The following is a 72,089-nucleotide window of genomic DNA, read 5'->3' on the forward strand; positions in this document are numbered from 1 at the left end:
TCACTAATAACTGTATGATCAATCAGAAGGCTGCAATCATTTTCTTTACCACCAGGACATCACTCCCACCACATTGCCTTCTGCTGATGTAATACTGTCTCCTGCACTGTTAATTCATCATATCTAATACTTTTTGCTTTATTTCCAATGTGTTTAATCCTAGTCTGTTATTGCTTATGAAATGTCACATCTTGTTGCATCAATTGCATTGATTTCCACTATGTAATCTACCATAGATCTGAGTGAATCTCAGTGCAAAAGGCAGCCTATAATTAAAGTACATAAAACAATAATAAGACATTCCCCGACATGTTGCTTCATCTGTCACACACAGCCCCACACGTATTTATGTCACATTTAGACATATGCACAAGCTAGTCACTGTTCCTGCCAGTTTGTTTTAGGAGTTAGTGTGTTGGACTAGAATCTGGGACACCCGAGTTCAACTCCTTGATCAGCAATAGAAATCTGTGGGGTGATCATGCACCAGTTACCCAGCCTCTCTCGGCCTGATCTACCTCACGGGGTTGTTATTGTGAAGATAAGATGGATGATGAGGGGAGAATGATGTAAGCCACTTTGGGTTCCCACCAGGAAAAAATGTGGGGTGTAAATATCTAAATAAATGTAATTATTTATTATGATAGCGCTGGATGGCTTACAAAACATTGAAATTAAATTTGCATGGCAAACAATCCAGCACTCACTCCCAATCTGCCAAGAGAGAAAAAAAGAAAATTAAAGCCATGATAAGAATCAAATACAAACACTGCCATCAGGCTTCGATTTTTACCACAAACTCTCCTACATAATACAAATTTACAAGGCCTCCTAACAGCTGGGCAGGTTGAAGTCTCCTCCATTCTCCCTGGAAGCCCATTCTACAAGGTGGGGCAACACTAGAGAAAGCTTTTGAGTGAATGATAATCAAATGAGCCAGCTGCAGTAATGCCAAAGCCAGGAGGAATTGCTAAACTGTCTGGAACGGGCATTTGTTTCTTTTTGTGTGCCTGGCTCTCATACAACTTGGGGAGCTGAATCTCTTTTGGTGCTTGATTCCGATATTGCCTGAGGTTCAGTAACTTCCTCTGCTGCTGGCTCACTGTCTGGGAATTTGTCAGACATTGACAGGCCTTGATCCATGGCTCCTGAAAGTCATCAGTAGGGATGGGCACAAACTGGAAACACCCAAACCCCTTTGCTCTGCCAAACTGAACCAGTTTTGGAAGTTCAGGAAGGGGGGGGTTGCCCCCCGGGCCCTAGAGACTTCAACATTACAGGACATCTCCAGACAATGTTATTCTTCCTGCTCACCAAGTTGGATGAAGATTGGATTTGAGGGATCCAAGTTACAGACACCCAACAAGGTGCCCACAGGAAAGTATTTTTCAGGGAGATGTCAAGTGTGGGTTCTGGAGTGTACAGAATGGACTTTGTGTGAGTTGGAGACATTATACTAATGGAAGACCTCCCCAGGATGCCTCCCTCCAATGCCTTGCAAGTTACATGCAGATTGGACTTGGGAGACCTTAGTTATAGACACCCAGACAAGGTGCCCCAGGAAAGTGCTTTTCATGGAGATGTTAGGTACAGGTTCAGGAGTTTATAGAATGGGTTCCGTGGGAGCTAGCAATACCAATCTCATGATGGATCTGTCTGTGATGCCCCCCTATGTGCCCTGATTTAGGGGATTGAGTTACAGTCCACCAAAGAAAGTGCCTCCAGGAAAGTGCTTTCTGGGAAAATGTTGTCAAGTGTGAGTTCTGGGGCATAGAATGGACAGGATGGACCCTATGTCACCTAGTTGATGGGAAATATCAAACTTGAAATGGACCTCTCTGGGATGGATACACAAACAGAAGTGAGCAGAAGACAACTGTTGCCAGCACTGCTGTGGATGGATGTGTCTCTGGTTGGGCCTATCCTCTCTCCAGCAACCAGATGAATGCAGCAACCCCTCCAACTTGTCCTGGGAAGCACCTACACACTAGGTGGCCATATAGCATTGTAGTGCAAGGAAGGGCTAACTGTGCCTACCTGCCCAGGAGTTGGAGTTGTGGGTTGCTGCATCTCCCTGGGTGCACCCTCCTTCCATGGATGGATAACATGACTACATGGCTCAGGGGACTGCACAAAGTAGCCCCTGATGTCACCTTAATGAAATCCCCTTTCACTGCAGGCCTAGCCTCCTACACAGACATGCCCACATACTATTCGTGATCTCCCACTTCACAACCAACCACCAAAAGTGCAGAGTCTGACTCATCCACCTCTTTTTGGTCTGTGCACCCTCCTCCAACCTCTCCTTCTCCTGTTCCCCATCTCCCCCAGCTTAAAATGAGAATACTTATCTCTGTGTACTCCTGTTGCTATCATGTGCTGTGACCCTCAGCCAGCAAGGAATTGATCATTGGAGGGCGTGTCCACATAATCATATATAGTTATATCACCCAATTTATTCATATTTATTATTGGATTTCTATATAGCCCTACTCCCATAGGGCTCAGGGCAGTTTACAACATAAAATGAATTAACTCCCACCCAAATGGTGAAACTCTTCTGGGGCCATTGTAAAACCCAGCGTTTCTAAAAAAAATAAATTAAAAAAAAAACTGGTTGAAAAAGCCTAGTCTGGCCCCTTGCCAAACCTATCATCACTGATCTCTAACCTGCTATTCAGGAATACAGCACGTTGCTTCCCACATAATGTGATCTAAGTGGAAGAAGAGTTGGTTTTTATATTCCACTTTTGACTACCCAAAGGAGGTTCCAAGTGGCTACAATCGCCTACCCTCCCTCTCTCCATAACCAATATGCTCTGAAGAAGGTGAAGCTGAGAGAGCGGTGACTGGCCCAGCCGGGTCTCCAAATTAGAGTCTGTCTGGGGGGCAAAAAGGAGGAGACACAGGAAGCTTTGCTGCTGCTTGCTTTTGCCGCAAGGCATCAGCCGAGATTGACAAAGGGTACGCCAAGTAGCAGGAAGCGCTCGCCAATTTTGAAAAACAGTTCTAAACATAAACCAGCAGGAGGATTTCAACCTTTCTTTCTTTTTCCCTTGTGAGCTAAAGTATTCACCCCCCCCTCAGCAAATGGAACATTTCTGCTAGGTAAGCCCAGCAGTTGGTTTGTCTATCTTTTTACCTTCAGCTCCATATATACAGTGTTGCCTTTCAGTGCTGTAACAGAAGAATTCCCAGGGGAGCCTTCTCTGAAACATTAACATTCTCCAAGAAGTTCCCGGAACACCGTCTTACTATAACTTGACACCAAGTTAGGAGCTACCCAATAAATGTTTGCAAGGCTGCAATAAACTCTGTTCCTAATAGTGTGTTTCATGCTGGGCTAGCAAAGGGCTGAGGAAATAACCAAGCGGAAACTCTATATTCAGTACTTAAATATGGCACCAGCAAGAATTCCAGCTACAGGACTTCTTTGTGAATTCAATCCGGCTACCTATTCTTTTTAAATCTGAATGTTGCATTCAGAGTCTGCCAGCTCTAAAGCCCACAGTAGGACCTGACCTGACTACTGAAGGTATGTCAGGAATGGATTCCACCACCCAGCTCAGGCCAAAGAGAAGGAGAAGTAGACCAGCCATACCACTAAGACAGCCTCTTTACACCCATAGGCTAAAGTCAGCCGAGACCAACAGACTAGCAGAGTATGACAGCTTCATGAATGTGTATGTTCATCTTGTCTTTAACTTCGCCAAAGCTGGGTATGATACTGACATATGCCAATAAATAAAACTTATAAATCTATTTGCTAGAATCCAATAAGTGATTAAAAGAAGAAGACTTAGAAGAAGAAGAAGAAGAAGAAGAAGAAGAAGAAGAAGAAGAAGAAGAAGAAGAAGAAGAAGAGTTGGTTCTTATATGCCACTTTTCTTTACCCGAAGGAGGCTCAAAGCGGCTTACAGTTGCCTTCCCTTTCCTCTCCCCACAACAGACACCCTGTGAGGTGGGTGAGGCTGAGAGAGCCCTGATATTACTGCCCGGTCAGAACAGTTTTATCAGTGCCATGGTAAGCCCAAGGTCACCCAGCTGGCTGCATGTGGGGGAGTGCGGAATCAAACCCGGCATGCCAGACTCCTAACCACTCCTAACCACTACACCAAGCTTAGTAATTTCAAGAATTTATTAGGATGGCCACAATGTTTAATGAAGCTATGGACAAATGTTAAAAGTCTAGCAGCTCTACCCTATGAACTTTATGAATTTGCATTTAACTTTCAAAATAAGATTAGGCTTGTTTTCAAGATTTGGTGTGGCAGGTTGCAGAGTAGGAATTACTTGCTTATTCAAATTCAGTATTCACAGTTCCTACCAAATTCTCAAGTTATATACAGGGTGATTTCATGCATTGACTAATGAGGCACCCGAAATATCTCTCATTAATGAATGTATAAAACAAAATTGTATAAAATAAATGAATAAAATAAAAATGTGCCAGGGGCAATAAAATGCCTTCCTCTTCTTCATATCCTGCTTGCAAAATTTCTTTCTTCCATGAGAAAGAGTAGTCAGCCAGTTTAGGTGAGTGGTTTAAGTCAAGTGTGAAATCATGATTTGGAAGACCAGGGTTCAAATCCTGACTGCCAATATGATCTGATTCACATGCTTGTCTTTCTTGTTATGTGATATGTATGTATGAATAAAATCCTCTGGTGTATTTAAATGCTTTATATGCAGATTCTGTATTCAGTTTAAACTATAGATCTGACAACGTCACATCCCACTTACACATGTTTCTTCCAGTTCCAAATGTGAATTGCAAAACTCCTTTGAGTTAGGTCCACAAAGTAAAGGAGGAATCAAAATATACAGCATATGCCAATGTCTGCTAAGGTAACTTAGTGGTGCAGTGATTGTGCAACATGTATTCATGGATTAGGATGACTCTTCCACATTCAGGGCATGTACATGGGGGAGCTGGTTCCCTATCAATTGCAGTAAACCATGCAAGAAGATGGACCAAAGAACTGCAGCAACACAAGAACATGGAGAGGGGAGTCACAGGTCATTGCCCCCCAAATGAACCAGTTCTCCTGCAGCTACACTGATTGCTGGTCAAGTTTCAGATTAGGTTTAAGGTGCTGGTTCTAACCTTTAAGGCCTTACGTGTTCTGGGACCTGGGTTTCTGAGGGACTACCTCTCCAAATATGCCCCCCCCCGGAGAGCTCTCCAGTCAGCAAATTCCAACTTGCTGGTGATCCCCAGCCCCAGAGAGGTACACTTGGCCTTGACCAGAGCCAGGACTTTTTCTGCCGTGGCTCCAGCCTGGTGGAATGAGCTGCCACAGAGCTTTCTAGGTTCCTGAGAGCTTGTATGATGCTGCTCTTCCACCAGGCATTTGGTTGAGGCCAAGGATCACCATTACTATCAGAAAAAGCCCCCCAGCCAGACTCCTACTCCCACCATCTTGTTCCTTGCATAGCCAACACTCCATTTAGCTACCTAGCTTCCAGGCACAATGTTAGAGCATTTGAGTATTAATGGCAAGAATTTTAGATGATGCAGTTTTAACACTTACTAACTGTATAGCTTTTTAATCAATTGCTATGAGCCACCCCAAGACCTTTTGGAGAGGGATGGCCTAGAAGTCAAAATAAAAATTGTTAGATAGTTTGTATGAGTGCAGGGTTTGTGTAAAAATATGTCTGTTGTTCCACGATTACAGAACATTGTTTCTGATATGTATATATATGTGTGTCTGTCTGTCTCTGTTTCCTTCTCTGTAAACAGTCTTGTATTGTCTTGCCCTTGAATGGCTCCCAGGGCAAGCTAATCACCAACCATTGATCTGCTGGACTATTTTGTTAATACTGGAAGACTTGAGTTTGCCTTTATTAGATTAGACATGCATGCAAACAATGAGTAATGCTTGCTGACTGAGCAGCGCTAATAGAATGGTTGTTAGCAATTACTAATAGCTGCCTTGAGTGTTTATTTTACTCATTGTTCCCTGACCCAATGAAAAATAATAACTGATTGGACTCTAGACAAGAATTATGAACCAAGAGTGGAAGAGAATATCCCACCCTTCAACGGCAGCCAAACCTAAGGCACCTCTTAGAGTTGCTTTCAAGTTTGACATTCATTGTTGTTTGAATGACTGGTTTGAAAAAAATCTTTTTATACGGTCATCAGATGACTTTGTGAATCATTCTGTGCTATGGTATGAAAAACACCAAATAATATTCTTGGGAAACTTCTGCTGAGTCTAGAAGCAAGTAACTAATGCGATAACCAATTTGCCCTAAAAGGTGGAAGAAGGAAAGCTCTGTGCCTCAGCATATAAGTAGGTCATGATCTAGTTGAATGATCCCTACAATCCTTTTTTTAAATATAGAAAATATATAACCGATCAAGGCATGGGGGCCACTATTAAAATGCACCACTTTCACCCTAAGCATCAGCCAAATCCTCACTCAGGCATCAGGACAAATCCTCATCTGTCCACAATGAACATAACTAGCTTTTTCTTTCTTTCTTTCTTTCTTTCTTTCTTTCTTTCTTTCTTTCTTTCTTTCTTTCTTTCTTTCTTTCTTTCTTTCTTTCTTTCTTTCTTTCACTACCCACATGCTCCCTCTATCAAGGTTAGAGAACAATTGAAATCTTCATGGGGAGGGGGCTTCAGTCAAATTCTTATTTGCCTTGATGTCTGAATGCTAGTATCTGGGAAAACTAGAGGTTATTTCCTCCCCACACACTAACCTGGGATTAAAAGGTGTTTAAGAATTGTTGTATGCATAGCTTAAACAAATCCCCATTTGTCCAGGCACCTGTCTAGTACAGATGTCACAGGAAATCTGAATGTGACTGAAAGCTTTCCAAACTAGGAAAAATTGAACCTTGCTCCGTGTGTGAGGGAAGGAAGGAGGCAGAAGTAGGAAGGAAGAATCAGGCAAACGCAGCAAAGAAACCATGCCAGCCATGTCATATGAATATAGCCAGTGAGTGGAAGACTTCCCTGCAGTCAGCCAAAACCTGGTTTGAAAGATAGTTTTTTAAACTGCCTGCTTAAAAGGAACACTCCCAGATCTGGCACACCTCATCAGGCAATCTGGGGTCGTTACAGAGATTATTTTTTCTGCAGTGGCTGCAAATTTGAGAGATGAGGAGATGGTGAACATTTTTTTCTCTTTGCTGGACCTCAAAGAGGTAATCTGGGAGAAAATACACCTTCCTTTCTAGTATATAATAGGGATTAGCCTCATAATGGCAACTATTGAAAATATAAAAAGGAGATGCCGACATTCATTAGGACATTCTTGTACTCCTGACTCATTACCACAACACTGAGCTTCGTAGCACATGCCAATAAAATCTGGGTCTTTTATCGCTTATGAATTCTTATTTTCATTTATGTAGAAACTTATAACACCATATTTCAGGGTGTGTGTATCTTTGAGGTTCCATTGAACCATAGGTGAGTCTTTGCTTTGACTCAATATGTTTGTATTCCAAACTTTGTATTGTTATTTATTTTATTTTATTATTATTGTAGACTAGGCTTTTTCAAGGCTTTTCCAGGGTTTATTGACAGCCCTGGAAGGGTTTCCCAAATGGGTGGGAGTTAATTAATTTTGCATATATTTTAAAAATTTGTTAAACATTTATCATGTGATAACCCCCCCCCCCCCAGCCAATGATGACCTGGAGGGGGTTTCTTGAAGCCCGAGGAATGTTTTAGGGGTTTCTCAATGGTAAAAAAAGTTGAGAAAGGCTGTTGTAGACTACCATGAATTGAAAAAGATCTATTTCAGGTCAAAACATCTTCCTTTGCAAATTCTACAGTTCTTTTCTGATTCCTTTGAGAATTCCACTACAAGCAATAAATTTCCTTTTAAAAATGCAAAAACACTTTTTTGCTGACTGAGTATATCCCCAGGAGCAGCCAGAGTAAGAGCCAGTTACAATCAACTCTCTCTGGTTCTTGGATGCTGGCAGAGACCTGCAGCAGCCATCCATTGGTGCAACCCAAGTGTAAGGTAGCCCCTGTGCTTGTGTGGTTGTGGGTGGTTCCAGGGTTATGACCTGGCTCGTTAGCTCCCTGAGCCCTTTCAGCCTAGGAATGCTCTTGTCAGAGATAGAAAGTGACATCAGCAAAAAATACAGCGTGGCCTATAGGCACCAACTGAACTGAAAAATTAAGTACTCCCTGCAGCTGTGGCCATTCCAATTTGGCCTGGATGAACACAGGATGTTTTTTAAAAGGCTCAACTGAGCCCCTCCCTTCCCAGGGGTGGCCAGGTCCCCTTCCTAGTAATCAGTCATGACCTCCTCCACCCTTCAAATCCCTCAGCCAGGACATTTTGCAATTCTGGAGGCCTCACTTGACAAAGGATGTGGACAAAATTGAGAAGAGACAAAATTACAGAGGGGAAGGATCCGTGGCCTGGGAACCAAACCCTACGAGGAAATGCTGAGAGACTTGAGAATGTTCAGCCTGGAGAAGAAGAGGCTGGGAGAGGACATGATTGCTATCATGAAAGGTTGTTACTTGGAGAAGAGCAAGGAAACGTTCCTGTTGGCAGCAGAGGATAGGCAATGCAGTATAATGGCTTTAAACTAAGTGTATGTAGAACAGTACTGGCTAGATATCGGGCGGGGGGAATTCACGGTTAGAGTAGTTCAGCAGTGGAATAGGCTGTCTAAGGAGATGGTGAGCTCCACCTCACTGGCAAACTTCAAGGAGAAGCTTTGCAGATACTTCTCATGGATGCTTTAGGTTGATGCTGCATTGAAGAGGGGGTTGGACTAGATGGTCTGTTTGGACCCTTCCAACTCTATTATTCTATGATTCTATGACTTCTTTTGCATGGCACAAAACAATATAAACAGGTTTCCATGCTGCTTCAAAGGAGAAACTGTGCTGGGTGCCACAATCTGGAGAACTTACTTGATGCTGTCTGTCTCAAAGCGACTGCTAATGTTCATTGTTAAAGTCTTGTTAAAGTGTGGTTTTAATTGCCAATGAAATGTTTTTAAATGCCTGTTGGTTTTAACAGTGAACTACTGCTTCCAAATAAACTCTAACAATTACAACCGGCTGTTGAAACATTTGGTGAAGATGGATTTGCTCTGCAATCAGTCAGGAGTTGTGTGCCCAGAGAAGTCCAGAGTGAAAGACTTGCACTGTGTTTGGATCTGATGCCAGATCAGATTATTGGCGGAGTGTCTATTCGGAGTCCGAGAAATCTAGCAAATTGACAATGACATTGTCAGACAAATAACAGATCAAATTACAGATATAATGAATCACATTTTCCAGCAAGCAATGTGGTTTGCAAACCCTTTTCATGGCTGTATACTGCAATGTGGAGATAAGTCTTAATGGTCAGTGATATACAAGTCATTATTGGAAAGTGTTTCTGAGGGCAAAGCTACAGGACAGACTTGAAAGTGACCTAGGTGTAAGTGCACGAAGCTTTTATTCCAATCCCAGGTCGATTCAGTCCCTGCCCTCTACACAGAATGCGATTCAGTCCCTGCCCTACCTTTATTGTGCGATATCTTAGAGTGCATTTAATGCTCAATATTTTAAGAATCGAACTGAGAAAGCAGGCTGTTTTGAATCTGAGCTTTGCTCCATGGTAGAGAACCCCTAATTGGCCAAAGCTGCTCATGTGACAAGTTTTCCTTAAAGGAGAAGCCTCTAATTTCTCTCAACTTCTGTCGGTCTTAGATTTTTTTCTCCCTCCTCTGCCTTCTTCGATCCTCTCCCCCCCTCCAAGAAAAGAAAGAGGCTTGCCCCCCCCCCTTCTGAACTACCCTAACCATTTGCAGAACACTTTCCTGTTTCAATGGGGATGGGGGGGAAAGAGGAAGACCCAAGTTTAAATCGATCTAAATTCAACAAGATTGACAATGGAATAAACAAAGTAAGTGCAGACTCTGCCCTAATCACCATTGTTTCTTTTCAGACAGTCCAAACAATTGTTATTTTGCAGATTAGAAAGAAATTTCTAACAGGATATTTCCAGCGCTTGACCATCTACAGCTCCCATAATTCTTGAAGGAGTCATGACAATTAAAATGGTACATTGCAGGAGGTATCTAACTTTCCCCTCCTGCTATTTCCTCTTTCCCTTTCCTGTAGTCTCTTCCCTTTTCCTGCTTCCTTCTCTCCTAATCCTAATTCTATTGATTTTTATGGAAATGTAGCAACTTAAATGACTATATTAGAGAATGCCAATTCAAATCCTCATATATTTATTACTAGGGGCAAAGCCCGTTGTATCCAGGAATACAACAGATGCTAGAGCTTCGCGGTAGGAAGAGGAAGGGGAGGAGTTGTTCAGTCTGTAAAGGCATGGGGTTGAATGTGTGTGTTGTGTGGGAGGTTGTGGTGACATGGTGACAAATGAGGGCATGGGTGTGGAGAGATGGGTGTCAAGAGCCTGTGGTTGGGAATGTTCATTGACTGTGGGAGAGGACTAACCTTTGGGAATTATGGCATAGTGGCTACAGATGAGCTTTCCAGAGCCATGTCTTCAGATATGTGAAGGGAAAATCAGACTGGACATTCTTCTTAGGGGGAGATTACATGGCAACCAATTCCTCCCAGTTCTGCGTCATTTCCCTTCTTGTGTGAATTAGGCCAGAGACATTGAAATGTCCCCCTGCCCATGGGGGACACATGGGGTAGTTACAGTACACAGATGTCCACCCTGCTCCTTCTGTCTCCATTTTTTCACTGTTGATAAAATGTTATGTGCCCACATGCTTCTTTCATGGTTGTTCCTCAGAAGAAGAAGAACTGATCTTTTTGTGCTCTGTTGTTTACTACCCAAAGGAGTCTCAAAGTGGTTTACAAACAGCTTTTCCTTTCATCTCTCCTCAATAGATGACCTATGAGGGATGTGGGGCTGTGAGAGGTCTGAGAGAACTAAGAATGGGCCACAGTGACCCAGCAGGCCTCAGGTGTCTCAGAGCAGTTTCCAATCATCTTCCTTTCCTCTCCCCATAGCAACTCCCCATGACGGAGGTAGGATAGAGAGCCTCACATGGAAGCTGGCAACCCTAAGAGGAGGTCTCTTTGTGGACAGCAGTCTTGACCTTATTAAGATTTTGTATACTGTTTTTTATTTGCTAGCCCAAGCTTGAAAAAAGTCAATTCAGTTCCCATGTCTCTCCAGCCATTTACTTGTTCACTATTTACAGTTTCAGGCTGTAAATATTCTTTATTTAGATCTTTCTGCACTTTCCAGACTCACAGGACTGATGCTAGTCTGTCTGTTTGTGCCCCAGAATACAAACAGTTGTTGGTAAGGGCTGGCCATAGCCCATAGCCCAGGAGTGACACACCTGCACAACTCCCTTCCCCCCAACTGCAGTATGCAAGGCTCTAACATAGTATCTAGATTGCTGCTCATTTCTAGATAATAATGATTAGCTCTGCAGGCAAAAATGGCTACTTTGGAGGCCAGACTCTGAGGCACTGTATGATTTTGAAGTCCCACCTCCAAACCTCCAAGAATATTTCTAACCCAGGAGTAGCCAATCTCCAAGTGGGGCCTGGAGAGATTCTGGAATGACAGCTCATCTTCAGAGTATAAAGATTAGCTCCCCAGGCAGGAAGGGCTACTTTGGACAGCATTGTGGTAGAGAAGAAACATTCCACACACGTTGTTATTGAATTGAAATACTTGAGGCCTACTGCACAGGGTTGTTGTGCAGATGAAACAGGGCACAAAAGAACCTCTGCAACAGCATCCAGGTTCATCTGAAGAATAATACTGTGAAGTAGGCTGCCCAAGCCCATGTTCTCATCCCCCTTGGCAGCCCTACTGACCTCCTCTCCCTGGTCAGGGCATGACTGGCAGTGATGTCTCCAAATTGCCCCTGGCTGGGCTAGGTGTACAGGCCCTGTCAGAACTTTGGGCCAACTGCCTACTCAGCCCTTAAGCTCTGCAGGTGGGGGGTGGGACGGGAGGCGCTTCATGCCTCCTGACTGGCTAGAAGTCTGTCCTGTTCTGGTGAGGGCTTCACACCTTCCGATTGTGTCCTCACCTGGACCAGCCCCGTCCACTCTCCACCCCCTGGGCCCTTATCCAAATATGAAACCGCTCACCGAGCAGTTACAGATGGAAGTCATGTGGTTGTTTGAGGATCTTGAAGGAAGATCACCTGTCTATGCAGTAAGAGGGAATCAATTTTTTTTGTATGTGAAAAAAAAAGGTGGGTTAAAAATTCTGTCCTGCTTAGAAAAGAAGTAGACTTGCAGGAGGGCATCTTGGGGTCAAGGAAGATATGCACACATTTCCGTTGGCTTAAACAAGGCCACAGCTTTATTGTTAACTCCACAGGAGTGTTCGCACAGCATGGGAGTGGGAGCCTGACTGTTATTTGGCTGACCACAAGAACTCAGACCCCAGTGTTGCCCTGGAGCCCACTCAGTTCCCCCTCTGGGAATGTGGGTCCCCTTGCCACTGGAGTTCCATCATAGGGAAGTGTCCACCTGGGGTGCCAAGAGGAAAACCTTGGCCCCACCCAAAGCCACCCAGCACTGTAAACCCTGAAGTGCCAAGGAAAGGCACCCACCTCCCTTGGTCCCACCCTGGACTACCTGGCGTTGTGAGCCCCATGCCTCCCCTGCTGGGTCAGCCCACTCACAGACCTGCCACCTCATAAAGAGGTCCCTAACCTGGGGAGTCCGAAACACAGCCTGAACTCCCACCAAACAGGCTCCATTCCATGCCAAAGCCAGCAGCTGTGATAAAATCCAATCCAGATATTTGACAGTGGCTATTTATATAAAAGCAATAGTAGCCAACATAACAGGGTGGGTGGGAGGGAAGCTGTTCTGATAGGTCTGGTGCAGGAGGCTGGGCCCCTTGCATGTGGCACCTTTTAAAGGCACCCTGGGCCCACACCTCCTTTCCAACGCTGTGAGCACACTGCGTCATCGCTGCACCCACCTTACATGCCACCAGGACTCGTCCCCCAAGGCGTCTTCCTGCCACCCGCTGTTCCACAGCATCAGTGGCGGCTGCAGGTAAGTCTTTACCACTTTTTGCCAGAACTGTGCTTAGCAGCCATGAAGCGCTGGAGAAATGAGAAGAGGGGGGGGGAGTTTAAAAGGGAACTGGGTGATTTCAGAAGCAAAAGGAAAGTGTGAGTCAAGGTACATGATCTCCTCAGAGTGGCTTTGATCTCGTTCTTTTTCCCACGCTGAATCATCTTCATCTTGAGAAAGGCTTTCAGATTCAATTGACACAGCAATGGAGTAAGTTATGTAAGTGAGTGGCTATTGAAGCACTTCACCACTACCCTTCAAAAAAAGAAACATCAGCAGAGAAAAAGGTAGGGAAATGGGATGTGGTAAAAGAATATGAAAACTAGTAGGACCGAGATGGTTGGTGTGAAGTGATTCCAGCACATGTCAGCCTTTGACTCACTTGACCTCCTTCCCAATGTTATTTTAAGGATTGCCCTTCTTTTGCTGCTGAATATGCATTGCTGTTATACAACACTTACTAAGTCAGTTATGTAAAATGCTAGAGATAAAACCTCAGTTCAGGGGCCCATCTTTGAAGGTTTTCAAACTTCCTGAAGGTTCTGGGAGCACATCCAAGATTTTTATTGTTCCCAGAAGGTATGTGGAGATTATTTGTCATTTGGAGAATCAGAATATATGGGGAAGAGAGTGGAGAAGAAGGTGGGATTCAAAAGAGACTCAAAACAGATGTAAGAAAGGAAGCTCAGAGAGCGGGGAGAGGAGCAATATATGTGGAGAAAATGCTACCTTTATTAACAACTCAATCCTGTGCTGAAGTCAGCTTCACTGAGCTTAATAGGATTTACCCTCAAGTAAATTCACATAGTATCAAGTGCACATCGGGTAAACTTTTTGTTACGAACTTTACATGGCTTGTGATTTGGGTCCTCAATTCAACCTTGGACTAATGCCAAGTTCTATTGTTTGGTAGAGTGAGAAATGAATATTTTTTATAAGCCTCATAGTATGTCATTCCCCCTTAACTTTTTTCTTTCTATACTAAAAAGCCCCAAACTTTTCAGCCTTTCCACAGAGGAAATGTGCTGTGATGATCTTGGTTGCTCTCTTCTGTACCTTTTATATCTCTGCAATATCCTTTCTGATATGCAGTGACCAGAAATGTACATAGTATTCAAAATGTGGGCACATCACTGCTTTATATAAGGGCATTACAATTTTAGCTGGTTTATTCTTAACCCCTTTCCATCATGGAGTTTGCCTTTTTCAGTATTCCTACCCAGTGAAATGACATTTTCATAGAGCTATCTCATTATAACCCCAAGATTTCTTAATCTTGGTCTCTGTCAATTCAGACCTCTTCTGTATACTGAATTGAATTGAAATTTATTGCTGAAACCAAAGCCATAACAATCATGCAAACAAAGCATTAAAACAGTAATACAGCCGACTAGCTCCCTACCTGATTGGCCCTCCCCCTTGGGGTATGCCACCAATAGGGAGAGAGGGGGAAGCAAGCTGCCTCCTGAAGCAGCCTCTGTGTGCCATCTGGAGGGGGAGCTGTGGGAGGCCCAGAAACAGCCCCCTGTCAACCCTCAGGAACCCAGGGTGCCCAGGAAAAGCTTCTACCCTGGGAATGTTTACTCATGAGTTAGTCATGTGAAGTTTGCAATTTGCAATCTGAAAAGGATGCTTTGGAGGAGCCGTCACAATTGCAGCAAGGAAAATAATGCTGATGTCAGTGGAACTGGGAACCTATAAGACTCTTCCTTTCCATATGGATAACCCCTTGGTATACCTGCCGGCCTAGGGATGTGCGGTTTCGGCTTGGAAACGCCCAAATTGGCCGAATCAGGGCCGATTTGGGTGTTTCCGAGGCAAAAACGGTCCGAATCAGACCTCTGCTGGTTTCAAAATTTGACCAAATTGCCAAGCCGTTGGCAGCCTCGTGGCTGCTGCAGCCTCATGGCTGTTTCTGTTTTGTTTTTTTCATCTTTCCTGGGGGCCGGGGGGAAGGGATGTATGTTGCACCCCTGAAACTTCTTGCACCCCTGAAACTTCACCCCTGAAGACCCCTTGGTCCAATCTTCTTGGAACTTGCAGGGGAGTCAGGGAAGACCCTCCTTGAGCTCCCCAAGAAGTTCCAAGGGTGCAAAATATACCCCTCTCCCCCCCCATCCCCCGGGAAAGGTGGGGGAAGGATTTCCAATACAAGTCAATGGCTCCATTAAATGAAAATATTTAAGGAGAGGAGAGGGCCTCTTGTGGCGTAGAGTGGTAAGGCAGCAGACATGCAGTCTGAAGCTCTGCCCATGAGGCTGGGAGTTCAATCCCAGCAGCCGGCTCAAGGTTGACTCGGCCTTCCATCCTTCCGAGGTCAGTAAAATGAGTACCCAGCTTGCTCGTGGGTAAAACGGTAATGACAGGGGAAGGGAATGGCAAACCACCCTGTATTGAGTCTGCCAAGAAACCGCTAGAGGGTGTCACCCCAAGGGTTAGACATGACTCGGTGCTTGCACACAGGCTACATTTACATTTACCTTTATATTAAAGGAAGAAACTGTGTCAACTTTATGAATTATTTGATGTTTATTGTTATTAGCAATTACTGCCACCCAGCATTTCTCTTTGTTTCCCACCTGGAGCCTGGCATTCCTACACTTCCATGGGATCCAATGCCAGGGCTTTTCTCCAGGGGGACTGATCTCTGTTGCCTGGGAATGACCTGCAATTCCAGCAGATCCCCAGGTCCCAACCTCTCCCATCCTGCAACCTCACTGCCACAGAGTCCCCCCCCCCCCAAAAAAAGCCCTTTCATCTCTAGGAGCCTGGAGATGAGTTGTCATTGTCTCCCCTCCAAAATAGCCATTTCTTCCTGGGGAGCTGATCTCCATACTCCAATTCCAAGAGATTTCCAGGCCGCAGCTGGGGGTTGGTGACCTCTGGGTCAGGAATGTTCCTTGAGGTTTGGAAGCAGGGCCTCAAGAGTCCAAGGGTGGTCAGGAGCTTTTGCCATGTAGCCAACTACCAGAAAGGCCACAGTACAGGTGTGCATCCTAGCACCGGTTGTATTCCTAGGTACAATGGACCTCTAGAATCCTAATAAGACCCTCTATCTACTAAGCCACTATAACATGCACTTATTGCTATTTCCAACACCCTAGAAAAGTCTGAACAAAGTGTTCTGCCCCCTATGCGTATCTTTTAACATTTTGTAGTCTGACTTTGGACAACTAGAGTTTGCTGTGTTTTTTTTCTCTAACTAACAGAGACTGCTGGTGTAGTAGTTAGGAGCCTGGGCTTCTGGCAAGCCAGGTTTGATTCCACCCTCCCCAACATGTAGCCAGCTGGGTGACCTTGGGCTCGCCACAGCTCTGATAAAGCTGTTCTGACAGCAGTAATATCAGGGCTCTCTCAGCCTCACCCACCCCTCAGGGTGTCTGTTGTGGGGAGACGAAAGGGTAAGCCGCTTTGAGACTCCTTCGAGTAGAGAAAAGCAGCTTATAAGAACCAACTATTCTTCCTCTTCTTCTCCCTCTTCTTCCAACTGTTTCTAGCTATGGCTAATGCAGCAAGACCCCCTGTTAGATGCACACTCAGCTTCTCAGGTCATCTTTTCAGATGTCAGGTAAAAAAAACCTCATTTACTTTGAAAGAGGAAACAGTGAGAGAAATATTGTGAGGTAATAAGTCATAAATTTCCATTTTAGGATGTTTGCAGTAACAATACATCATGTCTGGCTCTGTTCAAAGTTCCACGGTTGCACACTGGAACAGATGTGAGCAGAGCCTAGAGCCTATATACCTTCAATTTATGACTTATTTTAAGTTGGCAGGCTGGAAATTATTTTTTCCTTTAAAGAAACAGTCTAGGTTCCTGTTCTCATCTTGCTCATAATAGTGAGTGAGACTGAGATGTATAGTAAGAAGTAGTTGTTGAGCCCAGTTTCCAAATGATCAGTGTTCAACTAAAATGAAACTAAATTGAAGGTCATAGACTTTTCTACAAAATGTTATTTTGGTGAATTTATGCTTATGAGAAAACCCTGTTGATACAGCCCAAAATGGCATTTGCCTTTTTTACCGCTGCATCACACTGCCTGCTCATGTTTAGTTTACAATCCACAAGTACTCCAAGGTCTCATTGACACACAGAGTTACCTAGAAGCGTATCCCCCATCCAGTAGGCATGCTTTTCATTTTTCTGACCCAGATGCAGAACTTTACACTTATCTTTATTAAATTGCATCTTGTTCTCATTTGCCCATGTTTTCATTATGTTCAGATCTCGCTGAACTCTGTCTCTATCTTCCGGAGTATTTGCCAGTCCTCCCAATTTCATGTCGTCTGCAAACTTGATGAGTAGTCCATCCACCCCCTCATCTAGATCATTAATAAATATGTTAAAAAGTACCGGGCCAAGCACCGAGCCCTGAGGTACCCCGCTACTCACCTCCCTCCAGTCTGATGAAACACCATTGACAACAACTCTTTGAGTGCGGTTCTCTAACCAATTCCCTATCCACCTAACGATCTGAAAATCCAGATTGCAGTCCTTCAACTTATCCATCAGAACATAATATTAATTAATTGCCTTACACGTTTTTTTCTAATTGTTTGTGACTTGACACTATAAATCTTTCTCTTGTTTACTGGATTTTTTCAGGCACAATTGTATTCCCACTTCCCCTTCAGATTATAAGAAAATATATCTTTGTAAGGAGGATGTGAATGAGTGAACAAGTTATGATGCCCAGCATGAAAATGTGGTTCCAAATTCACTACTGGTGAATATTATTGTTTTATATTTCCAATTGAAGATAATGACATTTTAGAGTTGTACACACTTAAATTTAAACATGAAAATACTAAAAAATTAACATGATTATTTTCATATGATTCTATGATTCATTCATTCATGCAGACTGCTTAGCCTAATCCCAGCCATGTCATGTGGTCCCTCTTTGCTTTTTAAAAAAATAGGCATGTGTTTATGCAACTTCATCCTTGAACAAATCACTGTTAATATGCAGCTCACGGCACACCCAATACCTTACAACATTTAGCTATTATGAAATTACTTGAGACCTGAGAGTAACAATGGAGTTTCTGATTGGCCATTGGTGATGTCATGCACATGTCAATATTCCTCTGTAAAAGTACAGGTATGACCTTTTTACCTTGAAGTTTCCATGTTATAATGGTTGTGAAGCTCTCCTGCTTAATAGATTTCTAAGGGATTACTGTACACTTTGAGAAACTGAAGTCACTTGGTTTTTGGCTTCTGCTCCATGCTGCACCTGAGATGTATGATAATCTCTCAGAAATGTGCTGCTTGTCGAGTATTATAGCCTAATTATAAACACTAACAAAATTCAGTTAGAGCTTAGGTGGTTAGCTCATCTGTTTCTGAGCATGATGGATGGTTGTGGTAATTCATGAAAAAGAATCCTGATCTTGATGAAATCTCTGTGGTGGGGTGCATTTTTATCATGGGAAGAAGTTTAAGAATAAAAACAGACTCTGTTTTCACCAGGAGAGTGATGGAGATCGTATCAGTGCACCCAATACCTTGGCAAACTTTAGTTCTGGCCACTAAGTATTTAGAAGAGAGAGGAATCAGATAGTAATCAAACATCCACCATTGATCCACTTGGTCTAATCACCTGGGTCTTATCTTCCAAAGATCATGGAAATTCTGTGGCAATGGAATTTCCTTAATTTAAAAGTTAAAGCATGAAAGGACTACCACACTGCATTTTGATTACAAGTCAGTCCTAAACTCATTAAGTGTAGTTAAGAAATTAAGAAGAGACTTAGTAGATCTGAATCTATTTACAGAACTGGCTACAGAGATGCCACATGAGAAAGACTGAAGGCAATGGCTGTCTTGTGTGGCCTGATCTGAAAGGAAAACAGAATCACTAAAAAAAACAAATTTCCTTACTGAAGGCAAAGAAACATAATACAATCTCAACCATCATCATGGATCAGGGCAAGAACAATTTCATCCATTAGATAACTTCCAAGAGTAGCCAGTCAGAAGAGTACAAGCAGGACCTGGGGCATAATGTCTTCTGAATGTGGAATGTTCATTTCAGCTTTTAGCACCTTACTATCTATCAGTCCAGTTCTCTGTTTATAAAATGAGGGTGACCAATGGTCCAGCATCAGCAAAAATAAGCTTGGAGATGGGGGAAGAGCCAGATGTTATATCACTTCATCCAAAAATGGAGTAGTAAAATCAAGCTGGGGTCTAGTTCCAAGGTCTCAGTGAAGAATTAAATGCGCCCAAGGCATTTCTGCTTTCAGAGCCAGCAAATCCACAAAGGCACCATACTTTGGGGGCACAAGAAAAAAGTTTTCTTCTCCCAAGAAAAAAGTTGCTCAGAATGAAATGCAGGTTAGATCTTTGTCAGGGCTGGTGGAAAGGAAATAGCTTCAGATCTCAGCTTACTGGTTTAGCACGGCAAGCATGATAAGTGCCATTAAAACCCAGATCACAGTCTATCAAACTTGCAGTGACCACACACTGCTGGTGCTGCTGGAGTCTTTCTATGGGTATCCCAGTCCCTTACAGACCTATAACTTTCAGAATTCATTAATAAGAAGTCTGCCTTCACACTGCAACAGATTCATGGTCACCCTAGGACCACATGGTTTGCAAGGCAATAGATGAGCACAGCTGGTTTTCCATTGCCTTCCTCTGCATAGCCACCCTGGTCTATTTAAAAAAGAAGTGTCCTTATGTAAGGATATAAGATTCCCAACTGAGCATTAGCAAGCAGGAATGTAACTGAAGAACAGTGCTATCCAAAATCTTCCACAAAGACTTTCTCATATTGCCAGAGAAAGAGGAATCTATTAAAGGAATTGTGTCATCCCTATATATATGGCATCTATTTTTCATTACTTGCTTCTTTTATGGGTTTTACCCTGGGTATGTGACCTCATGGGCATACAAGGAATACTTTCTTTGATCTTTATCTTTCAACTTGAGCTATGACTCATGCTTGGACCGACTGGTGCATTGCAAATTACACGCTGTAGCCCATTTCTCTCTAAAATTGAAAAGCATTGGGTTGGGTGGTAGAAATTCGATACAAATTTGTGACTGTACACACATTCATACACCAGTTGTGATCCTGTACAAGAGTTTTGAACTGATTCTAGATTAGCTAACTGGACATTCTTTTGTAAAGTAAGAAGAAATTCAGACTTTTTACTGAATTTTCCCAATTGATTTCAGCTGCAAATCTCTCGTGTCATCAAATATAACATGTTAAGATAGGGCTCTGGCAAATGGCAGTTTAAATATCTATGTCTTTTTACTAGCTAAAATCTATCAAGTTTGATGGGACGGCTGGAAAGTGGAAGGGAGAGTTTCAATCCTTTCCTCAGCCTCACTTAATGACTTAATTTGCCATCCCTACTTGGCCAGTTAGATACTTGTCTATTATACTTGGTTGATACTTGGACACTTGTCCAAGTTTGGGTAGTTCTGTTAGATCTTGGACACATATCCAAGTCTTGGTAGATCTGGTAGACTGGGGGGACAGAGAATGAAAGTCTGGGAAGAGAATTGTGATGGTTTTAATATAATTTTACTGTCTGTTTTACTTAGCTGCAGTGAGATGGCAGGACTGGGAGTGGTGGAATATAAATATAATTAATAAAATAACCAAATCAAGTAAAAATAGGCAGAAGTGTGACCTACTTTCCATTCCAGCCCAAATTTACAATGTATAATATAGTATGATTTTATATATCACTCCTCATCCAAGGAGCTCAAAGTGGCTTACATCTTTCTTTCCTAATTTTTCCTCACAATGACTCTGAGAGGGAAGGCTAGACTGCTAAGGGGTGACATGTCCAGTCATCCAGCAAGATTCATGGAAGAGTGGAGATTTGAAGTCAGTCTGACATACCCAACACCACACTTGCTCATGACAGTACCTTGAAAGAGAACCTCTTTCCTGCCATCTGTCACTTTTAAGAGCTTAGCTGGCTTAGCTGTTGCTTTTAACTTAAAGGAATGTTCACAATTTGAAAGTGAAAACACAAATAGCTATAAAGGGACCTGCTGACAAAAAAGCAAAGTTTAAGAGCATTGGAATGCTAACTTATGACGGCTGAAATATTGAAGATTTACTGTAGGGATGAGCAATTCAGCTTGGATAAGTCTGAAAATACTCGAATCCATGCTGATTCTTTTCAGGCTTCAAACATCCCATCAGTTTAAACCAGCTGAGTCACAGAAGCACAAATCAATTTGGGCTTGATTTATCTGGTTCAAGAATTAAGCACTTGCCAAACAAATACATCTGTTTGGTAGTTCTTTAAACATCTCTCCCCCTCCCCCTGTCCAACCCTTCCCAGTACCTTTGTACTGATATCACAAAGTTTTGATTCCGAAGATGGTCCAGGCAACAATCCAAAGTCCTCCATGGGGAAGGACAACAGAGTATTTTGAGACAAGTTATGGTCCTATTCCTTCTGATGGTGATCAGATTTTGGGGAAGCTAATTGCCAGAAATTCTATTCTTGGCCTTATGTAACTAGCATATCTAATTTCATTGGATATGGAGGTAAGCAAAAGATCAAATACATGAAGGCTTGCTGGGAACACATTTCCTTACTTCTGTGTCTCTCTTTTAACTACTGTACAAGTAGTGAGGCCAATGCCTTAATCAGCATGGCCCCATGGAATTCAGAGGACAATGCTGACAACTGTATTACGGCCTGCTAACAGGGTGATACTTGGATTTTGTTGGTCACATGAGAATGTGATGGAACAAGGGAAGTTGGGCAGTTTTTAATATTGACATGGTTTTAAAATTTGTATCCTACCCCAAGACAACACATTTTTCAAAATTATATCTTTATTTCACCCTGAGTGTGTGGGTGGCTTGGTGAGAGGTTATAAAAAAATGAGAAGCCAGGGAGGGAGGAATTGTATTTCTTACTTCATGGTGCCATTTCTTTATAAAAATTAATGTAGAAAGTCATCCAATAGTGACGTTCATTGTAAACACATGCTGTCCAAGCAGAATCTATTATACTGCTGTCTAGAAAGTATTTTGCTGTTTACTGAGATCTAGATAGACGTTTAACAAGTATTTGAATTTATCACATATCCTGTTCCTCTTCATGGGTTGCTTTGTTTTTGGTATTGTTTGTTTGTTTGTTTTGCATTGGCATATTCTAATAAATAAATGATGTACTTCCGACATATACTGTAAGTTGTTAAAAATTTCCTTATTCGGTTTTTTTTTTTTTGTGCTCTGTTTTGAAATTCATTTTCTGGCCCCTCTTTGCTTTCTTACCAGCTGTGGTGTTTCATCTCCAGAGGAGTACAAATGACATCTGAATATCCAACACTATTGTGCTTAGAGACTCCACAAACAGCCCTACCAAATCCTGCATGATAAATTTCCCCCTGATTAGTTAAACAGATATTGTAATGCGCCAACGGAAGGAGGCTTTGTTGACACAGCATCTCGGGAGACACTGGTGATGTTTTCTTTGAGTATTTCAGCATTCAGCAGTTGAAGAAGCCAGAAGACCAAAAAAAAAAAAAAAAACCCACCTTCAGTCCACATTATTCATTCCCAATGATTTTTTTCTTCCTTTTTAAAAAAACTAGTTTTCATTATAGTGCCAGATAAAATCCTGTCATGTGGGACTGACTGCAGCCTTTGAAGAGAAGAATACGAAAATATTGTTCGATCCAATCACAATACACTTTTTAAGAGTCTAACCCATAAAGTCAGTTCTCTGTATTACGGCTGGGGGGGGGGGGGAACGGGACAAATAGTGGTATTTTAAAAGTTATTTTTAGCTCTTCGTCTTACTGTCAGTGCATCATTGAAGCTTCGATCCTCCAACATTTTTAGATATATTAATAGTGCACATAAAAAATAAGACTAAATAATTACCTTCATGGAAAATACACATTAAGTAGGCACAAAAATTCAAAGTGCTAGGATACATACATCTGTGCTTTGTTCCTTTCTTGGTTTCTATATACTCATAGAATACTAGAGTTGGAAGGGACCATGTAGGCCATCTAGTCCAACCCCCTGCTCAATGCAGGATCAGCCCAAAGCATCCAAGATAAGCTTCTGACCATCCACTGCTTGAAGACAGCCAATGAGGGGGAGGTCAGTACCTCCTTAGGCAATCAAATCCACTGCAGAACTTTGAAAAAAAAAATTGTCCTGATAGCTAGCCAATATCATTCTTCAAGTAGTTTAAACTCATTAGTGTGGGTCCTGTCCTCTCCTGCCAACAGGAACCTTTCCCTGCCCTCCTGTAAGTGACAACCTTTCATATACTTAAAGAGAGCAATCATGCCCACTCTCAACCTCCTCTTCTCCAGGCTGAACATTCCCAGGCCCCTTAGCCTTTCTTCACAGGGCTTGATCCTCATGCCCCAGATCATTCTTATCATTCTCCTCTGAATCCTCTCAATTTTGTCAATGTCTTTTTTGAAGTGAGGCTTCCAGAACTGCACACAGTACTCCAAGTGTGGTCTGACCAATGTGGTATACAGTGGAACTATGACAGCTTGTGATTTCATGTGATGCCTCTGTTGATACAGCCCAAGACTGCATTTCCATTCTGTACTGCCGCATCACACTGTCTGCTCATATTTAGCTTACAGTCCACAAGTACCCCAAAATCATGTTCACATACACTGCTACCCAGAAATGTATTACTCATACAGTAAGCATACTTCTCATTATTGTGACCCAGATGTAGAACTGTACACTTTTCCTTATTGAATTGCATCTTGATCTCATTTGCCCACTTTTCCAGCATTTTCAGATCTCATTGAACTCTATATCTTCTGAGGTATTCACTACTCCTCCCAATTTGGTGTCATCTGGACTTTTAATGAGGAGTCCCCCTACCCCCTCATACAGATCATTGATTAAAATGTTGAAAAGTACCAGGCACATTACTCCCTCCACTATGATGAAATACCTCTTTGGGTGCAGTTTTCTAGCCAGTTCCCTATCCACCTAACCATCTGAAAATCCAGTCTACAGTCCTCCAGTTTATCCATCAGAACATCATGGGAAACCTTGTCAAAAGCCTTACTGAAATCCAGGTAAACAGCTTCCAGAGTTTCCATGATCTAATAAGCCCTTGACTCGGTCAAAGAAGGAAACCAGTTTGGTCTGGCAGGACCTCTTAGAGATAAATCTGTGCTGACTTCCCTGGATCAACAAATTGTTCTCCAGATGACTGCAGATCACCCCCTTTAAAAATCTGCTCCATTGTCTTCCATGCAATTGAGGTCAGATTTACTGGCCTGTAGTTTCCCAGGTCATCTCTCCTCCCTTTTTTGAAGATTGGGGTAATATTCACTCTCCTCCAGCCTTTTGGTATCTCTATAGTCCTCCATTGGGTCCTAAAGATGATGGACAAGGTTTCCACAAGCTCTCCATAAAGTTCTTTGAGCACTCTTGGCCTTTCTACATCATCTGCTTTTGTTACTGGAGTTCCCAGATGGTTGTTTCTTATATGCCATTTTATGCTTTTTAAAAACCATCTCTCCTCTCTCTAAAAAAAGAGAGTGGGTCTTCTTGCCACCAGTTGTTGTATATTTGTAAATAAAACAAATATTACAACTGTAGGAGAGGGGGAAGGGGGACTTCCCTGGGGGGGGGGCGAATTGTTGTCCCCAGTGTGATGAATTCACACTCAGATGTGACATCATCACATTAGGAGTGATGCTCTGGCATATGCCCCTAACTCTATGGTTTCATCTTGAACAGTGACATCACTTCTTGGTCATGCTAGAAGTGATATAATTAATTTAGGGACACCAATCACATCCCCTTTTCACCCAGGAATTTTTTTCCCCACCACCTAGCCATGTGTGACCTGGAAATAGCATCATAACACTAGGGTGACAGTCCAACATCTACCCCAAACTCTGTGATTTAACCAGAGAGTTTTGGCTGAGTACTGCAGCCTCACCCAACATGATGATGTCACTTGCAGATCGTGTCAGAACTTGGGAACCTCAATTGCATATACACACATACAAATTTTGTCTGATAATTCTTTCCTGCCATCCAACTGAGCAATGGTGGGCAGTGAGAGCTGGAGATAGGAGAGCTACCATCCCTGACAGGAAGCTGGTAACATTAATTACAATCCAGGCTCAGCTGATCTTCATCAGCAGAAAACCACATTGAGGAAGCATATCCTCTAGAACTGCTGATCTTTGGGGAAATGGGGAACACACAGCACTGTTATTCAGAGTTATAATGATTGCTACTTAAATGAAATTCCTGGGTTATCTGAAGTATGTCATCTGTGAGCCCAATGATTTATTTAAGGATGCAAGTAAGTATTTCCACAGAATGGGAGATTATTGTCACCAACCATGTTGTCTTTTATTTTGTTTTCATAAATAAGCTGTTGGATACCATGACACCATATGTGGGAATATCCTAATTCTTGGACAGGCTGTGGTATCAGCTTTCTCAGTGCACAGGGATAATTGTGTCTCCCCCCTTCCTCTCTGTTCCCAAAAAGCTTACTACACTTCCATTCATGCAGGGGTTTCCAAGGGGAAACAAATGAATCATGGATGAATTTAATCACTATGGTCTTCTCATATATATTATTAAAGATATAATGCTGGCTCTTTTGATCTCTTTCCACCAGAGAATGACATGGTGCTGAATGATGGCAAAGTACAATAAAGTGTCAGTGAATCACATCTGAAATGACGTTGTGTAAATGTTTTTTCCATGCAGCAAGGGAACTTTTTAGGAGTTACCTTGCTAAAACTAAGCAGGCCAAAAGAGATACTATGTCATTAAAACTGCATTTTGTTTTACATTCAAAATTAAGAGCCCTTTCTGAAAGGGACTAGGAAAGGTCTCGTGGATGGAAGAACTCTGATCAATTGGAGTGGGATTCTGCCTTTCTCCGGCGTAGGAATCTTCCTCCAGTGGAAAGGTTTTCTTCTCCCCCTCTGGAGCACTACTCCTTATGCTGTTTAACTGATTGAACTGGAAGGATCCCACACAGAGTATATTTCAAGGTCCACCAGACTGGGCCGTTAGTTACAGACAAGAAGCAGGCAACTTACACAGACCTGCAGAAGGCACCTTATTTTCCCCTCCTCCACTATTTCCTCTTTCCCTTCCCTGAAAGTCCACTCAAAACTTTTCTTTTTTCTACTTCCTTCTCTCCTTCCCACCCACTGGCCAATCTGCCTTTATCTGCCAGTCTGTTTTCAGCTTTCACTCATTCCCTCCCCCTGGAATCCTCTACCTGGGAAAATTATGGCACAGTTGAGCAGAGCCAGCCATCAAGCCCAGGTGAGTGATGTGAAACTCAAAAAGAATGTGGCAGGAACCTTGCTTTTCCCTGAATCTTCCTCCCCACATATTTCTACTTTCCCTCCTGCAGCCAATCTCCTTTTGTTGCTTCTCCTTTCCTTCCCACTTACTAAGAAACCTACATTTTATCTGTCCCCCCATCTGCTATGTTTATTATTTATTTCATTGATGCCTTTTCCACCATGGAGATCCAAAGCAGCTTATACCATTCTCCTTTTCTCTATTTTATCCTCACAACCCAATGATATGAGCTAGGCTGAAAGTGTATGACTAGCCCATGATGACCCCATGATAAGGTGACCGGATTTTGACATTGGTAAAGCAGGACACTATTGACCGGGGGGGGAGGTTCTTGATTTAAAATCTGGTCTATATGGAGCAACAAAATGTTGCATAGAACGCATAGAACGCAAAGAGTATTGTAATATATATATATATATATATATATATATATATATATATATATATATATTTTAGCATACGTAAAATTTGCCAGGTGCCCTCAGATGTCCCTCCAAAAGTGGGACAATCTGGTCACCTTACCCAGTGAGCACTGTGGTAGAGTGGTAGTTGAACCTGGGTCTCCAAAATCCTAGTTGGAAACTCTAGCCCAGGGATAGTCAAACTGTGGCCCTCCAGATGTCCATGGACTACAATTCCCAGCATTCGCTGGCAGGGGCTTCTGGGAATTATGGTCCATGGACATCTGGAGGGCCACAGTTTGACTACCCCTGCTCTAGCCACTATACCATACTGGTTTGTAGGATGACTGCTTTTGAACAATAATGAGCATCTAGGCCCGGGTGAGTCATATAAGTATGATGATAGCAAGTCACCTAGTTTTTGCTGGAAATTCTGGCCCTGATGAGCCTCTCCCTCAAGACCTAAGCAGCACTGCAAAACACCCTGCACCTATTTCCTTTTAATGAGAAAAATTGAGGCTTGAAGGCTGGCAATAGTACTGTGATTACCTAGCAATGGGAGTTCAATTCTTAAAGCTACAGGCACGGCTTCTATCATGAGGGGGGTATTAATTCCTGATTTTTTTTTTTTTTTGTCATTTATAGGTTTCATATTTTCTACAAGCCTGGGTTGTTTTTTTTTTTTTAGTTTTGTAGAAGATCTGTCTTTTCAGTTCATGACTCCAGGCTCTTTATTTAAATATTCACAGATCTGGCCCCATTACGTACATACAAACAAACACTTATTAGACTGAGTTGGGGAATTTAGATTGTGAGAGGGATAGCAATGGGATCTCCACCAGTGTTTACCAGGGTTATTCCCTTAGAAATTTAAAGGTAATAATCTTATATACTAAATTATACAAAACATATATACCAAATCAGAAAAGCAGGGCTGAGAGGGAGCAATAGGGGAATATAACAGAGGGAAGTATAAAGTATAGCTACTGTCATGAGATGGAAATAATTTGGTCAGTTTGGATGTAACTAACATTCATGTTGCACATTTCAGCAAGCAATGTGATTGCAGAACAATGTGAAGGTGATGTGTAGATGATCTTGGAAAAGAGTGTTTGTGGGCAAACTACCCCTCAATGTGATGAGAGGTCTGCCTACTAACAATATAACTGTACCTTGTATGAAAATGTAAGATGACTCCCTCTTTTTTGATGGCATACCTGTGAAAAAACTAGTCTTATATTTGAGTAAATAGTTCTGGTGTTTAGGTGCACATCTAGAATGCAAAATGTGTATTTGAAAATGCATGTTTCATACAGGTCTGCTTTTGAGAGAACCAAGACAGGTTGCAGGTCTCTTGTTGTTGCCAAGTAATGTATGATGTTGCTGTATATGTAGGTTCACATTTTAAACAGACACACTTGTCAGTGCTGCCACTGGGATGTGAAAATATCAGGCTCCACTCACTCAGAGAAGGTAGGTATGCAATTTGAGAATGGTGATTTTATAAGAGCAGGAGGCCTTTTGGCATTGTTGGTGTCCCACCAGATATCCAAAACGTGCCACTCTTAGGGGCCAGCTCTTATTATCGTTTTTATATTTATATTTTAAATATAGAACACAGAAACTTGAGTGTGTGTGTGTGTCTTTAATGGACACATTTAGAAATTCTGATTAAGCTAGTTATCTACAGTTTCCACACTTGGAACTGATTGTAGGCAACACTAGTCAGACATGCTGGAATTGTCTATGATACATAAAATGTGGAATCTCATTTAAGAACCAATGGGTTATAACACTTAGACTGCTGAACTAGGGCTGTGGAGACCCGGGGTCAAATTCCTACTCAGCCTTGAAATTCACTAGATGATCTTGAGTTGTTCTCTTCTCATCCTAACCTACCTACATAAAATTGAGAAGAGAATCAGGTACTTCACCCTGAGCTGTTGACAAGGACTATAATGACTTGTTTTAACATAGTTTGCTTCTCTAAGTAGTCCAAGGTTGTCAAAACCCAGAAAGTTTAGACTCAATATGTGGCTCAAGTTTTATTGTCTCTCTTTAGCACAACTTCAATGGTTAAGATGACATGATTCCTGGTATCAAGTAATCTCCATATTCCTACCTATAATAGAAATAACTGAACAATATAAAAGGTCCCACAGGAAATGTGCAAGACACAAAATGCAGAAAATATTAATGCATATACATAGACCCAATTGTACATACACACACGCACACACAAACACACACACTTAAGTATACCCATTTAAGAGAGGGCATTTGATTTCTTCACCTATAATTATACATTATTCAATGAAGACAGAGCAATCCATTATTTTGGCTATACTATAAACCTTTTAAATGTAGATTTTTACTTTCTGGTGGGCACACACTACTGTGTCCTTTTTCTGAAGTAATTTGCAACATCTTGGAAACAACTCAATTTTTTTAAAATGTAGGAAATGTGTTGTTTGATTGACCAGGCATATTTCCTTGTGGAAGATGAATCCAGTGCATAGCCATCTTTAATTCAGTCATACTTGGCTCCAGAATACTGCACTTATTTTATTTAAATGGGAAAAGTGGCCTGCTTTAGGGGGGCATGGAGTGTTATGATGTTCACAAATCTGCAAAGTTTGGTGCATTCTGACAAATCAAACAACAAGGCTAAACATTTACAGAAACTGCAGTGTTTATTTATCATTTCCCCCCACATTTTAACAACTAAAGATACAAACCCATTAAATCCTTTAAGGATTTTGAATATGTTTTTGTTACAGTATGAACTGAACTTTGCGTGGGAAGTAACAGTATCCATAAAGCCAAATGCACAATCCAGAGGAAATATTTCTGTTTATTTGGATTAATCAGCTGGTCATTTTTCAGTTACCTATTATAACAGAACTGATATGTATATATTAGCCAATAAAGAGAATGTGCTCTTGAAAAAGCAAATGTTGGACTATATTCTATAAACATTCTGTACGTTCTAAGCTAAAGTTACCATTTATAGGACATTTTACTGCTCTTAAGTTAATCTGCCAAGAATCTCAGGTGCTTATGTCTCTGCAAAAATAAGCTACTGTCTGCTGAAGTTTCAATAAAACTGTCCAAAAAATGAATGTTGAAGCAAAAAAACTGACATATAAAATCAATATTATGGTAAAAGACTCAAAGAAAATTTTTCCTTATTTTTCCCTTATTATTTTCTATTTGGTACATTAGGTATATTTAATTTATACTAATATACCTTGTTATCCGTAACCATTAATAAAGCTGCTAAGGGGTGCTGGGAGGAACTGGGGCTCACAGTCTAGTCACCAGTCAAGTCAGCTGTCCCAGCTGTCCTATTCCTGATCGCTGTCTGTCCAATGAACAGCCAATTGGGAAGTATGTCCCACCCCTGGTTGCATTCCCCCCCCAAACTTCTTCCATTTGGGTTGGAAGGGTAAGGGAGCCCCTGCCAATACTCCCAAGCAGCTCCAGCTGTGGCCTTGCCAGGCCTTGGTAGAGCTGCTGTGGTGGAGGAAGGAGGAGAGGACTGCTTGCCAGTGCCTTCCCCCACCTCAAAAAGGCCTGCTGAGGCCTCCTTGGGCCTCAGTGGGCCTTTTGATAGGGGCGGGGGAAAACAGACTGCCTGCCAGCACCTCCCCCCTACCCTGAGAAGGCCCAACAAGGCTTCTCCAGACCTTGGCTGGCCTGCCCCAGGGCAGGGCGTAGGAGGCCTAGTACCTGTTTTCTGCTAGTATACTAATATAACCTGTGTGTTTTTTTAATTTTCATAGGTTGCTATAGTGGCCCTTTTCTTTTCATAGAATCATAGAATTACAGAATAATAGAGTTGGAAGGGTAGAGCCTCTTGTGGGGTAGAGCCTCTTGTGGCGCAGGGTGGTAAGGCAGCAGAAATGCTGTCTGAAGCTGTCTGCCCATGAGGCTGGGAGTTCAATTCCAGCAGCTGGCTCAAGGTTGACTCAGCCTTCCATCCTTCCGAGGTCAGTAAAATGAGTACCCAGCTTGTTGGGGGGTAAACGGTAATGACTGGGGAAGGCACTGGCAAACCACTCCATATTGAGTCTGCCATGAAAACGCTGGAGGGCGTCACCCCAAGGGTCAGACATGACCCGTTGCTTGCACAGGGGATACCTTTACCTTTTTTAGAGTTGGAAGGGACCTCATGGGTCATCTAGTCCAACTCCCTGCACTATGCAGGACACTCACATCCCTATTGCTCATCCACTGTACCCTGCCACCCCTTTGCCTTCACAGAATCAGCCTCTCTGTCAGATGGCTATCTAGCCTCTGTTTAAAAATTTCCAAAGATGGAGAACCCACCACCTCCCGAGGAAGCCAGTTCCACTGAGAAACCGCTCTAACTGTCAGGAACTTCTTCTGGATGTTTAGATGGAATTTCTTTTGAATTAATTTCATCCCATTCGTTCTGGTCTGTCCCTCTGGGGCAAGAGATACCAATTCTGCTCCATCCTCCATATGGCACCCTTTTAAATACTTGAAGATAGTTACCAGATCCCCTCTCAGTCGTCTCCTCTCTAGGCTAAGCAGACCAAGCTCCTCCAGCCTTTCTTCATATGTCTTGGCTTCCAAAACCCTCACCATCCTTGTTGCCCTTCTCTGGACACGTTCCAGTTTGTCAACATCCCTCTTCAATTGGGGTGCCCAAAACTGAACACAGTACTCCAAGTGAGTCCGAACCAGAGCAGAATAAAGTGGTACCATCACCTCCCGTGATATGGACATGATACTCCATTTTAAACAGCCCAAAATCCCATTTGCCTTTTTAGCCACTGAGTCACACTGCTGACTCATGTTCAATGTATGGTCTACTAAGACTCCTACATCCTTCTCGCACATGTTACTGCCAAGACAAGTCTCCCCCATCTTATATTGGTGTATTTGGTTTTTCTTACCCAAATGCAGAACTTTACATTTGTCCCTATTGAACTTCATTTTATTCAGTTTAGCCCACTTCTTGAGCCTATCAAGATCATCCTGTATTCTGTTGCTGTCTTCAGTTGTGTTTGCTACCCCTCCCAGTTTAGTATCATCTGCAAATATAATAAGTATCCCCTCTAATCCCTCATCCAAATCATTTATAAATATGTTGAACAACACAGGCCCCAGGACAGATCCTTGGGGTACTCCACTTGTCACTCTTTTCCAAGAAGATGTTGAACCATTAACAAGTACCCTCTGGGTATGATTTGTCAACTAAACAAATTTTAGTTTGTACCCTCTGGGTACGATTTGTCAACTTGTGGATTGTAAACTAAACACGAGCTGTAATTCTCTTTAAGTCTTTCTGACCATGGGACTCTACGCAACATACCTTTCAGTCTGTGAAAGTCAGCTTTCCTGAAGTCCAGTCTATACGTATGACTATGTAAAGGTTTTCTCTTTCCTACGATTGATAATTCCAAAAGCACATTGTCACTGCTACCAACTGTGCCCACTACTTCCACCTCATCTACCAGTTCTTCCTTATTGATGAGAATCAAGTCTAAAATAGCAGAGCCCCTGGTTCCCCTCTCTATTTTCTGGGAAATGAAGCTGTCAGCAAGACAAGTTAAGAATTTAACGGAATTTGCATTTTTAGCAGAGTTGGTCTTCCAACAGATATCTGGGTAATTGAAATCACCCATGACCACTGTTTTCCCCTTTTCTGAAAATTGTGTAATTTGGACTTGCAGTATCTCATTCAAGTCCTCTGACTAGCTTGGTGGTCTATAGCAGACACCCACAATAATACCACACTCATTTCCTACTCCTTTTATATTTACCCAAATACACTCAACTGAACTTTCATGCTTGGGTATCCGTATTTCTTCACAAGTATAAAGATTCCTAACATATATTGCTACACCTCTCCCTACTTTTCTTGTCTGTCCCTTCTGAATAGATTGTACCCATCAATTTTAGTATTCCAATTGGGGGTATTATCCCACCAAGTTTCTGTGATTCCTATTAGGTCATAGCCCCCTTCCTCTATTACGACTACTAGTTCCTCCTGCTTGTTTCCCATACTCTGTGCACTGGTGTGGAGACATCGTAGTCCATCATTTGTGTGCCTCATGGCTTTGGTTTTTGAACTTCCTTGTAAGGTAGAAGTTCCCTGCTTATGTAATATTCCCTGTAGATTTGAGATCTTCTCATGTTCAGATCTTGCCATGTTACCAAGTTATGAATATACATCTCGCTCCCCCTTTGTGTCTAGTTTCACGCCCTCTTCACCAGGTGTGCAAGGGTTCTCCCAAAAATACTTCTTCCATCCCTTGTGAGGTGCACGCCGTCTCCTGATAATAGCCCCTCATATTGACATCGTTGACCATGATCCAGAAATCCAAATTGTTCCTGTCGACACCACTGACGTAGCCAGTCATTTACTTGCATAATTTTTCTCTCTCTTCCTATGCCTCGGCCACTTACAGGAAGGACCGATGAAAATACAACAGTTCTTCCCAATTTGTACAATTTGAAAAATGAAATTGGAAATGGAACATTTCAAAATGGATTGGAAATTTGGAATATTATCTCCTTTTATGTAATCACATGTGTAGAAACAGGAAAAGGCAATGATTCAGCAGTAAACCCTATGCTGTGCAGGGCTGTCTGATGGTGAACAGAGCTACCAATAAACCTCTCTGTTGTGCCCGGATCAAGCTCCATTCATAATGGGTGTTTTAGATGTTGTCAGTTTTAATGCTTTAAGATACTTTAATTGTTATACCTTGTTAAATAAACTGCTTTAAGAACACTTGTGTTGAAAAACTGGATATCAATCAATATAATACATAAATAATGTGGACCTCTGGGTTGGAACAATATAAAATCCATCCCTTGCTGATCCTGGGCTGAAAAAGACAGCCTTGCAGGGTTTGGCATGGAGATTGCATATCTTTGTGGATTGATCTGCCTGTTGGCCTGAATCCAAATAATTTATCTTAACTGGACTGTGGATCACACTGGGACAGAGTAACCAGAGACTGAATTCTAAATGTTTGCTTTGAGGTTTCTAGAATGAATGATAACTTCTCAGCCTTGACATCTGATCATGGCGCTTACCTATTCAAATAAACTAACAATAAGGCCGTCTGTTTTTCTTTAATTACAGTTCTGCCTTGGAAAGAGCAACCCTAGCAATAGGTCTCTTGTGAACAATTTGGTCCATTCCACTTGGAAGAATCAAATGTCCCTCGAAGCAATTTCATTTTTGCTTTGAACAAAATCTAAATGCCTTTCTGCAATTATAGAGTTACACAAAGTGTTGCTTCAAGTTTGAAGTTCACATTCAGATATCAAGAAGGAAATCATACTGTTTAAAGGGAAAACGGGTAAATCAGAGTTGAAATTTGCTCTATCATGCCAAACTAGTGTCTCATACCAAATTACCTATATCAGATGGGGGTGGGGTGGGGAAATCGCCTCAAATTCATTACTATTGTCAGGAGTTCAAGAAGAAGAACCTCCTGCCACTCTGTGCATGGGATCTGCATGGAAGGAGAGCCATATGGGCTGAGGTCCTCGATTAAGTAAGGACAAGGGTTCAAATTGCTCCTGTTTCCTCTTCTGAGAGTATGGCTTCACGGAGGAATAGGGCTGATTTCTAGTCAATCTAGTCCACTGGCCTGCATGGCTGTTCCTTTGCACAAATATCTGGACCACAGGAATGCTTTTTCTGTCAGGGGATAGTGTGCTGCAATAATGGGCAGGAACATGGGAAAACATGCCTTCAATGTGCAGATGGTCAGATACACACTATTATTATTTATTACATTTATTACCTGCTGCTCTCGTAAAACGTCTCAAAGAAGGTTACAAAATAAAACCGCAATCAATTAAAACATTAAAAACATTAATGTTAAACAAAGCTCTGGCTTTGAAAAAATCAAGAACTCTATCCACTTTCCCCTCCCCATCATCCTCCACTTTCTCAATACCTCAGGGCATAGATTTCCAGGGGTGCCGACTGTCATTCTAATCTGAGGAGGGGGCCCTTAGATCATCTGTGCCCCAGCCTCAACCAAAGATCTGGTGAAAGAGCTCCATTTTATAGGCCCTGAGGAACCATGAAAGCTCCTGTAAGGCCCTCAGCTCTTCTGGGAGCTCATTCCACCACTAAAGTTGGACACTCACTATGCTAGGCAAGCAGCAAAAAGGATCCAAGATATCCTAAGTGCAGCAATGGCATGGAATCTCTTCTACAAGTCAATTCCACTAATGGCAGAGGCTTCCCCCAGCTCAAGTTGGGTTCTCTATAAGTGGTCTTTATACCAAAAGGCTCTTAATGAAGCAGATTCACAGAATCCACCCCAGTGAATAGACATTGTGAGAGCAGCAGAACAAGGGCAACACTAAGCTCTTTCCCAACCTACATTTGCCCATTACGATACATAGATACCGTGTATGTATGCATGGCTCTCTCTACACAATAGATAACCCTGAAAGAAACATGTGAGAGCCTTGTACATAGGATCTAAGCATACTTTCCAATGGACACAAAGATACCAGAGGTAGAACAGGCTACTGCAATACCACTTTTCCCACTACATGTCTTCATTGAATGCAATTCTTCATTGAATGCAATTTCATGTACCCCTACGGAATAATACCAAGAAGGCCTCACAGAGCATAGTTGCCCATTAAATCATCTTGCATACAGAAAACTAATAAAATGGAGCAAAGGCTTAAATTAGTAGTGAAGGAATGACTTGGACAACAATGCTTTAGGGCAAAGTGGAGAATGATAAATCCATTCTTTTCCCTCTTGCTCTGCTACACCACTATTCCATTGAAGCTGAAATGCTGTTGTTCCCTTAAGTGCCCCGATTAGGAGAGCCAGGATTCAAAAGCATTTCAAGTATTACTTCCCAGGGGTTTTGCTCCTGAAGTGTCGAATAGTTTGAGCATTAGATATGCTTAATTCACTATTAACTGACGATGCTGGCAACAGCAGAAGAGGCTGGGACTGTATCGTGGTCTAATAAAAACCCTAATAAACATTTTAAACCCATTCACACACATCTGCAATCTGATTACATAAAACGTGTCCTTGCTGCCAAAGCTTTGCCACACTGCTAGTTAGTGCAGGAAAAACATGGCTATGATGTCTTCCTTGGCAGCCTCACTGTCTTCTCCCATCTCTAAGCAACCCTCTAGAAAGCCAAGGAAAGGACAGGCTTATTAGGCCTTATTTTCATGGGATGGCCCTGTGTTTGAAAGACAGTTTGGACCGTCTGTCCACAAATTATTTTATGAGCAGATAAAAATTATCCAGTTATACTGAAATTAATAAGAAATATTCACTGTGGAGATTAGGGCTCTGGTAGTATTTTAACAAGGATATGAGTGAATTAAAAAGGTAAAGTATAAACTAGGATAGGACCCATAAAGGTAAAGGTATCCCCTGTGCAAGCGCTGGGTCATGTCTGACCCTTGGGGTGACGCCCTCTAGAGTTTTTATGACAGACTCTACGGGGTGGTTTGCCAGTGCCTTCCCCAGTCATTACCATTTACCCCCCAGCAAGCTGGGTACTCATTTTACCAACCTCGGAAGGATGGAAGGCTGAGTCAACCTTGAGCCGGCTGCTGGGATTGAACTCCCAGCCTCATGGGCAGAGCTTTCAGACTGCATGTCTGCTGCCTTACCACACTGCACCACAAGAGGCTCATAACTTTGTGAATTATGGGTCTACAAGTTCACTATGTACTCTAAATATATAATTGTCAAAAAAATCAACATGTAATCCTATGCCTCAAAAAGTATTTGTTGTTGTTTATAAGCTTTTTAGCATTGTTAGCACATATATTTAAACAATTATTTATTGATTTATTTATTGGATTTTTTTACCAACCACTCTCAAAGTTGACTCGTGGCAGGTTACAATCAAGAATAAAACCCCAATAAAAAAGAATGTTAAAAACCATAAAAACCAACAAAAACTTGCTCTAGTGGCAAAAAAATTAAAAATAACCACCCCCCTAAACATGCTGTATTCACCCCCCCCCCTTCCATCAGCACCTCATGGCCCGAGTCCCCAGGGGTGCCGATTGTTCTAGTTGTGGAGGGACCCTTTTTGATCTCCAGTGCCCTGGCCTCAACCAAAGACCTGGTGAAAGAGCTTTGTTTTACAGCACCTGCAGAATTGTGAAAGCTCCTGCAGGGCTCTTAGTTCTTCTAGAAGTTCATTCCATCAAGTTGGGGCCAGGACCAAAAAGGTCCTGGCCATGGTCAAGGCCAGGTGAACCTCTCATGGACCAGGAATTACCAGCAGGTTAGTGTCCGCAGAACGGGGAATATGGCAACAGGCAGTCCCTGAGATATATGGGGCCCAGACTGCACAGGTCCTTAAAGGTTAGAACCAGAACCTTGAGCTTGATCCAGACTGCAACTGGCAAACAATGCATCTGCTTCAGCACCGGCTAGATATGGGCCCTCCAAAGGGTTGTAGTGAGGACCCTAGCTGCCACATTCACATGGATTACTGTGGCCAGGTGTTCCAGGTGATTTTATCCTAGAGAACCAGTGCGGTGGTGTAAGTTCAAATACCCACTCAGCCACAAGCTTCTTGTATCTTTCATTTTTAAAAAAGTTAAGACTATTTTGAAAACTGAACACAGAGCTTCCATCATATTTTATTTATTATTCCATTTGTATTCTGCCACTCCCAGACAGTGGCTCACGGTGGATAACAATTATCTTTACAATAAAAAAACATAAAATTACATAGTCCCATTAAAATTCAACTCTACCCTCTGGCAGGGGACTAAAACCCCCTTCCACCTGCTCACAGTTTCACATGCTTCGTTCCATGTAATTTGTATTATAGAATGTTCAATGTAAACCGCCAAGAGCTGCAAAGAAATGGGTGGTATAGAAATCTAAATAAATAAATAAAATAGCTACCTCCAGGGGTTGCCTCACAGCCTGATCAAAAACAGAAAGTGAGTCTTGGTCTCATGTAGAGATGCCAGCCTCCAGGAGGGACCTGGGGATCCCCTGGAATTACAGTTTATCTCCACACTACAGAGATCAGTTTCCCTGGAGAAAATTGATGTTTTGGAGGATAGGTTCCATGTACCCTACTGAGGTCTCTGTCCTCCCCAGGTTGTGTTCTCAAATCTTCTGAATCTAACAACCCTCCCCACTGGTGGCCAGGGGGGATCTGATTAATGTCATGGCTATAGCAAAGCACCCAGATGAATGTCTAACTGTATCCCAGAATGTGCACTGGTATCCTCTGCAACATCATAGAAAGTTCTGGGATAGATTCCAGGATGTATGTTCAGTTTGCATGGGGTCTTTTGAGTGCCTCTCTATTCTATCCACTAGGATAGGACCCGTAAAGGTAAAGGTAAAGGTATCCCCTGTGCAAGCACCGAGTAATTTCTGCCTTTTCATGCTCCTTACACTTCATATAGCCTGCTGGAAATGGCAGAAGGGAGCAACATGCTTTACATGTGACTCTCTTCTACCTGTCAGCCAATCCTGGCAACCCACCCCCTTTCTCAATGTTTTAAAGGGACCGCGATGCCCTCTAATTATTTTTTAATTCAATACTTCTCAGTTGAAATGCCTATGCAGTTGAAATGCCTATTCATAGATGCATTATACTTTTTATTGCCACCTCTTATAGAATCACAAGTCTTGATACATTAAAAAAATCTAATTCTTGATTTTTTGTGTGGGGGAGGCATGCTTAGTGTGATATTTTTTGGCTTTGCCTGCATGCTTGTATGCCTATTCATTGCTCCAGGCAGGTCACTTAAAAAAAAATCCCATCCTCAGGCTACAGGAGAGGGACCCAGGTGCGAGGGTGGGACATTGGAGACAGAGATAGCACTTCTTCACCTGCTAATTGCTTTCCTCTAGCTGCCACTTTTTAGGTTGGGGAATCCACTTTATGCGATTCCCCAACTCGCGCTTTAAAATGGAGGATGTAGCCAGCCATTTGCTGCCTGGATGCTGGATATTGGCAACATCATACCGAGTGGCCAGAATATAATGACTACCTAAGGTAAGGATTTCACTACATTTAACGGGTGCAGAAAGGCCCCGAGAGTTCAACTCTGAGCCAGTGTAGTTGCCTCAAGCTCAGCCAGATATGGGCCTGCCATAGTGTTTGTGTGAGGACTCGTGCCATTGCATTGTGGACCAGTTCCAGTTTCCAGATCAGCATCATGGGAAAGCCTGCATAGAACACATTACAGAAATCTAACTTGTAGTTGACTGTCACATGGATCACTGTGGCTAGGTGTTCCAGGGCCAGATAGGGTGCTAATAGCTTTGCTTAGCAAACATGGTAAATGATCAGTTGAGCTATCTTTGTGTCTGGCATCTTCACTGACAAGAAGGCATTGAAAGTCATGTCCAGATTCATAACATATGTAACAGGTGTCAGCTGTACACCGTCTAGGCAGAGCAGTCATACTTCCTCATCCAGTTCTTTCCTACCCAGCCACAGGATCTTGGCCAGGTTGAGTTTCAGATGGCTCTGCTTGAGCCAAACTGTCACTGCTTCCAAACATCTGGCAAATGTTTCAGAGTGGGGAATCCAGCCGATCATCCATTAGGAAGTATAGTTGGGTGTCATCTGCATGACACCTAAACCTCAAACTATCTGGGCCAGAGGGCACATAAAGATGTTGAATAAGGTGGGAGAGAGACCCACACCATGCAGTACTCTGCAGGGAAGTTGGCAGCATCACGATTGACTCTCCCACTGCAACCCTCTGCCCATGATTCTGGAGGAAGGAGATCAGCTATTTAAGGGATGTCCCTTGTGTACCATTTCTAATAATCCCAAAGATATTTCTGATATTCTTACTAATGTTTGGCAGAGAAACAATCTTCTAAATCCTTCTAAATTTCAACTTGCTTGACTGTTTATGTGGATTTTCACAGAGATTCAGAAGAAGGTAGAAGACTGACCATCTGTTTCTCAAGATGTCCAACTGGAAAACATAAATATTAGAAAGGATAGCATCACTTGTTCGTACAGCTTTACTTCTCAACAAGCAAGGGATGTACAGTTTAGTTTAGAAGCAATATGGCTAGAAGACAAAAAATATTTCAGTAATCATCAGTTCCCATTACAAACAGCCCTCTGGACTGCTCCCAAGGGTACAAAGAAACAGGTACTGGTAATTGGGGATTCCCTGCTGAGAGGTGTAGAGGCCGAAGTGTGTGTTGTCTCAAAAGGTCTGCTGCCTACCTGGAGCACACATCAAGGATGTCATAGAACGGCTTGACAGGCCCATCAAGCCCACAGATCATTACCCGTCCTTCTCATCCATGTAGGAAAAAATGATACTGCCCAGCACAGCATAGAACGTGTTAAGAAAGACTTTGTGGATCTGGGGGAAAGGGTAAAGGACCTGGGAGCGCAGGTTGAGTTTTCATCAGTTCTTCCTGTAACTGGCTGTGACTTAGGAAGAGACTGAAAAATCATGCAAGTAAATGACTGGCTACATCACTGGTGTCGTTGAGAAAGGTTTGGATTTCTGGATCATAGTCTACTATGTCAATATGATGGGCTACTATCAGGAGATGATGTGCACCTCACAAGGGACGGAAAAAGTATTTTTGGGAGAACCCTTGCACACCTGGTGAAGAGGGCTTTAAACTAAATCCAAAGGGCGAGCAAGATGTACATTCAGAACCTGGTGTGATGGCAGGAACTAAAGATGGGAAGATTGCAAATCTACAGGGAATGTTACATAAACAGGGAACTACTAACTTACAAGAAAGTTCAAAAACCAAAATCATGAGGCACACAAAGTATGAATTGCGATGTCTCTACACTACATCATAGAGCATGGGAAACAAGCAGGAGGAACTAGTAATCCTAATAGAGGAAGGGGACTCTGACCTAATAGGAATCATAGAAACTTTGTGGGATAATACCCACAATTGGAATATTAGGAATGAGGGGTACAACCTATTCAAAAGGGACAGACAAGTAACGAAGGGAGAAGATGTAGCAATATATGTTAAGAATCTGTATACTTGTGAAGAAATACAGGTACCTGAGCATAAAAGTTCAGTTGAGTGTATTTGGGTAAATATAGAAGGAGTAGGAAATGAGAATGCTATTATTGTGGGGGTCTGCTATAGACCACCAAGCGAATCAGAGGACTTATACAATTCTCAAAGAGGGGGAAAACAGTGGTCATGGGTGACTTCAATTACCTGGGTATCTGTTGAAAGACCAACTCTGCTAAAAATACAAACAAAGAGGAACTAAAGAGCCTCTTGATGCAGTTGAATGAGGAGATTACAAAAGGTGGCTTGAAACTAAAATCAAGAAAACAAAGATCGTGGCATCCGGCCCTCACAATTCCTGGCAAATAGGTGGGGAAGAAATGGAGGTAGTGACAGACTTTATTTTCCTGGGCTCCAAGATCACTGCAGATGGGGACTGCAGCAAAGAAATTAAAAGAAACTTGCTCCTGGGGAGGAAAGCTATGGCAAATCTAGACAGCATCCTAAAAAGCAGAGACATCACCCTGCCAACAAAAGTGTGTCTAGTCAAAGCTATGGTCCTCCTAGTTGCAATATATGGCTGCGAAAGTTGGACCATAAGGAAGGCCGAGCGTCAAAGAATTGAGGCTTTTGAACTCTGGTGCTGGAGAAGACTATGGTGAGTCCCTTGGACTGCAAGGTGAACAAACCAGTCAGTCCTAGAGGAGATCAGCCCTGACTGCTCCTTAGAAGGCCAGATCCTGAAGATGAAACTCAAATACTTTGGCCACCTCATGAGAAGGAAGGACTCCCTGGAGAAGAGCCTAATGCTGGGAGCGATCGAGGGCAAAAGAAAAAGGGGACGACAGAGAATGAGGTGGCTGGATGGAGTCACTGAAGCAGTTGGTGCAAACTTAAATGGACTCCGGGGAATGGTAGAGGACAGGAAGGCCTGGAGGGTCATTGTCCATGGAGTCGCAATGGGTCGGTCACAACTTCGCAACTAACAACAACAAAAGAGTTCCAAAGTATTGTTCTGGAGTGCCTTTAACAAGTCCCACTCTTTTTGGAAGTACTATTATTTTTTTGATACCTGTCCCACCCTGTTCCAGGGTGTTCCAGAGATATTTTGTCCTGGAAAGGGTTAATAAAAGTGCAGGAGTTCCACTTTCTCATTTCTAAAATATTGTTCTCAAGTGTCTGTAATGCATCTCACTATTGTTTGTGGTACTCTTGTTTGTTTAATGCCTGTTCCGGCCTGTTCCGGCTTTTAACCTTCCTCAAGGTAATATTTATTTATGTGTTTGTTTATTTATTTGTTTGTTTATTCATTCATTCATTTATCTATTTATTTATTTATATACCACCCTCCACAAAGTCTCAGGTCAGCTTACTTATAAACTACATAGCTCAGGTCAAGTGAGCTGGGCTTGCTTCTTTTCAGACCTTCCAACAGGGATACAAAAATTCAAATCACTCTTGTTCTGATGGATTCATATGGGTAGCCGTGTTGGTCTGAAGTAGCACAATAAAATCAGACTCCAGTAGCACCTTTAAGACCAACAAAAATGTATTCTTTGTTGGTCTTAAATCTTTTTTGGTCTTAAAGGTGCTACTGGACTGTGATTTTATTGTTGTTCTGGTGGTGTGACATCACTTCCACCATGATCCCAGAAGTTACAACATCATGTCAGGCAACACTCTAGGATTCCTGAACAACCCTAAATTTGTAAATCCTAAGTGGCGCAGAGTGGTAATGCAGCGATATGCTGTCTGAAGCTGTCTGCCCATGAGGTTGGGAGTTCAATCCCAGCAGCCGGCTCAAGGTTGACTCAGCCTTCCATCCTTCCGAGGTTGGTAAAATGAGTACCCAGCTTGATTGCTGGGGGGTGAACGGTAATGACTGGGGAAGGCACTGGCAAACCACCCCGTATTGAGTCTGCCATGAAAACGCTGGAGGGCGTCACCCCAAGGGTCAGACATGACTCGGTGCTTGCACAGGGGATACCTTTACCTTTACCTTTTAAAGTATCACCCCAACACAGTGATATCACTTCTGAGGTCATGCTGGAGGTGATCCCAGTGATAGCCACGGTTATTTACAGTACAATCCTAAACAGAATCGTAATTTTTTGTAAATCAATTGAAGTCAATGGATTTAGAATTGCATTTAGGATTGGGCTGTTCACTATTGTCCTGTGACTGGAGACTTACACTTCCATACAAACACAAGAAACCCTATCTGCTGCAGGGAAGACAAAAAACAGATCTTGCAAAGAAAGAGTTAGAAAAGTTCCATAATTTCTTTTGTAGTTCATCCAGCTCTATAGGGTTTATCTCAGCAAAGTGCTAAAAGGAACTGGCAGAACCCTGTGGATAAAATTCCAGTGATTTTCATGCATCGGACAGAGTTTTCCGTTTTGATTATTGCTAACTCATCTCTGCCAGAGATAGCCCAGGGGCTCATAAAAATACTTCAAAAGATCAAAGAATTGCCTTTGGAATAGCTCCTGCCTTAATACAATCCTATATGGGGATATCCCAGGACCTCCTACAAAGTCTTCTTCCATTCCAATTCCCATCAGTGCCTTCCCTTATATAAATGGTGCAATGCTATGAAGAACAAAGAATGTTAGTTTACTGCTTGTGTTTTTATATGAATAAGGAGAGCTTGCTACGTGCAATCCTTCTGGTAAGGGTGATTGGCTTTTTGTCTGAAAGAGGTAATATGCATATTTTCAACTTCAATAAACACATACTAGAACCCTGGGCTCTGGTCTGGGTGTAATTAATCCGAAAATACCTATATTGTTCTTTTCAGGCTTAATGATCAGCATGCATATTAGGAAGATTGTGTTTAGCATGTGATAAAACATACTGACAGAAAAGTGCTGCAGTCACAAACAGATTTTTTTATTTATCTAATACATTTCTATATTGTCTTTCTACCCAACTCAGTGCCCCAAGGCAAGGCAACAACCATTCCAGCAAATACACACACATACACAAACACAGAGGTGCATGACCAGGGAGGAGAGCTAATAGAAGAAGAAGAAGAGTTGGTTCTTATATGGGGATTCAAATCCAAACTAACAACTGTATAAAAATTCATTGGCCTGGTGAACCAACCTAATCTTAGTATTGTCTCAGTAAAGCTCTATGAATTTGTGCTGTATCAAATCAGTTGTGGGCAAAGATAGTTTTACAAGCAAGCTAGTAGACTTTTTAAAAAAGCTGGAGATGCCAAAACCTGGAACCTAACACATGCCAGGAGTTTGACCTAGCACCGAACTATTCCTCTTCACCATTATTAGAAAGCTTTAATTAAACCACAAGAATCCATTTTGAACTGTCATTCTGAAATCTTTTGGCTTTAGCTTGTATAGAGTTGAAGACAGCATGGTGAGTTTGATGATGCAGTTCAGTGGAGCCATAGTTCTATTGTGATGGACTGCCCTTTTAAAGGCTTAGAAGTGCAAGGACTATGTGCAAAGACTATGAAGGGATAATTCTTCACAGAGCCAGAACGCCTTGAGTGACAAAGAGATCTGATTGGTTAGCATCAACTGAGTAGAGAAAGACTTCTGAAACAGATGCTGAGGACAACTGCCCGATTTCAGTCCTAGCTGAGAAGAGTCAAGTTTGGAGAGATTTGGAATTCAGCCCTAACTGAGAGTAGTTTAACACAGACAGGAGAACTGGAGAAAGTTGACAAGGATGAGTACGTAGTTAGATGGAGATTCCCATTCAGGCCAAGGAAGGGAGATAGATTTTCTAGAGTGAGATTTAAAAATCCCCTTTACAGTCAAACATGGAGCATTGCAGTGGCAGTGTATACTGCACCACTTTAGTGTCCCCATGGGAGAAAAATTTCTACAGTGGACTGGTACGTCACTTCTGTGTCCCCTGTGAGGACACATTTCATCAGCAGAACAGGACCGCTGCTGAAATGAGTCCCTGTGGGGGATGCAGCCATGGTGGAAAGATTCCAATGCAGGGGGTGGGGGTGGCAGGGGGGTTGCTTTGCAGGAAGGTGGGATTGCATGAGAATGAAGCACCGTGAAGCCAAGTGAGGCATTTTTGGCCCCCTCCAGGCATCCTTAGGATTGTGAGGAATCGGGCCTGGACAGGGTCCATTGGCCTCCACTTCGAAAAGGGAACAGGGATTCTTCTGTGTTCCCTTCACCTGGGGCAAATGAGGGCCCAATCTGCAGCAGGCCCAAGCCTGTCAGCAGCAGCAGCATGTGAACATGGGGATTAGCCCAGCATGTGGACATGGGGATTAGCTCCGCTTCCATGTCAGCTCCCTCACGGCCTTTTCCACCCATGAGGAATCGGCCCAAGAGTACTACCAGCTACCTTGGAAAATCCTGATGATATTTATGTTTATCAGCATTTGAACTTTATACGGATTGATTTCTTTTGATTCACTGGCATTTAATGTTTGTGGCTTTAGGACAGTTTTAGGAATTCTATTCTCTGCTTTTTTTATTTCATGATATCTATTGTAAGCTGTTTTGAGGCAAAACAGAGCATATAAATAGTTTAAACTAAAATAAGGCCATGAATAATAATTTACTTTAATGTGTTTGTACACTGTGAATTTTACCTGTGGCCAAGGATAACATCAAGACAATGCAAAACACAAGGAAATAAACAACGTGCACATTGTTGCTGCCATATCTGCAACTCATTTGTCTACTTTGTGAGAAAAGGGCTGTTATCTGCAGTATAAAATGAACTCCTGTCCTCTCATCCATAGTTCTATTGTTCCCATGTGCTGGGTCTGTTTAAGCACATGACAGATGGATGAGTTGCTAGTAAGGATTTGCTTTCTTCCAAGTTCAAAGGAACAATGAACGGAATACAAAGCAAGTCATTCTAGCAGAGATTACCCTCAACCAACTGACATGATTAATGCAAAAGAGAACATGAATGGCTTCTGCAGTTGCTGTGCACACAGCTCACATAAACAGGTACCTTTCTGCCTATGTGGCATAATGCTTATCCTTTAGAGGACTGGTTCTTTCTTTGAATTTTATTTGGGGGGGCTGGTTTTCCATTAAAAGAAGAAGGTTATAGTCAGTTATATTCAAGTCCATGAACACTTTAAAGACCAACAATATCTGACAAATAAACCTTTGACTCACAAAAGCTGATACCTTGAAAAATGTGTTGGTCTCTAAGATACTACTGAGAGAAGAAGAGAAGAGCTGGGGTTTTTTTGTACCCTGCTTTTTACCTGATTGCAGTTTACCCTGCAGTTTACCTACCTAAACTGAAGGCTCCAAGCAGTTTACAAACACTCCCCACAACAGATACCCTATGAGGAAGGTGAAGTTGAGAAAGCACCGAGAGAACTGTGAGTAGCCCAAGTAACCCCAGCTGGCTGCTTGTGGAGGAGGAGTGAGGAATCAAATCCAGCTCTCCAGATTAGAAGCCACCATTCTTAACCACCACCTCAAGCCGGCTCTTGGTGGTTCTTAGATCTGAATTCAACTGCTTTACTGTAGCTCAACACGGCTAGCCTCTGAAACTATCTTAATGAAAGGTTAAACTCAGTGACACTACCCGCCCTGAGTCACTTGAGACAGGATGGGATAGAAATTTAATAAGTAAAAGTTCCAAAATAACCAAATAGCACTTGATCAAGGCCAGTCACAAACTTTAAACCCAACAAGCCTCATTCATTGTTCAGGTTACCACACTGGCTCTTAGTCACAAGCATATGGTGACTGATTTGGTTAGTTAGAAAGTTTTCTGCTGAGAGGTGGATCAAAAGTAGAGCAAACAAGGGAAATATTGTTCATTAGGAGGAGCAACTACTGACCTGGCTTTCTTCAATAAGAGTTTTGAGGTTCAGGGTGCAGATGAATTGGCACAGAGGGACTATTAGCATAACACGTTATGTCCGTCCTGAGGGAGGCACTCCTTGGATTGTTGCCTGATTGGCCTGATTGGGTGGGATCAGTACTTCTCTCAGCAGCAAATAAAGCAGTGGCACGAGATGATGGGTGGGTGTGAGTGTGATTGTAAACTTAAAGTTAAACTGCCATATACTACTGACTGAACACTGGCATGCCAATTCATGCATTAGTAAGCCTGGCAACCCTGCTCCATACCCAGAGATCATCTGATCCCAAAGTCCTTATGGTGGGCACAAGGCCTGTGTAATGTGTGGCTCAGCTCTGAGTCCATTAGCTTATTCAGTCTCCCATTTGGCCTTTCCCTTTTCAAGTACAGACTCGAGTATCATTTGGATGCCTCCTACTGAAATCACAAGAATAAAACCTTTGAGCGTTTAAAGCAGCCACAGCATGATGAAAGCAACCACTTATTTTCTTTATCAATGGAAAAAAGACGAAGGTGCAGATCTGAACTTTGGGCTTCTTGCCGCTTACTCCTAAACACATTTACTTACCAGCGTCAACTCCTGAGCTTTCTGCAGAATATATTTCCATAGCTAGTGTGCTTAGATAGGACTGAAGCCTATGCTGTGGCTGCACTTTCTTATGTGGCTGTTTTCACAGAGCCCCTTTTGTCCTCTGATTCCTTTCTCCTTAGATCAACTTTTATTCCTCATTTGTTTTATTTTTAGTTTAACTATAGTGATGACTTGGAGAGTAACAGGACAGGCCCAACTTCCCTTCCTGGGAGCAAAAGGCCACCATGTGTATTATTTTAACCCACAGCAGGAAAGATAACAACACTGCATACTGATGGAGCTACTTGGAGGGAAAGGGAGATGGCAAGGAACATTTGTCAATCAAACCAATTGTTGCTGCTGTCCACATCCATTTGCATCATGGAGCTGCCATGAGACCAATGCATTTTTACAACCCTGGAAGGAAACACAGTGACGGTAAGAAAGTAAAATATGGTGGCTTCAATTGGACATACCAGTTTAGGATTACAATGCAATCCTAAACAGAAATATGCCCTATTGTCTTCAACAGAAAGGATCGCATGGAAACAATGTGCTGCCCATCCACAAGGAGAGATCTGCATTCTGTTTAGGTGTTACTTAGACATTTATATACCAAACAGCATAATTCTCCTCTCCATTTTTCCTCAGAGCCAAAATCCACTGAGCTAGGTTACCCAATCCGAACTTCCATGACAGAGCGGACCTCCAAGTTCTTATGCAACACGTTAACCCTCTGATAGTGGTCAATTGGATATTTTGGAGTAGATGACAAGGAGAGTAAAAAAACTCAAGGTTATTATTTCCTACCACCACCATTGACAACATGAAGGATCCAGTTAGCAATCAAAACTAACCACTATTGATGGATCAGTCATCTATGCCTTAGACTAATGCTCTTTCAGATCCTGTGGCCACTACTGCTACTTATGGAAGCACCACTCGCAACTTGGTATCAATTTGTGAAGAGCCCCTACAATATTTCCCTCCATTGTCAAAATTGACTGTGCTTCTTTTCCCATGATTTTGAAAGGTACAGGAGTTTGTTTCTGAGAAGAACTGGGTTTTTTGTACACCACTTTATACTACCCAAAGAAGTCTCAAAGAAACTACCCTTTACCCTTCCTCTCCCTACAACAGACACCCACTGAGGTGGGTGAGGCTGAGAGAGCTCTGAGAGAACTGTGACTGGCCCAAGGTCACCCAGCAGGCTGCATGTGGAGGAGTAGGAAATCAAACCTGGTACTCCAGATTACAGGTGGCCACTCTTAACTGCTACACCAAGCAGGCTCTTGTAAACTTTGGGAGCTGTACTGATTCATTCTGTTAGTTAAATAAATGATACCTACACCAGGCAAACATGATTGTATGCACTAAGCCCTCCCATCCCAAATGAAAGATGTTCAGTTGGATGAAGCATGAGGCTGGCTTCCAAGGCCTTCCAGCTGACTTGCGTCCTCCCAGTTTTTCCCTCCCAGTCCCCCTCTGTGGGTGCCTCTGTTCATTTGCATGAGTTTGTTTCCTGCATCCAATGGGGTGATGCACTTTATTAAGCACTCATATGTCTTTACATTTCCTCATGCTCCTGAAATTTTGTCATGGATTTCCTTTCTATAAATTCTCCTGGTTTCCCCTGCGAGGTCTTAAAAAGCATCTAGAAGAACAACATGTGGCCTTTGTCTCCTGATCAATATCATTGCCATTTCAATGGCTTTACAAGGGAATTGATCCTGCTACCTCCTCCATCATTTCCAACTTTTTATTTTGGATCTATTTGCCCCCCATGTGGGACATGGGGGGTTGTATCAGTGTGGTCTCAGACAACTCAGTGGGTGAAATGGTGGATCCTGCTGGGCCACAAACAGAGCCTGAAAGTATCTGACATAAGAAGAGAAGAGCTTGGTGGGTTTTATACCCCGCTTTTCACTTCCTGAAGTAGTCCCAAAGCAGCTAACAAATACCTTTCCCTTCCTCTACCCACAAAAGTAAGGTGACCAGATTTAAACATTGGTAAAGCGGGACACCATTGACCGGGGGGGGGGGGGTTCTTGATTAAAAATTTGGTCTATATGGAGCAACAAAAAGTTTCATAGAATGCATAGAACGCAAAAATAGTATTGTGATATATATTTTTAAATTTCAACATAAGTACAATTTGCCAGGTACCCCCAGATGTCCCTCCAAAAGTGGGACAATCTGGTCACCTTACACCCTATGAGTTAGGTGGGGTTGGGAGAGCTGCTCTGTGAGAACAGCCCTAACAGGGCTGTAACTAGTCAAGGTTCATTCAGCTGGCTGCATGTGGAGGTGTGGGAGATCCCCTGGAGGAGATCAGATCCCCTGGGCCAAACTGTGCAACTAAGAGTATTCAAAAACATTTTCTGGAGAGCTTGTGGAACCTTTGTTCATCATCTTTAAGACCTCATGGAGGACTGGAGATGTGCCAGAAGAGTGGTGGAAAAGAGTGGAGGAGAGTGAATGTTATCCCAATCTTCAAAAAAGAGAGGAGAGATGATCCAGGAAACTACAGGTCAGTGAGTCTGATCTCCCAATCGCCAGGAAGATAAAGGAACAGATTTTAAAGGGTGCAATCTGCAGAAATCTGAAGGATGGTTTGGTGATCTGAGAAAGTCAGCACAGATTTGGTTCCAACAGGTTCTGCCAGATCAACCTTTTTTTCCTTCTTTGACTGAGTGACAGGCATACTATATCATGGAAACTCAGTGGATGTTGTTTACTTGGATTTCAGTAAGGCTTTTGATAAGGTTCCTTTGATGTTCTGGTGGGTAAACTAGAGGACTGCAGACTTTGAATGGCTAGGTGAATAGGTAACTAGTTATAAAATCACACCCAAAGAGTAGTTATCAATGGTATTTCACCAGAGGGAGGTGAGCAGTGGGGTGCCACAGGGCTCGGCACTGGGTCCAATACTTTTCAACATTTTTATCAATGATCTAGATGGGGGTGGAGGTGGACGGACTCCTCATTAAATTTGCAGGTGACTCCAAGTTGGTAGTAGTAGCAAACAACCCAGATGACAGAGTTCAATGAGATTTGAACATTCTGGAAAAGTGGACTATAGAGAATGAGATGCAATTCAGTAAGGAGAAGTGAAGAGTTCTACATCTGGGTCACAAAAATGAGAAGCATACATACCAAATGGAAGATATACTTCTGGGTAACAGTGTACATGTGAACAAAATCTCAGGCTACTTATGGACTGTAAGCTAAATATGAGCAGACAGTGAGGCAAATACAGTCTTGGGCAGTATCAACAGCAGCATCACATCAAAATCTCAAGATGTCATAGTTCCACTGTATACCACATTAGTCAGACCGCACCTGGAATACTGTGAGCAGTTCATGAGGTCAATAAGGATATGGACAAAATAAAGAGGGTGCTGAGGAGAGCAATGAGGAGGATCCATGGCCTGGGGACCAAGCCTTGTGAGGAAAGACATGGAACGGAAATATTCAGCCTGGGTGTAAACTGCACAGAGCTTTTATTCCAACCCCAGATCGATTCAGTCCCTGCCCTCTACACAGAATGCGATTTCCGTTTGGATTTTGGGCAATTTAAATTTTCCTTCTGCAGCAAGAAGGATTGATTCGAAGTGACCCTACCTTTATTGTGCGATATCTCAGACTGCTTTTAATCCTGAATATCCATTTGGGAAAGAAAGCTCTGTGGTAGAGAACCTTTGACAGGCTACACCTGGTCATGTGACACACTTGCTTTAAAGGAGAAGCCCCTAATTTCTATCAACTTCTGTCAGTCCTGGATTTCAAGAAAAGAAAGAAAGAGGCTTGCCTCCCTCCCCCCCCCTTCTGAGCCTCCCTAACCACGTGCAGAAGACTTTCCTGTTTCAATGGGGAGGGAGGGGGGAGAAAAAGACCCGAGTTCAAAGCCATCTGAATTCAACAGGATTGACAATGGAATAAAGAAAGTAAGCGCAGACTCTGCCCTGGAAAGGAGGAGGTTAAGAGGGAATATTATTGCTTTCTTTAAGTATTTGAAAGGCTGTCATGTGGCAGAGGGTATGGATTAGTTCCTGTTGGCAGCAGAGTATAGGACCCATAGTAATGGGTTTAACGTACATGTGGAACAGTATCAACTAGATATTGGGGGGGGGGGTTTCACAGTCAGAGTTGTTCAGCAGTGAATTGACTGCCTAAGGAGGTGGTGTCTTTAAGCAGTCTTTAAGCAGTGGCTGGACATTTACTTCTCTTGGATGCTTTAGGCTGATCCTGCAATGAGCCTATATGGCCTAGATGGACTAGATGGGCTGTATAGCCCTTCCAATTCTATTATTCTATAAAACCAAGTTCTCCAGATTAGAGTCTGCTGCTCTTTAATCATGACACCATGTGACACCATAAAGCCATGAGGGTTATGCTCAGAGCCAGGTAGGAGCCATCAGATCTAGGGAGAGCATGGTATCAGAATTTCCTGGCTTTTTAGACCTCAGACTGGTTGTACTGATCAAACAAATTTAAAAAGACACAGGTTGTCAGCACCAACATCATCTTGAATTACTGTTTTCATAAAGAGACTATACAGTAGAGTGTCACTAACATGGACTTGTTAAAACTTCCCAGCCTCATATATGGGAGCCTCCTGGCAGTGCTTTGAAGAATGTCTTTAATGTTGTGCACAGACTGACCTCCATCAGGTTTTGTGGGGAGTTAATAAATCAACAGAATCCACTTAACTGCAGCATTTTCATGAGTCCTGTGGAATTCTAAGTCAATAACAGGATTGGAAGAATGAAAAAGCTGTTTATATTGAAACATAGCCTACCGTTCAAAGGAGCACAGAAGATGCTTACGTGTAAAGATTTTACATTGCTACCGTTCTCCTTAGTAATGGTATGCCCATTAAACAAAATGTTAAGCCCAAGATGTTAGTACTGGCAAGGGGCCAAGTAGACACCAAATCTTCACAGATTGGATTTAATTGGTACAAGAAGAGGTAATTGATTAAGGAACACTGAAACCTTGTGTATAGCAAAGCATCAGACCAAAGGGCATAAAGTCTTGTGTGAATATTACATTTGATAATCAGGGCTTTTCCATTTAGGAGGCCTAATACAGTCAAGTACTTAGAAACCACCACAGTTTCTCTATGGAGTTCCTATTTCTGGTGCCCTTCAGTCTGTTCCCCACCCCACCTCAGGCAACTTTAAAAATCCTTAAAATATATAGACACCTCTTATGTTTGGTTGCACTGCCAACCAAAGTGCAGTCCGTTTTTTATGTCTCTTCTGTCATACCCCTGTTAATCAGCAGGCCATGAGTACAGAAGTTTAAAAAAAACCAAACCTGAACTGTAGTGATGTCAGTTGAGCTTCATCAAGGGAAATAATGTTAATAATTTTTTGTTGTTGTTAGTAAACTAGATTCTTCTCTGGAAAATGGTGCTAAGTTAACACAAAACAATGAATTTTAAAACTGGCTGAAGTTAACACAATGCTTGTAAAAATGTCCAAATCCAAGCATGATTAACTTTTTCAACATTAAAATACTGGATTAGTAACATAGCCAGGGGAAAAATGAACTTATATGGTAAATAATGTAGGTCATCACATAGACATTACCTAGAAAACCTTGAGTGTCCTTGGACTCATATACAGTCAGAACCACCTCTCCTACTATGCTCTTCTGCACTCGTTTCATTTACCTGTGCAAAACCTTTTGAGAGTACATGTAACAATCACCCACCTGCACACAAAAAACCCTCCTGCCTCTCCTTCAGGACTATGAACCAATCCTTGTAATTTTGGTTTCATGCAAATCCAAGTGATCATCAGCCAGTTAGAGCTCATGGAACTCCAGTGGAGGGAAGGGAATGAACCAAACTCATCTTAAAATGCTCGAGGAATTTTTTTTTCCCTCACTCAGGAAAATGTGTGGCTCGGGAAAAGAACTTACTGGTTTTTATTTCTGTTTTAGGTTCTGGGGCCAGTTTAGGGAAGGATGATTGTTTTAGTAAGAAAAACAAGTATCCTGTTAAAGGCCAAATATGTTGGCAAAATTTAAATATGCAAAGAAATGTAAAGCACCAGGCTCCTTAAAATAATAAAATGACAAATTGTTTTCTCTGGAACCTGTGTTTACCATTGCAACATATGCCTTGGGCTTATCCAGTTCTTGGCTTTTCTCCTTGATTAAGTGTGTAACTGTATATTTTGAGGAACTATCTATACAGTTAGAATATATTTGCTCCCTCTAGGGGTCTCTGTCTTTATTGGGTCACATACATCACGATGAATCATTTCTAGAGGGCACTGAGTCTGGCTTGTCTCATGGCTTTCACTGAAACTAGGTCTGGTCCCTTTTCCTCAAATGCACTGCATACAATTTCTTACCATATTGCATTTGGTTATCTGTATTCTCTTTATCAGGTTCTTGTTCTCAGGTTGGGCAATAGGATTAGTATCTCTGTGTCAAAGATGTCTATGCCACAACCAGGACTACAGTGTTTGGTAAGTTTGCACTGGGCAAACATGTGCCTAAGACATATAGGTTCTGATGCACACAATGAGTAACAATCAATTCCTCTTTTGCTTAATGAAACACATTTCCCCAAATGTCACTATTCCTCATATATGCCATGAAATGTCCATGCCAATTTCCTTATATTGGTATTTCGACACGTCCCTTGAAGATGAAAATTATGGAACGTATTTTCAGAATTAAAAAACATATTATTGAGGCCCCTCTCATGCGACATTGGGGGGAAAGCCAGGCATTCTTTGGACGGCTTACTGTTTTTTGGATTATAGCAGATTTCAAGGAATCTACACCAGAGAATCAAAATGAAGGGAAACTACTACAAAGAGTGCTTCTAGATATTTTCACTGGACACCATGACCCCGAATGGACTTAATTCATCCTGGGATTTATCCTGTTTTTTATAATTTGTTATAATTTGATTAGGATGCAACAGGCTATACTTCTTTAATTATTTTATCATAGTCATTAATTAGATACAGGTGTAGTACACCTGCTATATTCATAGAATGTTCTTATTGGGGCAATTTGACCATTCTATTGAGGGTCCATCTAAATCATTATTGTCACTAGGGACCTCCATTACTGTGATGAGCCAGATGCTGAAGGGACACTAAAAGGCATTTTATATTGTATTTTATTAAATACAACATTATAATAAGACTAGCAAGCCTGATTGGCCCATAACGTTCCAGGGGACTGGAAGCAGACTCCAGACCGGCTCCGCCCAGGAGGGCTCTGTGCAAATATTAATACAGCTAAGTGTTAAAGATGATATTGAAAGAATTGCATACGGATTTATGGTGTGGTTCTCCAGAAAGTGTTAACAGAAATGAAAATTCCATATTGTGAAGGTCTGAAATATTTTTTGAAATATATGTTATTTATTGCACAGCTGTTTCAGTTCTTTTCTTAGCTGCTGACCATTCCTCTTTTAGCAAGCACACTTACCAATATCAGGTTGTTTGCCAGTTGTAGCACATAAAGGCAATTTTCAATGAGGACCTCTCTAATTTGTCCATTTGGCAGCTTACATTTCTCTGCTTCTGACCCAACCCTTTCTGCAACCACAAATCTGCCATGTGCCATGCTTAGTGTCTCTTTCTTATCTTTATGTATGTTTCAAAGAAGTCTCTGTGTTCAGACATGTGTATGGAGCATGTGCTGTCAACATATTATGTGTCACTCTTGGTTGCACCTTGAGTCAATACATAACACTTCTTTAAGTGTGGCTGTTTAAAACTCTCCCTTTTGGTCTGGTTTTGAAAGGGAGCCCTCTGCTTGGAAGCTCTACAGACATTTTTAAAGTGCCCTTGTTTTCCACAGGAGTGGAAAATCATGTTGCTCTTGCTGTTTATATTTAGTGCCATTTGCCCAGCATCTGATTCAGTTTTATTATTGCAATCTTCAACCATTTATGCTTATATGTCTCTTTGAGTTGGATCATTATTTCAGTGAGATACATTTTTCCTTTTTGTTCATTTTAGAATCTCTTTGCCAGCACTTTAGAGTTGTTCAGTTGAACTAATTATCTGCGCTAAATGGCCACATGTGTTCCTTTTCTCTGGCATTTTAATACTAAAGAGACTCTTTTGCAAATAGAGCTGTCTTTTCAGAGAGAAATTAACATACAGTCATTCAAATTCTGACCAGCCTGCTCTGGTTGTCTACATTTGCATGACTCTCAAAGTATCCATATTAGTCAGTCCCTTAATTATGGCCCCTCTTGCCTTTTCATTATCAGAATCACAGGACCTTTGTCATGCCTGCTGATCGTCTCCAGGGTGTTTAACAGTGGCTACAATCCCATCTCTAGTAGGTGACTTTGCATTCTCTCCCTTCAGATCAGCTAGTTATCTCCCAATAAAGCCTATCCAGTGGGTAGCTATGCTGAATGTTGCAGGAAACTGCCATTTTGTGTTTCTTCATCTCTTTGCCTTCAATCTATTATTTTGCAGCCTAAATGTCCCAGAACCCTGGTGGCAGAATTTAAATATGCAAAGAAGGACAGAACACCGGAATGCTTAAAAGAATAAATCAGTTTTATTAAGAAGGGAAACAAACTTTGTATACGATAAGGAGAGAGAGACCTAGAAATCAAATTGTTCTGTTTTGTTCATTCCACCTGTTCAGCAGGCAAGAAAGAAGGGACTGTGTTTAAAAGAGCAGTAAGTCTCCAAATCAGCCAATCAGGAAAGACACTATTTGAAAAATATAAGGAAGTTGTTAATCTAACTATGCTAAATATACATCTCCTCCAATACCCCCTGTAGGATATTTTTCATATTCTTTTGAATCATGCACACTCGAACTTGCACATACTGACACAACACATACAGGTTCTGTGGATAGGAAATTTGTGTGTTGAAATAGTTACCCTGAACACAGGAAGAATCCTGTCAGTTGTGGAATTAGGTTCTAGAGAAACCTATTCAGCTGAGATAATCTGACTGGAAAAAGGGGAATCAAATCTCCCCTCAATGTTTATTTATGTTAACTGAGGCTCAGCTACAAAATAGTTACTCTTATTGGAGAAAGTTTATAACCTATGGGGGTATATAACGCTCAATTTATGTAGACTTTCCACACAAGATTTTTACCATGTTACATACTTTATTTTCTTTTAAATAAACATTGATGGTTCATCTCCATCTGGGTCTTGTTTGCCTAGTTAAATAGGCATAAAAAAGCAAGTTCTGCTTGCCTTATAAATAATTACAACTTTATATTGCAGATTCCCAAATAACATATGGCTAACATGCTACCAGCCCTTTCATCAAAATCTGTGTCCACTTTTTTATTTGATTGTGGGCTGTGGGAAGTTTAAGAATCCATGGCAATGGCCAGTTGGGATGCTAGCCTCCAGGTAGGACTTCTAGGTCTCATCTACAGACTCCAGGGATCAGTTCCCCTGGAGAAAATAGATGCTTTGGAGGGTCACATTGTACTGACTGAGCAGTGATATCATGGCTCTCTCAGCCTCACCTACCTCATAGGGTGTCTGTTGTGGGGAGAGGAAAGAGAAAGCAACCGTAAGAGAGCCAGTTTGGTGTAGTGGTTAGGAATGCAGACTTCTAATCTGGTGAGCCAGGTTCGATTCTGCACTCCCCCACATGCAACCAGCTGGGTGACCTTGGGCTCGCCACGGCACTGATAAAACTGTTCTGACCAAGCAGTGATATCAGCGCTCTCTCAGCCTCACCCACCCCACAGGGTGTCTGTTGTGGGGAGAGGAATGGGAAGGCGACTTCGGGTAGGGAAAAGCGGCATATAAGAACCAACTCTTCTTCTTCTTCTTTGAGTCTCCTTCGGGAAGAGAAAAATGGCATATAAGAACCAACTCTTCTTCTTCTTCTACTACTACTACTACTTTTACTAGTCTACGGAGGTCTCTGATCTCCCCAAAATTAATCTCTAAATCTCTAAGAGTTTCCCAACCTGGATCTGGATACCTGACCTCCCCAATCCCACCAGTGGCTAGATGTTCCAGTGGACAGTTGCCTCAGTCCTCTTCCCACCCCTTAGTCACTACAGTGCCAATGTGAAAATGAGTAAGATCTAGAACCACTTGCACACAAGAACTCTCTGTTGTAGCTCCCAACTTGTGGAAGGGCCTACCTGAGATTCAGTCCCTGCCCTCTACACAGAATGCGATTTCCATTTGGATTTGGGGTGATTTTAATTTTCCTTCTGCAGCAAGAAGGATTGATCCCGAGTGACCCTACCTTTATTGTGCAATATCTCAGACTGCTTTTAATCCTGAATATATTCAGAAAATCGCATTGTTTTGAATCTGGGCTCCCCTCCGTGGTAGAGGACTTGTGATTGGCTACAGGTGGTCATGTGACAAGCCTGCCTTAAAGAAGAAGCCCCTAAGTTCTCTCAACTTCTGTCAGCCTTGGATTTTTTTTTGTGCCTTCTTCGTCCCCCCCCCCCCCTTTCAAGAAAAGAAAGGATTTTTTTCCTCTCTCCTCTGACTTCTTGGATCCTTCCCCCCCCCCCTTCAAGAAAACACAGAAAGAGTCTCCATTTGCCACTCCTCATCTGAGCCTCCCTAACCACGTGCAGAATACTTTCCTGTTTCAATGGGGAGGGGAGGAAGAGGAAGACCCGAATTCAAAGCCACAGGATTGACAATGGAATAAAAAAAGCAAGTGCAGACTCTGCCCAGGAAAGCTCCCATACTTCTGTTTGCAGAATGTACAAACCAGAAATGTTGAAGAGGACTTTATATATTTTGTAATCTGTCTTGAGTCTTCATGAAAAGGGTGAATCATGAATGAAGTAACTAAAATAAATAAATGTAACCTGCACTTATGTTACTTGCACATATAAAGAAAATATATCTTATATGGAATTCCAGGTACTTGATTTCAGGAATATATCTATTCAGAAATAAGCCCCATTATTATTCTATGGGTCTAACATCCATGAAAATGTGTGTGTGTGTGTTTGTGTGTGTTGGTTTTTTTTAGGATTGCAGCTTTCAGTAGTCAAACTGAACTGGGTCCATGAATCATGACTAAGTTAAATTTGGAAGAAAGAATTAATGTATAGAACTATTTCATGGTATGTTCCCATGGTACTACATCATGACCAATTATGTGCAAGAGAGAGAAGCTCGCACTTCAGTGGGGCAAATCCCCGCAAACGCATGATGTTGCCATCAAGCCCCCCATGTTAAGGGAATGCTGATTTGTCAGCATTCTCTTTCTTCATGCGGGCACCATCAGCACACATGCCTGACCCACCACCACTATCACCACAGCTGTGATGTGGAATAGAACATGTCTGCCATGGAGTTTTGCATATGCACATGCAACTCCAGGGTGGACTGTGTGCTGGAGAATTTCATCCCCCCTGTGTACACAGGAAGTGGCAGAGTAACCACCAATGGCCCAGCACAGCTGCCACCATACATAATCGGTCCATGTGTACCTTGAGAGCCAGCTTGGTATAGGAGTCAAGAGCAGTGGCCCCTAATCTGGAGAACTGGGTTTGATTCCCCACTCCTCCTCATGCAGCCAGTTGGGTGACCTTGCATGCATCCATCTGTTCTCTCAGAGATATGGATCCTCAAGTATGCAGGAAAGAAACTGAATCTCCAAAGTGACAGTTCTAGCAAACTACACTAACAAATCTTTTTACAATATAGCCTTGGATAGGTTTGTTTGTCAAAGACAAATGAAGCAATAATTCTTTGGTTTGAATATGCTTTTGCCAGGAGGATAGTATTATATGTTTCTAAAAATCTGAAACATCAGGGCAGTAGTGAGAATAAAGAGCCTGTCAAGTTAATAAGACACGTGTTCTTATAAACCAAAATTAGGATGAATACATTATTTAGTTCAGAATCAAATCCACATGACAATTATCCAATTAAATAGAAAAAGAAAAGAAAATATACTGCCTCTCTGCATAAACAGAAATGACTCACAGTGTTATTCTTTATAGCATCTCAGGGATGAATGGAATAAGGATCTTGGTCAACATGTTTTGGCAGAGCATCTCTTTGTCCATCTCTTGGAGGCTAACTGCTGGTCAATGGAAAAGAACCTCTATGCCCTCACTGTTACAGAAAGGCTTAGATTACAACGTGTCCTGTAAATAAATGGATTGAGGACCTTAAAACTTGCCAGTATTTGAATTCATAGCATATAGCATGGCGTTTAGATACCTGTAATTCTTTTTTCGACACGTATGTATAGATCAGCTGTCACTGTTTTATTTTTGTTTTTACTTTATAGATGCTTTCTCTTTTTGTAAATTTAGTTTCTGGGTTTCTCCTTTCCTGCACTGTTTGTTGTGGTTATTTTCTTTTTAAATAAAGAAAATGTTAACAGAATTATACACTTCTAAATTTGTTGGACTCAAATGATTTTCAAAGGGTGTAACTCTGTTTAGAATAGCACTGTTAACTCTCAAATTGCTTACTGACTTAGCTGAAAACATCCTGCCATTCAAGCATCCATCAATGGAGTGGGAGATCAGATTCAGATATACATATGCATTCAAATCTGCATAATAATTCAACTCCATATATCAGGCCTTTTATGTAATTCCAGTTCATGCTGATGGGTTTGAATTTGGCTGTATATTCAGTCTCCTATCACATGAATGAGAATGAATATCTACATCCATGTTCTTATGCAATTAGCTGTGTGCAACAACCTTATGGTGTGCTATTACAGGGCCTCCATTTAGAAAATATCAAGGCAGTGACAATTTTCCTTTATTTGTTTGCATGCATTTATGCTGTGTTGATTGCAGGAATGTATTATGCATTTCCGAAGATGTGGCACCACAGATCACCAATAACACATCTGTGAGATTAAGGCAACTGTTATTCTCGGAAACCAATGTATATATATATTTTTAATGAAATCCATAAATCAGTTATCCAGTTAAGTGGAAAATGAAAATATTCCACACTGATTCCTTGTGTATGACTAGTCCAGGGGGAACTCCTGGTGGGGAAGTGGTGTGGTTGTAAAGACCTTCTTGCCACTTATTTGGAACAACCTACAAGCTGTCTCATGGCTTCACCACGAGTGAGTAATTCATATTTTAAAGGAAAGCCAACTAAACCCCCATTTCTGACCACATTATTCTATGTATGCCACATACAGGAAAAGCTACAGAATAAAACTATTTTCCAAGTGGTTTTTAAATACTGAAAATCATTTTATGGGGTCTATTTTTATGAGTCTGTTTTAGAAGGCAGGGGGGCCCTCCTGTTACACACCATGTCCTGGGTTCAGCAAGCATCTCAAGGCTACCTTCAAGCATTTCCTTTGGTTAAAAATGCCATGGCCATGAAATGCCATTTAACTAGCCTTTACATGACCACTTCCTTCAAGCCTTGCAGCAGTGAAAACATTGAAGACCTTTCTTTTCTGAGTCAGTCTTCCTTTTTTTTTTAGTACCATCAGGTACAAAAGTCATTTCTTAGACCTATCAATAGCACAATATAGAAAGAAAAGTCATTCTGATTCTCAAGGCCACCCAACTTTTATTTCAGCTTGTTCTGTGGAGAAAAGTAAGAAGTGACACTTCTAAAGATAAAAAGAAATGAAGTGAAATATAGTCCATTACTTTCCAGAAGGGCAGTCATATTTGTACTGTAACCCAGTGTCTTGTTGCAACCTTCTTTCCTGTGCTCCTTAATACTTTATGTCAAGCTGTTCAATGAGATGGCCCATAGCTTTGAAGGTAATTGTCATGCTGTTGACAGCCAACTCTGTAGCTCTCTATTGACTTCTTCAAACATACCAAACAGGGAGAGCCCAGAGGTTCTGTGGTTATCCTAAATCAGTGTCTTAAGGTTGAGGTCCTCTGGCTGAGGATAATATGCTGAGGTTTACTTGGGACAAAACAGAGGTGAGGCTAGCAGGGAAAGCTGATGACAGGGTATGGAGTAAACTTCTTGGCAGACCAAGTAAAAAGTTTGGGCTATTCTTGGGACCCGTACTGCTAATTGAAGAAACAGGTTGGTGTTATTGTTTAAGAGCAACTTTTATTTATTTATTTAAATATTGATATTGCACTTTCCTCTTTAAAAAGGACCCAAAGTAGTTTACAACAACAAAAACACAATCAAAATAAACCAATTGAAAAAGAATATAACTACATTCCAGTTTTGGGCTAGCCCTGGAAACAGTGTCTGGCTCACTTTTGATGGCATAGGCTGTATGCCATGGGCTAAGAGCCAAAGCACAAAGAGTCCTTTGGCTTTTGTGCTTAGGTTCACACCCAAAGGTTCATGGCCTCTGGCTGTGCCCAGCTTTTACACCTTCAGACAGGAAAAAGGCAAAAAAAAAAAGTTGAGATTATATGCAGTTGGCAAGAGGTTCCCAAATAGCATTTTTCCTAGCTGCCCCCTTGTTTACCTAAACAGGCTCAGAGGGCACATTCACTTCCCATTTTTAGGAAGGCTTGTACATTCATTATCTTGGAGGTCCTTTATTTGAGCCTGTAATAAACTCTGCCACAAGTTAGCCCTAAAGGAAGAGAATGTGGAATATTTAATAGCTATTTTTAGGTTGTTAGTTATGTTCTTATTGGTTTTGTTGCAGTTTTCACCTGCTAGCTCCTTATTTGATGCATACGGTCTTCAAAGGAATATAGGACATTCAAAAATAAATATAAATAAAATACTATGAGTCTTCCCATCTGAATCTTTCTCTCCTTTCCTTTTCCACAACAGCCCTCTGTGTCCACAGCAAGAATTGGCGCTGGGGGTTGTGGAAGGGGAATCAGGTTAAATACCCCCTGTGCCCCTCTTAATTCCACAAACCAGAATGCATGTTTGCTTGAGCTTAAGCTGCAACTTGTGCCATAAATTTACTATGAGTGGGAGAAGACATTACAAACTAAGAAAAGATCAGAAGTTTAAGCAATTAAGAGATAGGTACATATGCTACACATATGAAAATAAAATGCTCTGAAAAGAAGGAGGAAGAGAAGGAGGAGAAGAGTTATTTTTATACAAGGCTTTTCACTACCCAAAGGAATCTCAAAGTGACTTACAAGCACCTTCCCTTCTTCTGTACAGAGTGGCTGAACTGCATTGTGCCTCCTGTTAAGCAGTCTTAGAGGATTCTATGGTTAACGTATGAGAAAGTAACAGGTTCCCTGCTCCATCAGACCAAAGGTCTATCCAGCTCAACATTCTGTTTCACAGGGACCAATTATGCACAGGGTGGGAAGTCTGGGCTGGTGGCAGCAGGGAAGTGCACATCTGGGCTATGTTTTATGCTTAGATCATCTAATGCCCCACCTGAGCTAAAACTACAATTGTCATTTTCCCAGATCAGTAGGCAAACTCCCACCCATGGGCTCCAAGTCCCACCACTGATCTTCAATGGGAACAAAAATTGTAGATAGAGACTGAGGTTCCATAATGTCATGAAATCACTTCCATTTGTACCCAGAAGTTTTGCAATGATGCTCTAGGAACCTCCTGAATCTTTATAGTTTATATAATAACCATTAGGGAATTCCTAGAATGCCACGAAGCCATTTTCCGGAACAACCGATATGTCATACACCATCCCTCCCAGACCGCATTTTTGCCTCCACTGGAGCTAAAACAATACCTGGTAACTCTACCTAAAAAGCAACCAATGTTCCCCTGTGGTGATATATCATAGGGACTAGTTGTTAGTGGTAGACTAAGCTCCCTTTCAATATCAATTATATTTATTTATAAGCAACTTGTAGAAAACTTCCAAGAAATGTCAGGCTTCCATGAGAAATTTAGAAATCACCAAAAAAACCCCACACACACACAAATTAGAATAGCCTCATCTTGGATTGCTAATGGCTCTTGTTTCCATGTATAAATTGGTGCTCACTCATGAAATCTCATAATCCAGTTTGCTGCAGAATACAAGATAAGCCAAATGCAAGTGAAACTACTATACAAATGACTTGTTGAAGATTCCACAACAGCAGTCTAGTATTCTGGACCAGAATATGCATGATACCCTTTAGATCACTCAAACAGTGTCCAAGTATCTCAGCTGAACTCTTGTCATACTTGGCTAGCTCTTATAATTTAAAAGAGATTTTTAGTATGAATAGCATACCAAAAACAAAAAACCTCTCTCCTAGCTATCCTTTGTGACTATTTTTATTGGCATGGTTCTGGAAAACTATGTTGTTTTCCTTGTTTATTATGGAGAGAGATCTTTGGAAGAAGAAACAGTTAAAAGGATCAACAGGTACAATCTAACCTGATGTTCTGGGGCAATAGAATACTTCAGTGTTTAAAAAGCAAATAGCCCCTCAATTAAAAAATACAAAATGCAAAGGCTAAAAATAAATGGCTAAAAAAAAAAGTTTGTGTAATTTTAGGCTTAAAATATGAGCCTGAGTAATCAAAGAAAGTATTTTTACTCCCCAGTCAATATTTTTCCTGGAAACTATTAAAAATAGACTTTCTTTAGATCTCTGGGGTGTGTGCCTAATGGTCTTAGGTGTCTTCTACCACAGAAAACTTTATCCTCAAGAAATACAGTAAACAGGAACTCTGTGGTAACGTATTTCCTGGGGGGAAGGGGAGGGGAGGCAACAGAAAGCCCATGGGACTTCATGGCATACAATTTATTCTGCTCCAAGAAGAAAAAAGAAAAACCTCTCTGAGCAAAATGTGTCATGCCATCCTTTGTTTTTATTTCTTTTGCTCTCTAAAAGAAATGTATGTATGAGGGGGGTGGGTCTGTCAACTCCTGTTTTCCATAACATTAAAATTAATTTGTCTTTCACCCAACCCAAGGATCTTTACAGAAGTGCTGGAAAGACAAGGAGTGTTTATCATGTCACACTAAAGCTCCATTTATTTATGTTATTTTTTTTCTGAATTAGCAACTTGTAAAGGTCATGAGCCATCCAAGCCTGAGGCCAGCAAGAAAAAAATACTTTTGGGTGCTCCCAGACATGCATTATTCTTACTGCTATAGTGTCATCGGCACATAGCTTTTAAAGATTAAGCTTGACACTTCAAAAGCCAAAGACTATTACAACCCAAGCAAAATTCCATCATATCTTTAAAAATCCACATGATTCTTTTTCAGTTATAGTATATTTCTCTCACCAACCATCTTACTCATTATAAAATACATCCAAGATCCCTGGCATATATAGTCTTTCCTAAATTTAAAAATAGTACTCAGGGAATGATCCTAAGCAGAAGTAAATCCTGAGATCCATTCCGCACGACTTTAATATAGCACTAGTCTTACATTTTGTTTTTACCACTAAAACTGCGTTCCGCATGACATCGTGAGCAATCTGCAACACTCCTGCAACACTAGAGCCAAAATCGCTTCATTGTAGCGATTTTCAGGGAATCAGAAAAAGTGGATTCAAAAGTGGTTTGATTGACGGCCAAGGGCAGGAACAAGCACAGCGATTTCTAGCGATTCCTGCGAGACCGGAAACCTGTGGGGAACGAATGAAACACTACTGGATTCCACTACAAATGAAGATATGCAGAACGCCGAGATTCCACTATTTAAAATAGCGTTTCTGCTTTGTGAAAGCAATTGGCAACATTGGTCCTTGTGCAGAATGGCCCTGAGTTAGTCAATGGGGCTTACTCCCAGGAAAGTGTCCTTAGGTCTGCAGTGTTAAGAGTTCAATGATGCATTCACAAATATCATTTGCTTTCTGCACACTTGAATGAGCTACATATTGGGTTGATTCCCGCAATCAAATTCACTACCTAACTAATGTAGCAGTTCTTTATTCCACATCGGGCATGATCCGGGTATGACTCATAAGTTTCAAGAAAGTGAATAAAACTATAAAATCAGCTGTGCTATATCAGACTGAGGTTCAAGCCTCCTGTTTCTAACAGTGACCAACCAGTTGCCCCTGGACAAGAAAGGTACAAAGACCAAAGTCATTCCCATCTGTGGATCCCACCACTGGTATTCAGTACTGGTAACCCTGAAAGGTGATCTCTCTTTTGTTTCATGAGAATGGTACAAAACCCCCATAGGAATCAAGGATATAAAAGGTATTATGGGCAAAGTTTAGCATGTTGACCCTACCCTTTCATGGCAAATGGGGAAAATATACACACAGATATATGTCAGTTCTCATTTTAACAAAAACCTTCCAAATTTCCTGCTTTAAACAAGACAGGTTTCAAAAAGCTGATGTGTGTGGAACATTCTTTTACAGGACAGGCAAATGTGTTGAATGTTTACCATATACACAGAAAAAGTAATTCTCAATGGGAATAAATTATATGCATGGGGCTTTAGTTACAAACTCACAAAAGAAAGATACATACCCTGAGAACTTCCTGATCAGAAATGAAACACAAAAGAGGGGTAGAGATTAGGTTTATCTACATAAAAGACCAAAGAAGCAACAGTCCTCTGATTAATAGTTCTAACCTATCCATAAGCCCTTTCTGAACTATCTCAAAAATGTCTCTTTGCCACTGCATCCCTTAGCAGGTGTTAAGAACACAGCAGTGACCAATGGCGGCAGAATCCTCAGACAATGTAGCACAACCCAATCTAGACTCAATGGAGGAGAATCTGCAAAACACTGAGGTGATGCCAGGCATACCTGCATTAGACTCCTGTTACCTTGCTTCCAACCAAGGCACAGCAAACCTCAGCAAATGCCAAGGAGTTTGCACTGAGAACTACAACCTCCAGTATCACAAGTTTCATCTGACACTGTAGCACACACATGGATGCATCCCCACCCTACATCCAACCAGAGAGTTTTCACATCTATGTATCCAGCTGTAATTCTCCAACTGATTAGGTTACCACCGCAAGCACCAACAGATTATTGTCTTATTCTTATGTGCCAGTGACTGTCCTACCACCACCAGCAAGTGTGAGTAACCTCTATGAGGCCACACAACGAGTCTATGCGTATGGACTTGGAGCCTCTCCCCCTTTATGTGCTCCCTCATCTGTCACTATAAGAACTTATCCTGCAGCCACTTCCTACCCTCCCACCAGCGGACAAATAGAGACAAAGTCAACCAGCCACTGGGATAAGATAGACCTGGAGCACAGGGGTGTACGAAAGTTCACAAAGACGAGGATTACCTGTTGTGAAAATAGACCTTCAAAGAAGAAGAAGAAGAAGAAGAAGAAGAAGAAGAAGAAGAAGAAGAAGAAGAAGAAGAAGAAGAAGAAGAAGAAGAAGAGTTGGTTCTTATATGCCGCTTTTCTCTACCCGAAGGAGGCTCAAAGCAGCTTACAGCCACCTTCCCTTTCCTCTCCTCACAACAGACACCCTGTGAGGTGGGTGAGGCTGACAGTGCCCTGATATCACTGCTCGGTCAGAACAGTTTTATCATTGCCATGGTGAGCCCAAGGTCACCCAGCTGGATGCATGTGGGGGAGTGCAGAATCGAACCTGGCATGCCAGATTAGAAGTCTGCGCTCCTAACCAGTACACCAAAGGGACCATTGATGACAAGAACCTGCAAGCAGATGAGGAACTTAGCCTTATGATGTCCTGGTCATGTACAAAATCAGCTGATGATGTAAAGGGCATTGACATAGCCAACCTGACAAACCCAGAATCAGCCGAGTCTGGCCTGCGACCAACTAGATCAATGGTAATTCAATAGCAATGGAGACGTCAATCCTACAGCAACCTGCACAACTTTCCCATAGTCTTTGGAAGCTGTCAACCCTTCTCATCCAGACAGCAAAGGCAAAGAAAAACCCTGCATTACCCAGACTCTCATGTCTTGACCAATTCTCATCACAGTTGCCAATCATCAAAAAGCTACCTGCCAACGTGGAAGACAAGTAAATCAGAAGAATGGCAGCTAATGGGATTGAGAATGGCAACCAGTACCCTCTTTTTTTCATCCTTGTGGAATTTGTCTCTACTGTCCTGCAATCAAGAAAGTCCAAAATGATGACTCAGGAAAAGTCTGTTGGGCCACCCCCCACAAAAAGTCTCCCTCAGACACTGCAAAAACCAAGCTAACTGTATCTGCCAGAAAGACCAGTGTCTGTGGACTGCCAGTTGGCAGCGCAGATGGCAACCAAGACCACAGGGACAAAGAAAGGGTTGACTTGTTCCTACCACAAAAACCTCACACACCCTGAACAAGTGTAAAGAGTTCAGGATACAGCCTCTGGAGTGCCAAACAGCCTTGCTCAAAAAAGTATCGGGTCTGCTTCAAGTGTTGCAACTCCAACATGCACACGGCAAAGGACTGGACTATGGCCATCACATGTCTTGTATGTTACAGTGACAGGCATCTAGCCACCCTGCATCCAGATCCCACATCACCGCAGTAGTCTTACAGCTCTTCTGCAGCAACAGAGGATCAGAGCAACCACATGACAACTCCTGAAAGCACCCAATGGATACAAGTTTGCAGTGACACGTCCCTTCAGAGGTCTTGCCATCAGATTTGCTTGGCCAAGGTCTATCCTGTTGACCACCCAGAGCAAGCCGTAAAAATGTATGTGATCCTCAATGGCCAAAGCACTCATTCCCAGACAAGTCCTGTCTTCTTCAAACTCTTTAAAATCCAGGGTGAAGATGTGCCTTACTCTCTGAGGAGTAGAAAATGAGAATGGTATTGTTGTGGAGTCTGCTATAGACCACCAAGCCACTCAGAGGATTTGGATGAGATACTCCTAGACCAAATTACACAATTCTCAAATTGGGGGGAAACAGTGGTCACGGGTGACTTCAGTTGCCCAGATATCTGTTGGAAGACCAGCTCTGCTAAAAATACAAACTCCATTAATTTCTTAACTTGTCTTCCTAACAGCTTCATTTCCCAGAAAGCAGAGAGGGGAATGAGGAGGTCTTTTTTAGACTTGATTATCATCAATAGGGAAGAACTGGTAGATGAAGTGGAAGTACTGAGCACACTTGGTAGTGGGATTTTGGAATTTTCAATTGTGGGAAATAAAAAATCTTTATGTAGTTGGATGTATAAACTGGACTTCAGGAAAGCAAATTTGAGATCGAGGCATTAGATGGAAATCCTCAGGTTTGTATGTAAGATAAGATATGCATCATTTGGAAACTGGGCTGTTTGTCCACCATTAAATCAAATCTCATTGTCGGGTTTTCACGAAAACTGTGTCATCATGAAGGATAGCTTGTCAATATATTAGTGGCTGTTAGCCATGATATTTAAATGGTGTCTCTATGCTCAGAAGAAATCTACTTCTGAAAAGTGGTGCTGGGGTTCTGCTTGTGACCTTACAGAGGCACCCAGTTGTGCATTGCTCTGGGCATGGCTCTAAGCACTATGTTGCTTCAAATGAAACTTTGGTGTCACCTGGAGGTAATTTTTACATGCTTGGTCCAGTGTCTAGAAAGCCTTGAGTTAATAGGCTTAAACAAATATTTATGCTGAAGAAATATTAACGATCATGGCTGTCACAATTTTTGTTTGTAACACATGCTATGCATTCCAACTTGTAAGCAAAATTTCATGCAGAATCAAGTGTTTATACAGGATATGAAATGCTACAATTTCCCTATTTATCAAAGTATATATAAAATGATGTAGCATCCCCTATGCTTCCTTTCCTGGTGTGCTAGCAGCAGAAAATAATGATTTCAAAACATACTGGTTTTCATTTTGGACCTTCCAACCCAAATGTACTATAGTTGGAAACATAAAATCCTTTTTTGCAAATAACCCTTGCGGATTTTACAATATTTTGGGAAAATATGTTTAAAAAAAAGACTTCATGAAAGCAGCAGCCCCGTTCCTCTTAATGAGTTTTCAGTCATCCCATTTCTATTATTCGTTGTGAAGTTCTGGGTATTGCTTGAAGGCACTGAAGCAACTTTGCTGAAGATAAGCAGGGTAGGATTTGATTATTATCAGGGAACCCTACACCTTAAGCAGTCAGTAGAAAATATAATTTTAAAAATAAAGGTAAAAGGTAAAGGTATCCCCTGTGCAAGCACCGAGTCATGTCTGGCCCTTGGGGTGACGCCCTCTAGCGTTTTCATGGCCGACTCAATATGGGGTGGTTTGCCAGTGCCTTCCCCAGTCATTACTGTTTACCCCCCAGCAAGCTGGGTACTCATTTTACCGACCTCGGAAGGATGGAAGGCTGAGTCAACCTTGAGCCGGCTGCTGGGATCGAACTCCCAGCCTCATGGGCAGAGCTTTCAGACTACATGTCTGCTGCCTTACCACTCTGTGCCACAAGAGGCTCTTTGGACAAAAATACATCCCACTAATTAAGAATTTAAAACAACGGGCATTTCCACACATCGAAAAAAATAGTGTTACGTCAGCACAAGGGCATAGTGCTAAAAATTATCGTGCTTCTGGCCATTCCTTGCCTTCTTCCTGTCTCGCTTCCATCTGCTGCCTTTTCACACTTCTTACACTCCACGTGTCTCCTTGAAATGGCAGAAGAGAGCAATGCACTTTACACGTGACTCTCTTCTGCCTGTCAATCAAGCCAGGCAACCAATCCCCTTAAAAGGCCCGCAATGCCTGCTAATATATATTTTTTAATTCAATCCTTCTCCATTGAAATGCCTGTGCATCTAATCATGGATGCATAGTGCTTTTTGAAAGCTACCCCTTATGGAATCACAAGTCTTGAGTCTTTTAAAAATTAATCTCCTTCCTAATTTGGGGTGGGGGTTTTGAGAGGCATGCTTTGTGTTTAAACTGTGTGAAAAAATCTTTTTGGCTTTGCCTGCATGATTGAACACCCATTTGTTGCTCCAGGCAGTTTACTCTTAAAAAAATAATACCCATCCCCGAAAGAAGGGAGAGGAAGGCAGGTGTGAGGGTGGGACACTGAAGGCTGAGATAGCGCTTCGACACCTCGACCGTTTACGCACTGGAGGTTTCATGCTGGGTTACAGGCTGGAGTTTTAGTCGTGGCAGGTGGCCCCACCTCTTCCTGCACTCACACAGGGGAGCATTTGGCCCAGTGCACCTCATCTGCCCCCTATTTGTGCTCCTGCACGAGAACTGGGGCAGTAAAATGCCCAGTGCATGAACGGTCCTCCATACATTTCTTTAGCATGTGGCTTGCTGGATGTTCTCCTGTAGTTCGCACTTTTTAGGTTGGAGAATCCACTTTAAGTGATTCCCCAACTAGCACTTTAAAATGGCAGATGTGGCATTAGGTTTGCTGGCTAGAAATGGGAGGTTGGTGACGTCATGTGAAACACCAAAAATGTAGTGTCTTCATACCGTAAGTATAACACTACGTTAATGGGGTACAGAATGGCCCAACATTTCAGATCCAAGTGCTCCTTCCTGCCTTCAATGGATTCTAAACAGGATTCCAAATACAGATACCCATCTGGGTACAGGTGATTAGACAGAAATGCTGTTTTGCTTATTTGCACTGAGGAAATGTGCGTTTGTGCATGCCCAAATAAATACTGGTGGCCTCTAAAGGTGTAACATGGAACACAGCCAATATAAGCATTCACGCTTGACATTGCTGAACTGAGCAGGCTCCCTCAGATTTCTTCCAAAACTAGATCTGAACTCATTCAACCTGCCTGGCTTAGCTTACAAGAAAAGTATCATGACAGTGAGATGAAAAGTTCTTCATCAAGTTATTTTAGAATCATAGAATCATAGAATTGGAAGGGGCCATACAGGCCATCTTGTCCAACCCCCTGCTCAACGCAGGATCAGCCCAAAGCATCCTAAATTTTGAGTTAAACTCATGAGTTCAGTGGGTCACTGAGACTGTTTGCACACTAGAGTTTGGGCTTGGATTTGTACTTGCATAGGGTCAAGTTTTTCCTCCCAATTTGCCCACTCATTTGCCCTGCAGCAAGGGAATCCTCCAAAATCCAGGGGCTAACAGGGTCTAAATCGGGGTTGGCCAAATGTGAAAATGTAGACATTCAGGCTTTTCCAGAACATCTGATGTTGTTCCCCATCCTCCCATCATGTCACTTCCATCATCAACTCCCCCAACATGCCCTACCCTTTAAAAAATTGGCTGGTTGCATCAAAACACAATTACAGTAAAACAAAATTGCCCCCTCCCCCATTCCGCCACCATGTGCCTCCTCTTTGCCACCTGGAGCCTCTGGTCATATGTGTGTATGTCATAAGTTAGTTGCATGTTTGTTTGTCATAATTTAGCTGCCTGGAGCCAAAAAAAGATTCCCATCGACCCACCCACCCACATACCTCCTCTTCACTGACCCAAAGTTCCAGGTGGCAAAAAGGAGGCTTGACTGCACAATGCACACCCCTTCATAGCCTGGAGCCTCCGGGAGGCAAAGAACAGGCGCATAGCGGTGTGTGGGGGAAACAATTTTGTTATATTATACATTCACAGCCATACATTGCAACTGGGAAGACCATAGCCTTGACTAGGCACACTTTTGTTGGCAGGGTGATGTCTCTGCTTTTCAGGATGCTGTCTAGATTTGCCATAACCTTCCTCCCCAGGAGCGTCTTTTAATTTCTTTGCTGCAGTCCCCATCTGCATTGATCTTGGAGCCCAGGAAAATAAAATCTGTTACTACCTCCATTTCTTCCCCATCTATTTTCCAGGAATTGAGAGGACCGGATGCCATGACCTTCATTTTCTTGATGTTGAGTTTCAAGCCAGCTTTTGCACTCACCTCCCTCACCCGCATCAAGAGGCTCGTTAGTTCCTCTTCGCTTTCTGCCATTAGAGTGGTATCATCTGCATATCTGAGGTTGTTGATATTTCTCCCTGCAATTTTAATCCCAATTTGTGATTTATCTAACCCCGCCTATCTCATGATGTGCTCCGCATACAAGTTAAATGGGCAAGGCGACAGTATACAGACTTGCTTTCTTAATTTTGAACCAATCAGTGATTCCATGCCAAGTTCTCACTGTTGCTTCTTGACCTGCATATAAAAAAATGAATAATAGATTTTTGTTGCATAACAATGTTCTTCATAATACAATTTTAT

This window comes from Paroedura picta, chromosome 1, assembly GCF_049243985.1.
Source record: "Paroedura picta isolate Pp20150507F chromosome 1, Ppicta_v3.0, whole genome shotgun sequence".
Lineage (NCBI taxonomy): Eukaryota > Metazoa > Chordata > Lepidosauria > Squamata > Gekkonidae > Paroedura > Paroedura picta.